The sequence below is a fragment of the Rissa tridactyla genome, chromosome 6 (assembly GCF_028500815.1).
Source record: "Rissa tridactyla isolate bRisTri1 chromosome 6, bRisTri1.patW.cur.20221130, whole genome shotgun sequence".
NCBI lineage: Eukaryota > Metazoa > Chordata > Aves > Charadriiformes > Laridae > Rissa > Rissa tridactyla.
This window is the reverse complement of record NC_071471.1, coordinates 66,523,139-66,595,227: the sequence shown is the minus strand read 5'-3', so window position 1 is coordinate 66,595,227 and position 72,089 is coordinate 66,523,139. Positions and strand designations below refer to the sequence as shown.

Below are 72,089 nucleotides of genomic sequence, written 5' to 3'. Positions count from 1 at the left end.
CCCAATGATGCTAGCAAGAGAAATGATGCATCGTGCATAATTCCTGTTTCATTTCCTTAATATACAGTGCATATATCACCATGGTGGCAGGTGGGCCATTATGGACTGCCCGAGAGCTGCCTCCAATATATCACATTCATGAGAGGATGATATTATGAGGACTTTAATGTCATATGATGATCCCCTGGCATTGTTTGTCAGACTCCTGTTTTGAATTGGTTTGATGTTAAAGCCTGCTGCTGACGGTTCTATCTGCCACGCCGCGTAATTCACACTGTCCTTCCCCTCAACGGTTACTACTTGATGTCATGCATTTAGAGAAAGTGAATGATGATAAACTACAGGAATATATTTAACCTTAACTGTTATTAAATGATTGCTCTTCTCACTGTTTCAGCTGTCAGTGGTCAAATAGATACTTGCTAATGACTTCTGCTTCTACAGTATGTGTTGAAACTCCTGAAATTCACCAGGGGAAGTTTTTCATGCAGCTATAGTAATATTTTTATGGCAGTTATAATGGACAACTAGGGTAGGAAGCGGGGGGAATAAGCACTTGCAGATCATTTTGGAGAAGAGCACCAACTCACTAAAACCCCCACGTTCTTCCCCAAGAACTGTGCTATGGACTGTGAAGCCTAAGAGCATCGAAGGGACTTTAGCCTCTGCCTTCACTGGGAGCAGGAGGGGCTGTCTTCTCACAAGATCAGTGCCAGCTGGGGTAACCAGTCCAACAGGCTGAGGTCAGCTCAAGTAATTCCTTACGTTTATAAAGCTTTTTTTCCCTTCCTGTACCTATGAAGTCCTTGAGCAGTGCCCTCAGGGTACAGGGACTGGATCAGCAAAGTCTCTTTGCTGTCTCCACTTTGAAGATGAATTGCCTTGTCTGGGGGAAGAGGCTTGAACTGGCAGCACTGCTCTGCTTCAAGAAGCCAGGGCATTAGTTATGCTGAGGGTATTCCTCAAATGCTTCACCTAATTTAGGCATTAGATAGGCTGTGAAGAGGTGGCATTGGTGACTTTGATACAATCCTGTTTGTCTGCAAGCACCAAAGAAGGTTGTGCTTCCCTGGAGGTAGCTGGGATAGGAAAGCAGGAGATAGCACTGCTGCTGGTAGCTGATAATCCTTTCCAGTTGAGACCTTCACCACAAGGTTTCGAAGGCCCACAGCCCTGGGACGCTGCCTGTGCTTTGTTCCTCTCATCCACTCACAAAACAGCAGCTAACAAAACCCATTTGCATGTCTTTTCTGTGCTTTTAGGGTTAGGTGCCAAAAATGTTCTTCTGGTAGTGGCGTTTATTCAAACAATGAACATAATATTTTTTTTACAGATATTTTGATTGAATTAGCCAAACCTACAACCTTGCATCGTGCTTTGCTAAAACTGACAGCAACTGTTTTTGTGATGGGGCTGTCTATCAAATGTAACCCCAGTAGAGAAACTTCTTGTCTGGTTTCTCCAAAGCTACAGAAGACTCATTTTCAGTTTTGATTTAGGTTGGACTGAAAAGGTGACCCATCTGAATGGGAAGGACTCTTCCAGTTGCTTCAGTTACTCACTCTATAGTGGTTTTGATCTTGCTTTCTTTGATGCATTTCTACCGCTAATCTTTTGTTAATGACACTTAATTCAGTGTTTTTCTCAAAAGCCTTGCCTTTACTGAGAAGCACCTTGATACAAATCAGCCGTTGTTGTATGAGGGAGATGTTCAATCCCTGATGCTGCAGGGCAAGCTAATGGCTCGAAACCAGAATCACTAAAAAGTGTAAATGTCTCTTTTTTTTTTTTTTCTTTTTTGTTTCCCCCTCCCTGCTTAGAAAATCAGAGAAAGTGTATTCTCAATAGTCAAGAATACAGGAAGGAGGGGAGGTATTTATCACAGCAGCTTGAGTGCTGGAAAGGGACCATTTGAAAAGGACAGAGGATAAAAAGCCATGAATCAATATTTCTATGCGCCTTCTGCTGCTGTTTATTTGAATCCATTTGTTTTGCTGACATATTTCCCATGTGGCTGGAAATGCTATTTCCTTTGATAACATCAGCAATTGATGTGTTGCATTTGCTGTACAGCTCGGTGCATTCTAGGCAAAGGGATGTCACTCTGACTCTGTAACTCTACTTAAAAAAAAAAAAGAAAAAGGTACATGTTCACTTTTATCTCCCAGCTCTGTACTTTTATCTCCCAGCTCTGCACCCCTATGTGACAGGCACCGGGTTCTGCTGCTGGGCGATGCCGCCCTCGCCGGGAATGAACTGACAGACAGTGAACAAATTGCTGTTGACCAAGGGCACGCCATTATTTTCGTTGCATGAGGGCTCTGGGATTTCATGTGATACAAGGTCTCTTGGAATGAATGCATCGAGGTCTAGCAGGGCTGTTGCTGATACTCTATCCCAATAGTGGTGGCGTGATGACATGATCAGTTGAGATAACTTCTAGAAGTTTTTAAAGCTAGAAAGGACCACTGCATCATGAACCAGAACACATCACCGATTTACTGGGTGATGATGCTTCTAACAGAAAGTCTGCTTCTCCCTTCACCAGCCACAATTCGTAATTACTTACCTTGACTATTGAATATTTATCCCTTAAGCCTAATATGTCTTTCCATTTGTTGATTACAGTGGTTTAACAAATGGTATATATTTAGTCCAATATTGTTTGGACAATGTAAATCTATTCACTTAGAATGCAAAGGATTATAAAACATAAAATATTTCACTATATGGTCACAGTTGGAATAATGGAAAATTAATTTTTATACTGTTATATATACATACATAAATGTACATACCAGCTTTGGGCTGGTATTTTAACAAACCCGCAAGTTCCTATGAGAACAGAAAAGGCAGGTTTTGTTAAGCTGCAAACTAGTGGTTGATGTGTTGTGTTCTGTTTATCTGACTTTCTTTCAATACATGTTCCGAGAAGACGTCACTTCTGTTAGAAACTCCTCAGCTCAGGCAATAGTAATTTTAATGAATGACACATTGCTTTATGTAGAAAACGTATCTTGGTTTCTCTCATCATTACCAGTGTATGGAAAAAGCAATTATATATTCTTTCAAGATTCAACAAGGAAAGAGCAGCTTTCCAAAGAATCACGGAACTATTTATGTTTTGGGGCAGCAGGGAGGGGAGCAGAGTGGCAATAGAAAACATTTCCTGTGTTTTGCCTGCTTTCAGTGACCTAGAAAAAGATTTTTTTAGCTTCTCCATAGTTACCAGAATATCAATTTTTCTTTTTTTGTTTTGTTTTGTTCTCAAAGCCTGGCACCTGCAGGAGGTGATTTCTGCGCTCTTTGAGCATTGGATCAGTAAATGGAGAAGAGCACAGCCTTTCTTTGTAAAAACGTGCAGTCTCCTATAGTTTTTCCTATTCAGGAGCTGCTCAAAAGAACATACCTTTCAAATATAATTCTTGCTATTCAGGAGGTGGTGCTGAACAAAGCTGAGGCTGGATGCTAACCTCTTAAAGGGAATTCTTCCCATTTCAACCTGAAGCTGGTTGCATTCCAGTTCAGACCGGCTGCTGCTTCTACTTTTTGAAAGAAGCAGCAGCAGATACCGACACAAAGGGATACAAACCGCCACGTGCCAATTGCCATTTACTTGAATCTTACTGTGCGTGTTCGTACAGGTGTACAGGTGACGTGAATCTGTGAGTTCAGAGCAGCAAAGGTGTGGAAGCAGATAAATAACCTGGTGTGGTAAGGTTCAACTTCAGGAGACTTCTCCCATCGTCTGGATTGGTTTTTTTTCACCCGGTGCATCATCTGCTCAGTGAATTGTGCAGAGCAGAGACTTGTTGCTAGACTCCCCTCTTGGCTAGTGCCTAGTACAGGGGGGACCTGGGCCTGGGTGTGTGTTTCCAGGTAGATTCCTACAATGGATAATAAATGGCAAGAGCATTGCATTCCCTTCCACCGGTGTCATTCTGACTGGACCAGGCTAAATTTCATTTGGGCAATGTGAAAAGCCAGAGAAATTCCTGGCAAGTTGCAGAGAAGGAAGAACTTGTGCGGAGCAGCCTGGGTACACTGAGATGTTGTGATCAGCTTTTATAAAAGACACTAAATCTGTGCTGAATGGCAAGCACAAACCGTGGTACAATCCTACTCTGATCGCCCGGAAGAGGAACCTGCCCAAAGTGCTTTTGCTGTTCATCCATCCACCCAAGTTTTCCTCCTGCTTAAAGCAGAGAATCAAGGTCAAGATGGAGAGTGACAAGGGCTCGTCATGCCTGAGTCTTATCTTCACAGTGCCAGCACACAGAGGAGATTTGCACCCCGACCTGGGAACTGTGAAAGGCTCTGGGAACTCATTTGAGGTAATTGTCCCAGACTGGTCACAATACAGGGTGATTGGAAAAAGCATGGAAGGTTTCACCATTTTTTTTGAGTGGAAATTTTGAATGTTTTGGTCCAGGGCAACTTTTAATTTTATAAATTTAAAAACTACCAGCCAACTTGTCTCTGGCATCCAACCTATAAATTAGCAGCATTAGTTCATTGCAATGTGCTGAACGTTGATGGAGTTCTGTCAGCTTTTCAAGACAGTCCACGAATACACTCAATTATAAGTGCAGGAGCAGTCTTCTGGATGTAGCATTTCTTAGCATTATCTGAAGTGTGTTCTCTTAAACCATATTTGACAGGTGAATGCAATAGAGAAAATATGGTTCCAGTGTGTATATTGAAAGCAGATGCAGTAAACTGAGTTCAGTGGCTCAGAAGGGGGCAGCTGTTGCAAAGCTTGACATAGAAGATAAATTATGGGGTGCTATTTCTGGCCTCTGGCAGACAGAAAGGTGGGCGATGGAAGATTGACTTGAAAACAATCACTTTAAATGATTTTGGAATTGTATGAGCTGGAGATGTGCTGCATTTACACTGATGGATGAGTCCAGAAACTGACCTAATTCCCCTTATTTTTGTCATACGGGCTTTTCTTTACCTATTTCACTTACAGAAGAAACATTTAAAGAGAATTCAAAGTATTATTTCCTGTCTGTGAAGGTAACACATGACAGGCTACTTGCTGCCTTTTTTATTTATTTTTATTTAAGTAACAGATTACTAAGTATTTCATTTGTTTTGTCTAATTCAACCAGTTCCTCCATGGTGATTTATTTATTTGTGGTTTTTTTGCATAGAAGTCAACTTCTTCTATAAAGCAGCACATAAAAGCTCATCTACAACTTGATAATTCTCATTGCACCCCAAGAGAGAATGTTGAAGAAAACTATATGAAGGGTGGTCAGATTCGGCTGAGATTTCCTGCTGTAACAGCAAGTAGTCCCTCTGCTTTTCTTAATTCTGCATTGCAGCAGTGCGCTTTGTAGTAAAATTGCCACATGCCTTCAGCCACACTAATGAACGCACATAAAGAGAAGTGATTTTTTTGCTATTGTCCCATGTCCTTTTATTCACTGTAAATAAAGTTTATTTTGTTTATATTTGCCCCTACATTGTTTTCCATGCACTTTGTTAGTTTGCAGCATCTCAGTTATGATTTTGATCCTGGCTGACATTTTCGGCTCATATATATCAAAGAAATTGCACCAATGAATTAAGCTATTTAAAAGCTTAGTCCCTCTGTTCTAGACTTAGGCATATGTCAAACTGGTAGTGTTTGCAGTGTAAAGCATCAGGAATGCTATGCTAGCTCGCTGCCACTATTATTCTGCCAGCAAAAGTTGTCCTAGAAAAGATTTATGGCTTAGAAATTGTTGTCTAACAGGAAAATGCAGTATTTTTGACCCTAGGAGTATGAAAGTGTATATTCTTTGAATTCTGCTTTGACTCCAAGAGAGACCTCTATGAAGCCAGGTGGATAGGATCCTAAATTCTCTGATTTAGGAATAAAATCTGTCCTGGTGAATCAGTCTTGAAGCAGGGAAGGAGCAGCTTGCAAGAAGGAGTGGCAAGAGCAGAGAAACTATTTGTCCTGAAGCATAATCTGTTCGTGTTACTTATTACCTTGGAACAACCACAAAACAGGATGGGATTTGATATCTTTTGCAATGTGGGAAGATGACATTTAAAGCGTGCTAGGGTTTTAGAATCCTTTAAAACCTGCCTTCTCCTTCTCTTCTCGTTTCCTGATAAGGTCTACCAGTGGTTAGACACAAATACTTGACAGAAGTAAAGGAGTGCAATTAAAATATTGTACATATAAAAACCTCCCAGGAATGCTTTTGCATGTTTTAATTCCTTTTCTGCTTATGTGCTATTAGGAATTTCCATATTTACTTTTCTTTCATTGTGATGTGAAGTCAGAATTAGTCTCCAATAATGTTCATTGACGTTCTTGCTGGTTCATTGCCTCCTTTTACTATGTAATGTTTCATCTGTCGTTTCCACCTAAATTCCTGCAGTCCGTGGTGAACTTGGGACAAGTAAGCTACCAACTCAAAAAAGGTTTGAAGCACAATTTTGATGGGAAAAGACTATGGATTGATTTACTCCCCTACTGTTGTAATACAGCAGCTGGTCGGGGATCAAGACCCCGCTGTGGTGGGGGCTGGGAAAGAGAAAGGCAATGTCTGTCCTTCAAAGCCCACTATCAGGCAAGAACTAGTGAATGGATATAGGCAGGGAGGGAGGTAGAGGGAAATATGAGCCACTCTTAGTCAGAGGGTTTCAGAACACCGGCAGCCTGGCACTTAAGGATTTTATTGACATAATGTCAAAGGAGAATTTTAAGGATAATGAGAATAGTTTCACAGATACTTTTAGCTGCCTGGGAAAAAGCACAAAGGTGCCTGAATGAGTGTTTTAACAAGTGGGAGATAAGGGCTTTTATCCTGAATGGACTGGAGAACAGAGTTGGTTCCCTGGTACTTAAAGAAAGACAAGAACTGGATCATAAAGAACCCTGAAAGGGAAGCTTCTGTTTGATGCGGTGGAGAAGGGGGTCCAGAAACTCGAGGGGTCTGAGATGGTTTACAAACATGGTCGGTTGGTGAGGGGGGGGTTAAAAAAAGGTCACTGTAACTGAGGAAAGAGGAGAGAATGTGCTCAGGAGACTCACACCTTTGGGTGGGTAAGAGTGGATGTATGCCAAAATGTTACTTGCACCAATTTCCAAGAATGGCAGGATGTGGGACACGGTGGCCCAAGCCAGGACAGCACCCAGGTGGGATATGGGACTATGCCCAAGGGAAAAGGTAAGAGAAGGAGATAGGGTAGTGAGTCTGGAGGGGAATTAAAAGCTCTCTTTGAAGTTGAGCTGATAGTTTTTGATATGTTGAGGTTGTATTACTGCCAGAAAGGAAGGGAGGAGGAGAGAAAGTTAAGCCAGGGACACAAACACAACCTGGGTGGGGGAAGAGAGGCTGAAGGGAAGAAATAACTGAAGAAATAGGAGGAAAATTATGGAGTACTGTGCAAAGAAGCCAGGCAAGAAAAGATTGTGGGTGGTGAATGATGCCAAAGCTCTGGGCAGACTGAGGAGCATGAGGCTGGAGCACTAATTGTGAAGTTTGATTAAGATAAGGCCACTTGCCACACTGGTAAGAACAGTAATCATGAGGGCTAGAGTCTGGCGTCTGTGTGTCTTTGGTCCTTGACAAAGAACACTTAAAAATCTCTTGCATTTGTTATTTCTGTGTTTAAGCTTGTCTGTAAAACCTCTTGCATTTGTGTAATTCCTTTCACCCTGAAGTATTTTACAAAGGGGACATTAGTTTGGCCAGCTGAGATTTTGGAGCAGATCAGAGGAGGTGTCAACTTCTGAACCTGGAGAATGCAGAATGGAAAGCGGGAAGTGGCACCAGGTCCCACAGAATACATGGGTGGACCTTCCTCTAATTACCAAATTGAAAGCAGACCAAGAAACCACGCGATAGCTATGATAACCACAAAGTGACTGTCATTAAAGCCTTCCCCACCGTTGGCAGCTTATTGGCATAAAAAGTTTTAATGGACCAGTATTTCCTCACTTATAATTACGGAAAGATAGCGCCCCAGTTTAAAACTTAGATATGGTGAATTCATGCACTATCTTCCAGCAGGAGGAACTATGGATGCTATTTTTCCCTTTTCTGAGAAACTGCCAAGAATGAGGAAGTTGATATCCAGTATCTAATGCAAAACAAAGACTGGGCGCCAGTTCTTCTGTCGCTGCATGCTGGTGGTTCACGCCAGCCAGATAGGTGGTGCGCAAATTATTTTCCAGAATGTCTTAGATGTGAAAGCAAGTGAAAGATGTGATGGAGGAAGATTTCCTACTTTCTGATTAAACTGTCCTAGAAAGGCCTGTTTTTGAAACAGCAGAAGAAGTGCCTAAAAGCACTGGGCAAGACAGTAATCATTAGTAGGGCTCTTTATGGTAGGGCAGTAAAGCATTGCTCTGTAAGGGAGGCGCTACTTGTTCTCTTCCCCTTTATATATTGTTTTTGCTTGTGCAATTGTTCTTCTTCCTCCCCCTGTCTCCCCAGATTTTCCCCTGAAAAATTCTCTTGTGGCTATCAATCACAAACATATTCTAAACCTTCCAGTAGTCTGCCACTCAGCAGTGGTGAGGACGTATCACACACATATAGCCATATTCAAGCAAATACACGACTGACTCCCCCCCCCTCCCAGTTTTCCTGCATTATTGCTCAGAAAATGTCATTCCTCTGTGTTCAGCCCTGCAGATGACTGGCTCCACCTCTAGGCGAACGAGGGCCGGCTTTACGGGGTGATCTGCCCATCACTGTTTATATTGTTTCGTTTTATTTTTTCTTTTATTAAAAACCAAACCAGAATGGTTTGTTACACTGGTGGCTCTCAGTAACCAGCACAATGCTGCTGTTACGCTCACCTGTGGAAAGTCCAGGAGGAATGAAAGTTTTCACTCTATTCACTCTATTATGAAAAACTCACAAATGTTTCCTAAATTTTGTATCTAAATGTGTTCGTAATGTCCCTTTTAAAAAAGTTCCTTACTACTGAGAAAGTCGTATTGGCATCAGTTAATAGCAAAATCCTTTTCACTTTTCTATTTTTTTCCAAATGACTAAAATTGTTGTGCTTTTATACCCAATACATCGTTGTATTTGCATTCTCAGCTAAAGAAGTGGAAAGGGGAACCTGGATCGAAGATTAAAGCACAAAAGCTTTGGCAATTTCTCCGAAAATGTTACTTAATGTATTTTATTATTTACCCTTCTTTTACTGGAACCAAAGTTTTCATGGACTCACGCATATTCTCTGACTACATTATGAAAAAGAAATGAAATACTTAATGATACAACAAACAAAATCTGCTCAGAGAATTCTAGAGTTTCCTTTTTGCTTTTAGTCAAGAAGCACTTGTTTGATAAATGGGGTGCTTTTAGCGAGTTTACAATAGCCTGCACACCCGAGCGGAGGTGGAGGCTTGGCAGAAGATTACCAGGAGATAATGCAGCAAGTCAAATGAGAAAACATGATGAAACAGCAGAAAATTTACATGCTGTTTTGCTTCTTCCTTTTGCATTAATAAAACCATGGCTTTTGGGTTTATTGCCAAATGCTACCCTATAAGCGCGTGTCGCTGGACGTGCCTGTGAGGCTGATGACCTGCCCAGCCCCACGGTCCCAGGGGAGCGGGCTGACATCTAATGACGGGCTGTAAAAACAGCATCAGTGAAACAGCCTCCACAGTTTTTTACTGCATTAAATGCATTGGGACTCTCCTGAAGAACCTAAATCCACCCGGGAGCCAGAATGAGACCCAGTGAGACCACACCGGTGCTGGCTGAGCTGCTGAGCACGGGTGGTGTGCGGCTGGAGCCAGACTTGGTGGGGACCCTCAGTGGAGAACCTGTGTGAGCAACACCCAGCACAAGGTCTGACAGCCACGGGTTTGAAGAAATCTGCGTGAAAGTGGCATCACGTCCCCAGCGAGGATCGTGTGGTGCCAGGAGCCCCTGCCAGGAGTGGCATGGTCAGACCCAGACCCGAGGCAGTGGCTCGAGCCTGGCTGGTGGAAATTTTGTCTTGGTGTCATCATGTAACGGCAAACGTGTCTGATCTTCTGGCATGGTGCTAGCTGTCATGGGTAGCTCAGATGCTGCCAAAACTTTGTCTTTTGTCTAACTGCACACAAGAGGTGGTGTATGCTCTGGGTAAGAGCCGCGGCTGGGTGCGTCCTGGACTTTCAGATGCTTGAAGCTTTCCCTGGTGGTAGGGAATTGTCTCCAACTGTCTTCATATTTTGTGGTGCATAAGCACCGATAGGTTGCACTCCAGATTTTTCACGTGTGCTGGAGGCAGGCAGTTGGTTTTGCAAAGTGCTGAGCACAGTTTCAGAAACTCCTTTCTATTGCTTGCACTGAGACAGTGTCATCCAGACATATCAGACTGGTTGATACAAGAAACAACCAAAATGAGGTTACTAATGAATACCAACCAACAGATTTTATTATTTAAATGTGAGTTCCTTTTGATGTTGGCTTATGGGACAGAATAGTCTGGTCATGCCTGTAGTTAGAAAGGATTAACCCGTATCACATGCCACAAAAATGCTCGTAGTGTAGTTATGCTAAAAGAATTGTGCTTTGTATCGGTGCTGTAAAACCAAAACCAAACCCATATAAGCAAAATATACGTGCTGTAAAATTACAGGATACACATGCCACCCATCCCGCTATCCTCAGGGCTCGCGTTAGGGCATTGCTTTAAGTGCCTGACTGACAGAGCATCCAGTGTACGTTCAGCCGAGCCTCTGGCCCAGGGAACACGGCTGTGCAGGACTGTCTCCTCTGCCTGGTCCCATGGGCCAAATACTGAGTTGTCCTCGTGTCCAGGAACTGAGTGACACAGACCTTGAAATAATCCTGTTTAAGAATTTATGAGGGAGGGAGTAATATGCAGGGACCTGGTAGAGAAAGGTAACAGGACATACACAACATAGCACAGGCAAGGACTGAACCTCAAGCTCTGAGCTTAAATGGAGCTCCTGGACAAAAGGGCAGAAATTTTATGGCTGAGGGTCCTAGGTGAGGCTGGTCATGTCAATTATGGCCAGTTAGTGCACTGAGGGCTCTCACATGAGGCACAGATGATGCAGGGAATGTGACCACTAGTGGGGAAGCTGGAAAATTTCAGTGGATATACTACTGTAGTCATTGTGCTCTTAATACCTTGCTGATGATGGCATTCAGGCAGAGAAAAGGGAGCTGGTTTGAAAATATATTTTCATTATAAACAGCTTCACACAGTTCTGGGTCCTGTTCTCTTTGTAAGGCTGGAGAGGAGGAACACAGCCTTACTTGCTAAAGCACAGAAGCAGGTATGCACTTGAGCCTAATGTAAAACTGTCCCATTTACCCTAAATGCAAATTACCCAGCTGAGTTTTTGCATATGCACCCAGGGGTAACAGCGAGCAGATCGTGGCGTGTCTCCTACGACTCTTTTGTTAGTTTCAGCAGAATATGATCTGACTTGACTATGTATTTTTGTTGTGCCCTGAACAGCAGGAGCATACCTCTATGTCTAGCACAGTACAGGAGAAAGGACAAGCATCTCTGGAGCACTTGTGTTTGGTTTTGACCAGTTGTGTTTGGTTTTGACCAGCAGCTTACATTTACTATTCCCTGCCTATGTGGCGAGCGTGTGCTTCTCTTCTCCACCAACGGCACCGTGCAGGCACCAGGCTTTACATGGTCTGTGTTCGCAGACTGTATATAGTCAAGAAACACGAAGGATGGTCTCTCCATACCGTAACTGGCACATTTTCATGAAAACTTTACACTGATCAGCTTGCCCTCAGTGGTAGTTGCTGTTGGAAGGGTTATGCCACAGATTGCCAGACTGCAGAGGGACTATGGGTTCTCCAAGCTCGAGCAAGTCATCTCTTGGAGATAGTCAAAATCCGTCTCAAAAATAACAAGCACTCTAACCTCCCTTTCGGTTTGTCTGCTCTCCGCCAGTATTCTGCAAGAGGCTGCCTTATTTGCCATTGAAAGAGCTACGTTTCATGCTCCTCCTGACAGAGCGCTATTTAAGGCTTGGTTTAGCATTCATATTTCTTTCTTGTCAGAATTATTTTCTTTTTTCATTTGGTTTTTAGAACCACAGCTATAAATCTGGGAAGCATTTTACATGCTGTGTTAGGGCTTGATTGAAATCCCATTGAAATCAATGAAAGCTTTCCTATTGACTTTAGTGGACCAGGTGCTTGGGAAATAAGGAAAAAGGGTCTGTTTTAAAATAAGAAGAATTGTATGCATGTCATATTGTTTATTACGAATAGGAGGAAATAAAACAAACATCTTATGCATGTCTTTTCCCAACAGGCCTCATATATCATTTAACTGCTACCTACATACACCCAGCTGTGACACAGAGCGCAGCAACAGCTCTTCTGGGGTACCTAATAACTCTGCTTTATAAACACAAATACCTGAAGAAAAAGAAAATGCCCTTACCTGTTTGTTACATATATCCATATAAAATTGAAATTACACAAAAGAGAACCATCCAGCAGCAGCAAGTGTCACAACCTGCTTCTGAGAGCCCAGTGGGAAAAGCTCCTTTGTAGCCTCATTTCCACAAATATTTCTTTAATGACTCACACTTTCCGTGGGTACTGTTAGGAAACCTTGATCTTCCCTTTTAATTTGTAGTAAAGCTTGCAGCTGTGACCTGGTTATCAAAAGTGCTGAGTCAAAAAAAAAAAAAAAAGGTAAATATTATGAAGATGTAACAAACGCTTCTGATACTTGGCTAGGTAAGAAAATACGGAGTCAGGAGTCTAAAACCAAAGTGTGACATCTGCATGCTATTTTGTTGGCTAAAGTACCATACTCTACTTATGAGCTAGTTACTATAGAGACAAGTTTCAAGTCTCCAAGGATTTTATGGAGACGTGAGACTACTCAGGTCTTGTCAGAATTGCGTTTGTACATTGTATTCTCAACTAACATTGCAATAATTATAGTTGTGGTATTGCAAAATGCAATTTTGCCAAGACACTATTTAAAGCCTGAATCAAACTTTCACATGCTGACGAGGAAAAAAGGAAACAATACAGAGAAGTCTCTGAAGTGCATGCAAAAACAAGTGCTGCTTTAATGATGAAGTATTTGATAGTGCCTTTATCAGCATGCAGTCATGTGTTTAAATAGCATGAGCCATAGATGACTGTTGCAGCTTGTCATTTGCCTTATGGGAGGCAAGAAAGAGCTTCTTGTTTGATCTGTAAGATGAGCTGGCTTGTTGCACAAGGCAACAGAGGAGACTCTGTAGAGAACTCCATAGTGAAGTATTTCCTAAGCCGTTTTGGACTCCCGCCACAAGGAAGTGCAGTAGAGTGTAGGCACAGTGCAAGGAACATTGTGAAAGGGATTAGAAAAGAAACATACCTTTAAAGATCATAGAAAAAAAAAAACCCAACCAACCAACCCCAAAAGACCCCAGTTGGTCAATACATTACAAAGATAGCGGCAAAAACAGGTGTGTGCAACAACAGAGTACGAAACAGAAAATAAGAAATGCTAGAACTGAAAAATGCAGTTTGTCTTACTTTTCCACTGCTCTTAGATGTTAACATGAGCACTTTTGAAATTATTAAGACAAAGATAAAGCTGTGCTGACAAGGATAAGTTCCCAATTTCTCCTCAGGTCACAGTGTTTTTAAATGCTGGCAAACAATCTGAGACCCGTTCCTGAGAGCAGCGGAAGCGGATGAGTAGGAGGGTACAACGGAGTTGCTCTGCAGGCTGAGAACACAAACGTGTCCTTCTTGAAGCAGTGAAGATATGCAAACTTCATTTACGTTTCTTTCTGATTACCAGAAAATTGCAACACTTGCCTAAGCTAAAAACGTTTTGCTGCTTTAGATTTCCAAGTTTAATATCCATTATAAATGATGCAACTGATATTTGCATTATCCTACACATCCCACTCAGTAAATACAAAGATGCAGCAGAATTGAACAAAAACGTCCTTTCTGTCCTTGTCCCAGTGATGGTTAAGGTGCAGATAGAAATAGATCAACAGCCAGAACAGGCGTGTGAATATGCCGAATAGATGTTCGAAGTGTAATGTGCCAAATCAGCTCTTGGTCTCTGAGACGAACTGTGACTCGCTGGCGTCTGCCAAGATAAAACTGGAGAGGTCTGTACATTGGTTTGAACAAGCCATTGATGTTCACAGCGTGATCTTTACATCTAAGAAAAACACCAGTAGTTCCAACGTGCAAGAAAAAAATGCAACAGGGACAAGGTCTTTCCATCGCTTGCCTTTGTCGAGGCAACTCGAGATAGACCCGCTGCACAGCGCGGTGAGATCAGCAGCATTTTATGCTTTTATAAAATAGAATGATTTTGTCTCATCCTAAAAAAGAAATCAGCGCTTCTATTTGGAAAACAACTGACGTGCTTCTCCCTTCTCATAAGGCATTTTGGAAAGAAGGCCAGACACCCCTACTTTTATCGAGGTTCTTTTTTTTTTTGTTTTCCAAGCAAAAGCAAAACCCACACAGTGCAAACTTGTTCTCAGCAAAAACCCCACTATACATTTCTGTTCTTCCATTGCAGTGTTGCAAATGAAAAAAAACCCTAAAATAAGTACACTTGAAGGCAACTAGAAAATTGTTTTTGTTACTTTGCTCAGTGACAAGACAAATGGCTTTATGTATTATTTGTGCACGTTTTTCTTCCATTAACAGGAAAAACACTGTACAATAGCATTCTGCGCGCACTTTTACAAAGGAAGAGCGCACATGGCGGTACAGCACCCACAGCCATGTTTAAGTATTTTTCTAACGGGGATTCTGCCGTGTCAGCGCCCCTTTCCCTGCCTGCGGGGCCTCATCCCACTAGAGGGGGATGCAGCCACAGGCCCCGGCACCGAGCGCACGGCCCGGCCTCGGGGCGGGCGGTGGTCCTGCGGCTCTTCCCTCAGCGGAAGAGAAGGACCACACACGGGACCTGCTAAAGCCTCTCCTCGCAAGTTAACATTATTTAATTAATTAGTTAGCTAATTAAGGCCGTCCCCGCTCCGAGCACGGACCCACTCGCCCTCCCGCCGCCCAGCCGTCCCACAATGCACAGCGTCTCTCCGGCCCCGCCTCCTTCCGCTCTCCAGCCAATGGCAGCTCCGCCCCGCCAGACTACACTCCCCAGCATGCCCCGCGGCAAGGGGGTGCCTGGCCCGCCCGCCGCCGTCTTCCGCCTGTCGCAAAGTGTCGCGCTGCGCGGCCGGAGGCTGGGCTGGCGGTGGCGGGCCCTGCCCGGAGCTGTGCCGCGGCGAGCCCCGCCGGGCGGAGAGCGGCCATGGGCGGCGGGCGGTGATCCGTCGCCTCGCCACGCCTCGCTCCCCGCCAGGCAGGCAGCAGCCATGGAGGAGGAGGGCATGGAGGAGGAGGGCGGCAGCGGCGGCTGCGAGGCCATGATGGACGACCAGAACCACAACAACTGGGGCGCCGGCGACTACGGGCGGCACCTGCTGGGCCCCGCCGCCGCCCCGCTCGGTGACCGCCTCCTGCACGGCCCCGCCGCCGGGCCCACGGCCGGGACGGAGCTCCCCGCCGTGCCCGAGGCCAACGGCGTGCTGCGGGGCTGCGAGCCGGGCAAGGGGGGAGCCGGAGCCATCGCCGCCGCCATCAACATCAACGCCTCGACCTCTAAGTTCCGTGAGTGACCGCCCTGCCCTCCGCCCCGCGGGCCCCGGGCGCTGTCGCCCGCTCCCTCCGCAGCCTGCGCTCCCCCTTGACCCCCGCTCGCTGCTCCGTGCCGGTGGCCGGGCTCGGGTCTGTCCTACGGCGGGTCCCTGAGGTGGGTCTTGGCCCGAGAGGCTTCTCGAAGCGCAACCAAATGGGTTAAGGCGCTTCGGAAGGAGGAAATACCATCCTTCTTGCATGCATGCACCCCAACTTCTGCTGCCGCTCTCCTGTCACGGCACGGTGACGTGGTAGGTCTGGCTCTAGAACTGGGAGAGCAAGTGCAGGCAGGGTTTTCAGCTGTACACCATTCCTTTCTCTGTAGCTTTTAGCCCAGGTTTTGTTTTTCTAAAGACTACTTCTTTCTGCTCGAAAAACCCAAAGCTGAGTCCGAAACCTGTTCGTGATTGCCGACGGTGGGTGGCGATGTGTGCAGAGCCCCTGGAAGGGGTGTGCTGCCCTGCAAGGGAAGTATGTCTGCAAAGGCCTGATGAGAACTACTGAAGACAAATTTACTCCCCAGAAAACAGTTCTGAAATATCTTTTGCATGTAGCTGTTAGCAGAAATGGCAAATTTTTCTGTTGGTTTTCCGAGCTGAGGTTGAGGGAAGGGAAGATCTTTCTATTCTTCACTTTAATTCTACCTTTATTCCCAAAAGTCACTCCTCTGGGCAAAATACGCCCTTTTCTTTAACGACTGTAGGAAAACTTGGATTTGGCTAGTTAGAAATATTCCTGGAAACGTAACCATGTAACTGACATGATGAAATTTGGACGGATAACATTCTTTTTTTTCTTTGTTTTTTCCCTGCTTTGCCAATGCTAGCTCACCTGTCCAGCTCCTCAGCAGCCCAGCTCCAGAGCTGATCAGAAGCTTGAAGTTCAGGCTGCTGAATCCCTGTTCTCTGGTAGCCTGGGTTTCGTGGCTTTAGGCACATTGCCAAGGCTGGCTGCTTTGAAGTTAAGGTTCCCAGACTCCATGAGCTCTCTGGCTTTCTGCCTGCCTTGCTTGTCAGGGCTCCAGGTACCTTGGGGTGGCTCATAAACGCTTGAGTCAGTCGAAATAAAATGTTGTTCAGCCTTGCTAAACTAAGCTCTTGAATTGCCAATCCAGAAATTTAGAACCTTAGTTTTTCCTTCTAGTTCAGAATGAAAATGGTTTTTGAGCTGTATCTTTGCTAAATGGGGACGTGACTTTCCAGCTAATCTGCAGTTTATGTCTGAGGGGGAGAAGAAGGGGCTGTGCGTGATTTTGCTTAGGGTGTGGTTTTTGAGTTCTTGTTTTCACTTCTCCAGCATTGGTATCCCAACACAATGTCTGTCCTACTGATATTAAGTATTGTTTTAAAGAAAATTAAAACTGTAACATACAAAATTCTCCGAGTTAAGTTCATTAGAACTTTTCTGCACCTTTGTGTTGTGGATAACTTTCACGATATAAGAACAGAACAAGTTCAGTGAAATATTATGGCCTGAGAAAATACAGGAGCCGCCTTGGGATCCCGCCTGTTCTAATCCCGGCTCTGGCAGAGGATCCCTTAATCTCCTCTGTTTAGTTTTCATGTGTAGAAAAAGGGAAAAAAATATCCAGTGAAAAGGGAGACAGTGTGTGCTGGATCCCCTCCTTCCTGCTGTGTCTTAGCAATGGCAGAACATGCGTGGAGAAGCTGATTGTCAGCCTTAAGCTTGATAGGAAAGTTGCCTGTTCTCTGCTGCATGAAGAACTTCTTGCAGTTGAATGAGCAAGGATTTGTGCCTTGCTTGCTTAGTCTTAGACAAGTTTTTCTACAGGTGGCCTTCAAAACTGTGTGACGTGCAGTTTCCAACGGTCCTATGATGAACTGGAGCACCCTTGACATTTGGATAGGTCTCTTCCTTCTGATTCTTTACTCCAAAACAGAAAATCCAATGCCTGTCTTCCAACAACCAACTCGCTGCAAGTAATTAGGTTTGTTCATGTTCATAGTTGCAGGCTAAAGCTGTGTGGTGTGCCTTTTTTGGTCTAATTCAGCTGGCAGAATAACGGGGGAAGAAGGTTAGGTGGAAACCCTTTAAAATCTTTCTAAGGGGCCAAAACCAGTTCTCCTTCTTTGAGATTTTGGTAAGACTGAGAACTAAAATGAGATATAATAATGTGTAGTTCATTTAATAGCTTTTCTTCTAGTTAAAGTACCTTAAGAAAATGTTCCATGTTTTGATAAACTTATAACTAAACCCTTATTTACAGTTCATCAGCTTCAGTCCTAGTTATGGATTTATAAAGCAATAGTGTTATGAAAAGTATTTTTTAAAGGCCATAAGGGAAAAGATAAGAGAGTTTAATACTTTAAGCAAAACTCTTCTGAACTATTAATTGCAGTGTATCTGAGTTGTGAAGAAAATTAAGAGTTCTCCGTCTTGTTTTTTTTTTTTTTTTTCATCTTTTTCAAGCAAGAATGATTATAAATGTGTTTAACCCCAGTCCCATTTAGGATGGGCATGTGTGGCTGTGAGGGTTGGCATATCCATTAAATCTGTTGACTGCTCTGTTGCGTAACGAAGTTCAGTGCGGTGTGTGTGCTTTCCTGTGTAGGCAAATTGTCTGATGGAAAAAAAAAGTTACTTTTACTAACCAGTCTGTGAAACATGTAGTAAAAATAGAATAGAATTGAAAGCAACTAAAGGATAGGCTCATAAACTTGTTAATGTATGCTGGAATGTGTCAGGCAGGGGATACAGCAAAATCTATTCTGTAAAGATGTGCATGATGGCTGAGAAAAAGGAAAATGTTAGAGCCACAGCGACAGCTTAAAGTCTGTAGATTAGTCTCAGATATCTGCTTGAAGAGTTTGTACACTTCGGGAAAATATTTTAGAACTGTAGGGTGCATTGCTAATTTAGCAGTGAAGTTTTACGTCTGCCACTTTGTGAGGTGAAATAAAGCTCCTGAAAGATGCCTAGCTGCTTTCTTTGGTTTTATTGTCTAAATAAATGACAGATAACCGTCAGACTGATGTCTGCTTACTTGCCAATAGGTTGGATTTCCTGTCCTGCTCTGTCCTCTGCCTTTTTACCTATAGGTTTAAAAAAGGATGTTTTTTGTATGTGAACATAGTAAGCGTTTTGAGTAGCTATTCAGGTTGTCTCATCTAAATAACAAAACTAACAGTATCAATGATTTTTCTTTTTAAATCATTATTGTATTCTTCACATCCTGTGCCTTTTACTGTTACAGCATCTTTTTTGCGCTATGTGTGTTTGTAAGTTTTTGGTTTTTTTTTCTTATCAGTTTCATGGGAGAGATATACCTATTCTTGGACTTCTTGTTTTTGTTTTTTTTAAAGTCTTGGTGTTTTTTACCATTCTTCTGATTGAAGTCGACATCAAAAAATTTGGTAGCTTGGAGCAGGCTGTGTTTCAGTTACGGCTATGGTACTAAAATATCTAGGTTATGATGTGAAGCTTATGCATATTCTTTTTCACTGAAATGGTTTCACTGCTACTTTTGGCTTAAACAGTTTTTCTTTTGAACTTTTCTGTATATGGAAAAGCAGCAGTTGCTTCTCAGGCTTTACTTGCGAAGTCTTTTATAATTTCCTGGAAAACACTGGCTTCCTTTCCATTTGATCAGCCTGATTTCTCTCCCTGACCCACCCCAAACTTGCTGTAGTTGGGTAAAATCATGCATTCTAGCATGATTTCTTACAAAATGTCTGTGTTGCTTCTCAGAAACTTAATAAATCTCAGCAAAAATGAAAGTCATCTTTTAGCGTCACTCTTTCCTTACAATTTCGAAATGGAGGCTCGTTTTAAATCTTGAATACCTAATGCAGGGATAAACATTTAAGAATGACATCCTAAAAAATGGAAAAGTAAAAAATTATGGAAGTTTCAAAAAGGCAATCTGTCTTTTCTTTTTAAGGATTTGTGTGATTCCTTTCCTTCCTGGTCTTGAGATTGTTTTTTGCAGAGTTTGTAGGTGGAGGGTGCTTCTTTAAGTCATCTTTCGCTTTTTGTGTGTGTAAGCACTGCCAGAAAAAAGGGATGTTACTAACTTGTGACAGTTACTAAAATTTTAAAGTAATTTGTTTTCTGGATTAGAAGAATAAAAATAGTGATTGTTCAGTGTGTAGTCTTTGGACTTTTAACTATATAAATATTATAGTTGGCTTAGTTTCAGAACCGAAGTGTGGAGATCAAATGAAATAATACTTGTAAGAATCTTTTGAATAAAAATGAAGCTTTTCTAGAATGTTGCTTTGAACTCATCTGGGCTTCCTATGCAAGTCTCCTGGGGCTGTATGTAAAAGTACTTTTTCCTTTACCTCTGCAGCACTTCTAATGGTCAGGCCTTCCTGTCTGCTGCTACTTTCTTTTTCCATATTGGGGGGGGGGGGGGGGAGGAAATTAAAGCAAAAAAAAAATGACATCTCAGCAACCTGTGAGTTGCTCAACAAAAATGATTTTGTGGTATTCTCAATTCTTACTTGATTCTTTTCTTTCAAATGAATAGAGCTCAGTTAATATGTAAAACCAGATGTGGGTGTGATTATACATTGAAATTTTAAAACCAAACTATGTCTTATGTTTATGCTGACTTCAGTTTAATGTCTTCTGTAGAACAGAGTGCTTCTGTGGAGAACCACCTTTTTGGGGTAACAAAGCAAAATACAAATGCTCCGATTTTGCTGCTGAGTGTAAGCATGAATAGTAAAGCTACTATGTGGAAGCTGTTCCTAAGAACATCTGCCGGGAGCCCGGGCTCTGCAAAGGACGAGAACTCAAGCAAGTCACTGCGAGGCAGTTGAATAAGGGGTGAATTTACTGTCAGGCGGGTGCCGTGCTGTTCCCGATCACGTGGATGCTTTTACATCGTTGAGCTGGCTTGGTGGACATGATAACTTGTGTCCTGATAGTTGTGTACCCAGACCCATAACCTTTATCAACTTGTTAGCAAACGGTGTTGTACTTTCAGATCGCGGGCTGGAGCGTTGGGCTGCAGCACTTGGTACTGGTGATCTGTTCACTGCTCAGACACTTACTAGGTTAACGACGTCTGTTTCTGTAACAAGTGTGAAGCAAGAGTGAACAATGGTTATTTGGGTGAAGAGGGGGTTAGGACTGCTGCACTAACATTCTTCACTAAGCAAGGTTTCTGGCTGAAATGCCCTAAAAAAGACACACAACATGAATCTATAATACCTGCTCTTGTAACACTTGTCTCACACCTCTCTCTATTCCACAATCTCTTTATACTCTTTTTTTTTTTTTTCCTCACAGTACTGTTTTGCCTGTATTTCCCTAGAATTTTTCTTCATAATGCTGCCAAAAGTGACTTACCCAGCTCCTTTCAATCCCTTGTGAAAATAACATTTCAGAAATCTTACTCCTCAAACCCAGCAGTGAATTTACATTTACATAAGTATTTAAAATGCAGCCCTATTCAAAGATTTCTTCTTGGTGCGGTGTCTAAACTGGATTGTTTGGGGTGGGAACTATCTTCATTCTCTGTTCCATATAGCCCTGACCCACCTGTGGAGTTAAATGGAGCCATGACTTTAGATTTCCTGATGTGTTGTGATATGAAGTGTACCCTGCACTGTTAGTTACCGACGGCTTTGTTTTGAGTGGCTGCTGTGAAGCTACAGTGGTGTGACAAGCCACAAGATAGTCCTGCCAGTACATCTGTGAAGGGAAGGTGTTAACCCTTCTCACGTGGCCGCTATTGAACTGAGCCACCTGTGGTTAGTTCAGAAATCCTCCCTGAAAAGAGAGAGATTAAAACTCTTCTGTGTCTTTGAAGGCACACCAAATGGCTTGCACAAGAGGGTGCAGTTGGGAAGCTCAGGAGGAAGATCAAGGAGTGATGGGGAACGCTAATTTAAATGCCTCCTGTTCTTCCCTGTGGTGGTCCTTATCTGGAAAAGGATTATTATTGTGCCTGCTAGAGGGGGAACTGTAACATGGATCCCAAAAAGCTGCCTGGGAGCCCAACTGCAATGGAAGGCAGAGAGAATTGCATCAGCTTTTAGGCCATGGAAGCTGCTGGTCCCACCTGAGACTTGTAAAATTGATACATCTGGTGAGAAGGAGCAGTCTAAAAACTACCAGACTTCGCTAAATCTTATTCTCCTGCATATGAGGCCCCACTGTTAATTGTTGACTCTGGATTCCCACAAAATTGTGTAATTTACCGATCTGAGCTAACTACTGAACTACTTTCTTTTTAATTATTTTTATTAGATTGTTGTGCTAGAATTCCTAGGATTTTGGTTTCTGCTGCTACTTGGACCCCTAAGAAATACCCAAGCAGTGATTTGTCAGGCTTTCTGATTTTATTTTCTGGAAATAAAAAGCTACAAATTCAAGTCTGGGCTTTAGTTTTAGGTGAGGTTATCTTAGCGGAAGTGAACTATTCCCAGTTTTTTTTGGCCAGCTTATCGGTGTGGTCTGAAATTGCAGAGCATGCACTTGGTTCTAATCTTTTAGCTAAAGTTACTAAATGTAGTTTTGTCTTTTTCTTGTAGTAATGAATGTTATAACGATTGAAGACTATAAGAGCACATATTGGCCAAAGTTGGACAGTGCCATAGATCAGCTTTTAACTCAGAGTCCTGGTGACTACATCCCTATCTCCTATGAACAAATATACAGGTAAGGAAATCTTTTAAGTGCTATGTTACTTTTTTTTTGTTTCTCTGAAGTTAAATGTTTGTTTTATCTTGCAGCCCGTGCATCTGTCATTTTGTATTTATGAGGAGGAAAGTGGGAAGGTTATGTGAAGTACGATATCGTTTAAATGGTTGGAATGGGTGAATAATAGATACTCTCTTGACATCCCATGTTAACAGGAGTAAATGCTAAAGGATTAAAATGCTTAAGTGCTGAAGACATTAAAATTAAAGTAGCTTCACCATAGTTGCTAAGTGTAATATATTAGTGTATTAAAGTCTCAGCATCCCTTTCCTCAAAGGGGAAGAAGAGGCTGGCATGGTAGGTATTTGACTTAATGTTTCAAAAGGCTTCTTTGTCATGTCAAATAGGAACCAATTTGGTGCAGTAGTGGTGCAGAAGTAAATAAAAGCAACTCGTATCAAGGTCTGTCCATAGAAACTGTCATTTGTGTGTTTTGCATCAGGTAGATCTGGTCTGCATGTGCAGTTAGAGGCTGTCTGAAGGACAGACACAACGTTCAGTCCTTTATATCTCCATTCTTGTTTGGAGAACACTTTGTTTGTTCCTGACATGGAACTGCAGTTTGCTTTAAAAGGGATCTACTCGCTGAGCAGAACTGCTCTGCGGACTAAGCTAGTGCACTGTAGTGGGGATGGTAAGGGATTTGCTTCAAAACCATGCTACTGCTCCAAACCGAAATGCTAAATGCTTTAGAGACCCGGCAGTTTCTCCTCTCTTAGGAGATTTGCAAAAATGGAGATTTCTGTTCCGTAGGTGACAGGTATCCAAGGTGTATGTAAATAGAGTGTAAACTGGGTAACTGCTACTGCATTTGCTGGCCAAGGCACTGTTAAAACTACTGGCCCTTGACAGCAACACAACTAGCAGCACTGCTGTCTTGGTTTTCTTTACGATAGCATTGCACCCTAAGAAAGAACATAGGCAGCTCAGTCACTGATTGCTCTTTTTAGAGGCTTTCAGCTGTATTTTCTCCTGCCCACTTGCTTTTGGCCACTTTGTCTCTCTGGTTTGAAATTTCGGGTTAAAGAGCCAGATAGAACAGCAGATGTTCAGTCTTTCCTCCTAATTCCAGTTAAAAACTTTAATAAACTTCCTCTTTCCTCTCTAAGCTTTTGGAATTGCTACTATCAGGACTCAGGCATCATCATGCGTATAAGTAATTGAGATGGTAATTTGAATTGAGAGACGTTTTGCAGCTTTAGTGTAAATAATCAAAATCCTTTCCCTATCTTGAAATCCCCAATGTGCAAAGAGCCATCAGTAAGAGTTAAGCCACAATCTCTTGATAGTTATCTCAGAGCAGGTGTGCAAAAGTAAGGCTTTAATACCTAGAATAGATCTGTACCTAGTTATGGTTTTCAGACAACTGCAGTTTCTTTGTCATCTTTTTACTGCTCAGAAGTTATATTTATTAAAGGAATAATGGGTTTTAAGTTTCTCCTAGCTAACCCTCGTACATCAGGGTGACACTTTATGCAGTATTGTAATGATGCACAGGTGTCTGTTGCATGTATATTACCAAAACAAAAGGCTGTCTGTAGCTTAGTGTTACTGATAAAGCTAGTGTGTCAGTTTAAGTTTTCTTCTAAAAATTATGTCTGTGGAGGTAATTACTCTGACACAGTCACTTCCAACCAGCAGTTGTTTTTTTTATTATTTTATCATAGAGGGTGTCCCTTTGCTTTATTTATAATCTAGACAACAAAGATCGAGGATGGAAGAAAAACTGCTTTTTTGTTGAATTTAATGATGATGCTTTCTTGGAGTGTTACAGAAAGTCTGTAGCAGACTTGAGGTTTAGATCCCCTCTGCTTCCCTAAGCTAGTTCTTTAATCTGAAAATGGGGTGTTTTTAGAAGTGGTTCAAACAGCTACGTATGTTTTATATTTTTTTACAGTGAAACTGAGCTGAAAATACAGTGGTCTTTTTGATCGTCTTTGTGCTGACTAAAGGAATCAAGGTTTCCATAATGCAAACTCAAAATATGGTATTAGGTACCCAAACTACTATATTTGACATGATCAGTGATAACTGTAGGTGCCTACTCCACAGCAGTGAGAGCTAGGAGATAACTTCAGAGGTGTGTATGCAGATATTTGCTATGTATCAGTCTACCCACGAGGTATCCAAGTGTGATTAGTGACTGTTTTCATCTTTGAGTCCAAAGCCTGCCTGTGCATAGTCACTTCCTATTAAAAGGGTTAAATGTATTGACAGAGAGATGTGAAGGAAACTTTGAGATGAGGAAAACGTGAACAGCTAAGTTGTACTTCTGGCACCTGTTACAGCTGCCTCCCAGGTACAATGCGATCAGGTTATTGTTCTTCAAGACAACTTACAGATCTCAGGTCTTCATCCCTCTCAATAAATGCTTACTTTCTAGCGTCTTGCTTGGGTCTTCCTTTTCTGAAAGTGTTTGGTTATGCTAAAAGACTAACAAACTGCTGACTTCTTTTGGGTAATAGCAGGGCAAGGATGATTCACAGAATCAGCCCGCAATCAGGAACTGGAAACAGGATGTGAAAATGGGGAAGGAACCTCTAAATAGATGGGTTCAAATAAAATGTAAACACATTCTGCACAAACATATGAAGATTGGTGTTTGACTACGGAATGTGTTACAGAAGTAGGTATAGCGATGTTGTATGTAACACTAAGCAGACGTGTACTTTAAAATTCAGCTTAGTTAGATCGCTGCACATGAAGTGGTCAGCTTGTGGAAGTGGCTGTTTCCTGGTTACTTATGGAGCAAACACACATATGGCCATTTGCCTTTGTTACCTAGCTGGCTGGTTTGTAAGGGATCACAAAAAAGAGTCTGGCTTTTCTTTTCGGTGTTTCTCTCTTTGATCCAAATCAAATTGTTTTTTTGCTGTTAACTGCATCATACCAAAATGTCTTTTGCGCTTGCTTGTTCCAAAGTGGGATCTGCTGTCAGTAGACTCCACGTGAAAGAAACAGGACGAATTTGACTGTTATTTAAATAATATCAAACTACAGATACTCCGTTATTTTTAAAAGACAGCAGTAGGAGAGGTGTGGGGTGTATTTTGGTTTGTAAGGGATAGCATGGTTTGCCAAAAGAGCAGACTTTGCATAGGGATGAATGCTGTGTTTTGGGGGCTTTTGAAGTTGTCTAAGTGAATAAATACAAAAGGCTACTGATAATTCACTTGTAAAACCTTCCTCCAGAAGACTTTGAGAGTGGCAGTTATTGAATGAGAGCACTGTCTTGGCCCCTGAGACTTGGAGTTGGTGCCTAACCTCTCACTTGCGTTACAAAATTCCAATAGCCCATGGTCTACGGTTGTTTTAATCCCATCTTTGCAGTTTGTTTGTCATTATACCACCTTCTCAGTAGAGAACTGGAATGTCATAATTCCCTTAGAGACACAGTATGGCTGTACCATAGCCGTAGGCTTTTGGTGCTCTTAAAAACCTGCAGAATTCAAGTCTGGGATCTGGACCTTGCTGGAAATAGTTTGTTCACGCATGTTCTAGGGAGAGTCTCTAAATTGCTTGCCGGCGCAGTATTCATACAGAGGGATGGTGGGAGAGGGGAGCCGAATGGAGGCGTGGGGAGGAGTTTTGACTTTTGCCCAAGATACCAGGTGAAGTCTTCTTTGTGTCTCTTGGTTTGTGGCAGCTGGCTTTCAAAATGCTGATTTAAAGAATGGAAGCACTTGAGAAGTAAAAGCTGCCTGGTACAGATAATGTTGCTGTTAGTCCTGACGATGATGACTACCTTAATGTAACTTTTTGCTGAAAGTAATACATGTGTGTGTTTTACAACTGTTGTAAATGTGTTTTCAATACATAGCCCTATTTTGCAGATATGTTATGTTGCAGTATGAGACCAATAAAACGTTCTTAAAAAAACAGAGGTAACACTGAAGACCAGAGTTAACAGAGCCAAGCCATGGAATGCAGAATTAAAGTTTTGTTGCTCTTTCTCTGCATATTTGTTTATTATGGAAATGTAGGGTTTTCTTAGAATTTAAGCGACAAAGGATGGAGTAACATGCTTGGGTCTGTAATTTTAGAACTTTTGCTGTTTCTTTTTAGAACACTAGCACGGTTTTGATGCAGCTTCTATGACTGCTTGTCAGTGTTGCCCTTCTTTTAATAAGGGTTTTGCCCTAGCATATGCGTATAATCACTAAACTTGCTTATTTTAATGGGGACTTCATTTGCATAGGAGAGATGAAAGCCAGAATTAGGAGTGCGCTGTTGACAGAATTATCCTGGCTGTTCTGAAGTGCACTGTTAAGAGAACTCATTGTAAGTTAGTGAGGTTGGGGAGTGGGACTGGGACGGACACACTGGGGCCTCCAGGGCAGACTTAAGAGTCTGCTGGAGTTCATTCCAAGTTCAGGGCTGTATTTAAAAGTTCAGCAATCATTCAACTAACTCTGTTTTCCTTTAAATTGAGACTTGAACAAAATATTTTGAAGTCTGTTACCCTTCATTGCAAACTGTTGTAAGTTCATTGTTTGTTCCTATATTTGTTTCTGCAGTTGTGTGTATAAGTGTGTATGCCAGCAGCATTCGGAACAGATGTATAGTGACCTAATAAAAAAGATAACTAACCACTTAGAGAGAGTCTCAAAGGAGCTGCAGGTAAGAAGCTGCACAATCTAATTCTGTCTTTCCTGGGATCTGTGATTATATCAGAGCAGCATGTAGATGGCCCATGGAGGGGATTGCCTTTAAGACTGATTTACACTAGTTTACTAAATTGCGGACTGCTTCATTCACTAACTGGCTGTCAGACAGAATACCAACTACTAGATCCAAATGCATGGCACTGACTAGCCTTTGAGATCTGAACCACATGCAGAGCAGTGGCTAAACTTGAATATATAATACAGAATCAAAGACTAGAGAACGGGAAATCTACAGTATAATCTAGGATGTAAATGCTTCAGTCAAATGGGATCTGAGAACATGACATGGGTGTCTGCCATTGCTGTGTTAATCTGTATAAACTGTTTGTGGTCCTTGTGCATCACAAGCAGCACAAAAGGGAAAATCTAAAGGAAAAAATTGAAGTGACTTAAATACGAATTGTAAGGTATAAATTAGCACTTATTGCATATGAAAGTTTTGTGCTACAGTTTATTCTGCATTTTTCTTGCCTATCTCTAGATGTCAGTGGTTTACAGCAGTCCTAATACACTTTGTATATCCCTATCCTTCTCTGCATCTTATTTGTGCATCCATGTTTGTTTTCATGTGTGTTCCGTGTTGAAAATTCCTTCTAGGCTAGAATCTCCAGACACTTTCTTGAAATGATCATTGCTGTAGTAGCAACACTTTTGTTTCCCTGCAGCTTTTGTCACTTCCGTAACTGATGTTTGAGTTCTGTTCTGACTTGCAGTGCATCAGGTAGAGGTGCTAAATACAAAGGAACCCTAAACTACAGCAGCTCCTGCAGTGCTTCTAATAACTGATAAATAATTTCAGTTAGTCAAAAGCAGTCTTTCTACTTTTAACTGCATCAGGTACTTCTGGATAAATGTGCGCTCTCATAAAACTATGTAGCACTGTGATCACTCTGATGTCCTTCTCGTTTCACTCTTTTCCTCTTGTTGCTTTCCTTAAAAAGAAAAATAACCAACCTGTGTTTAATGGACATGGTCTCTGGGGCAATCTTTGGCTATAAAATATCTAGGTTGTCTTGAACTAGGTTCTTTGCTTCTTTTTTTCTTTTGCAATTTCTTTATTCCTTGTGGAATGACAGCCTCACTGTTTTGTAAAAAAATTGGTTACAGTAGATGGACATAGTATTTAAAATAAAGCCTTCCCTTGGTTCTGCTGAGCTGGTGCAGCCTGTACATTTTTCTTCTGCTTGTGAGAACTGCGAATTATTGCAGCTGTACAGGTTTGGCCAGTTCTTCTGATACATCCCATGGTAGTGTACTGCATTACTTTGAATTTAGGAATACCCTGAATTCTTTACTCTGTGGTTGTCCTTGATTCTTTCTCTAAAGTTCCAAAACTGACTGAGGAAGCAGCTGCTTTTAAAGTTTGCTTTAGCACATATGCGTGTTAAATACTTCTGCCTAAAAACAAGGCTGCCTTCTGAACGTCAGCTGTTGAAAGAGTAATTGAGACAACTGCTTAATGCAACCTTTGTCTTGCAAAAGTTTCCTTACGTAGATTAGACACACCTTGTGGCAGGTGGCAGGAGGACTGTGATGTAATGTGATAACATCTTTGAGTGTGTCAGGTGGGTTTTGTCTGATGCGAACATGACTTTGGTTTTGGATGGTGAATCCATCTTTTTGAGCTCCTCGAAGTAAAACTCATGTGCCTTAGAAAATTGTCCTGTAAAGAAACTGTTTTAACTGTGGGTTGTGAAATTTACTCTTAAGAAATTACTTTACTGCAATATATTTTAATATTCTGATACGTGTTTGATCTTAATACATTTTGATGACACGTAGTCACTTGGGTTTTATGTTGAAAATGTTGTGCTAGATCTTTACCTTAGCAACAACAACAAACTACTTTGTAAATGTTGGTCGCTTGGAGGTTTCTGGTTCACACAGGCAAACAATAAAAAAACCCCTGTGTATGCAAATCCTTTTAATGCACAATATATGGTGTTTTGCTTTCCCTGACATAAACTCATTCTGCCTGCCAACAATATTTAATCTAATTGCAGAGTTCTGTTTAATTGGCAAGGTGTGACTTGATGCAAGATAATTTTTATTTTTTTTAGATACAGGGATGCAAATGTAGCCCCGTATAAGCAGGAATGTTGGTTTGTGTAAGAAAGCAGATGATCATGAAAATTGAAATGGCAGGCAAATGCAATGTCTTACTCTGGACGAGCCGAGCAACTTTTTTGCATAGAAGTGCAACAGTTTAGTGGCAGGTGGATTGCAGAATGTCTGTGTGTAACCAACATGTCAGAGCAAGCTGTTTTCTACCAGAACCACACATCAACACAAAAGCAGTAAAACTGTCAGATACCAAAGAGTAAAAGTGGGAGCATCCCAGGGGACCGGTCAGACTTGCTCTTGCGTGGCCTCGTGCACGCCTCTAGCCTTATTGGAGTTTGTCTGCTTCCTGCCAGGCATTCACTGCAGAAACTCCCTCTATTCCTCCCCATGTGCTTAGCCCTCAGCTTCCCGACCAGCTGAAGTCAGTGGAGTGGCGGGCACTCGGGTGTCCTGAGCTGGGTGTCTCGGGGGCTGTGCCAGGTCACACAGGGACGTGTGACACTCCCTGGTCATCCACTGCATGACTTCTGCTCTTCCAGACTGCAGGACACCTTGTGTGGCATTGGTGTTTGTCACCACGTGTGCTCCCAAAGGTCTGCTTCACAAGTTTTCACCTAAAAAAAAAAAACAAAAAAAAATTTCCAGTGGTGGCAGAGGTGTTATGAAAATGTGGGTGGGCTGACGTTAGACGTTGGGTGAAACGCAGTGAACATTGCCTGCTGGGTTGTAGTATGTTTAGATGAGATGAATTGCTTGTCATCGGACCATCAGCTTTTTCATATAGGGCCTCCTATATCCTAAGACACTTCTAGCTCCCATCTTACCATGTGTGTAAGTAAATGATTCTTTCTTCAGGCTGTTTCAGTTATGGAAAGACTCTGAGCAAGGATTGCCTTCCGTTCTTGCAGTCGATGTCTGACCAGTTTCTCTGCATTAGTAAGACTGAGTTTTGCCATGTGGAGCTTCCAGTAATTGAGAATTAAATTTCCCTAATTCTTGAATTGATCAGAATTTTGTATTTTGTGTACTTAAAAAAAAAAAAAGGTGGCTGCAGAAAACACAAATGAACATGTTTCCTGTTGTCTTGAGGTCTGTGAAGCTTGTAGCATACAGATGATTTTTTCCAAGATGCTTTATTCGGGAACATTTTATCAGTAATGGACATAGCCCATTATGTTATGGTTTAAAAGAATGACAGCTGTTTTTGTCGGTAAGTGCTGAGTCATTCACATGTATGAGGTAGGGTGGATACACAGGCTTACACTTTCAAACTAAATATATCTCTTTTTAAAACGAAGAAAACTGTGTTTGCGTTAGGCACTATTGTTTCTGGCTTAACTTATTCTTACCTACTGTGATAAAGTCATTTAAAATCAAGTACTCTGCCCGTTACGTGTCTCTTCAGCAAAAGCCACTGCAAAATACTTTAAGCATTGACAATCAGAATGCACCGAGGCATTGAGCTGGCCCATGACAAAAACAGCTTTCTTGTGCAAGTGCAGTGGAATATTTTCATTTTAGTTAAAATAATCTCAATAATTCCTTTAAGAAATGACCGAGAGCTGAAAAGCAGTTCTTCTTCATGTTGCACTCTCTTTTTCTTTAGAGAAAAGAGAAAAAGGGATCTGTTTTTTGTTTGTGTGTGTTGTGGGGGTTTTTTTTTGTCTTGACCAGAAACCGTTGAGTTCACTAACTATATGGAATTCTTATGTTTGTTGAAGTTAATAAGTGAGAATCAGTCTTTCTCTGAGTAAATAAACACTGGTTTGCTTGCATTTTTTCGATTTTTAAATCAAGCAGAAGTGGTAGAGCTAAACCACCAGAATTTCTTGCTTAAACTCCATCTGCCTAAAAGCATTGGATTAAATTTGGAACCAATTGCTGATAACGTACTTATGCTCTTGAACACTCCAGATGGCTTGAGGTTGTTCTCCTTTGTTATGTCTTGAGATGTGTATGTAGGTGTGTATTTTTGTTTATTATGAACAATATGTATTTTTTTTTATAACGAACATGGTAGATAATTTGCATGGTTGCTCTGTGGCCCCCAGGACCTGCAGATTTAGGCCCTTCACTGCAATGCCAGAAGGCTTTCCTGCCGCAGATTAATCCTTACAACTTCTCAGCCTTCTGTCTTGACAGCTCTCAAACCAGTCGGTGCAGTGTATGAAAATACCTCTCACCTATTGTTTTCACGGAAAAATATGCATTGGAGTCAGATTACTGTATTTTGAGGACTGCCAAAACTCTGGGAACTGAGTGCCTTGTATCACGTCACTGTTGGTTGCCATCTGTTCTTAAAAATGTCAGCAATATCTGTTGTGGACAACCTGTTCCTTCCTTGCCTTTTCCTTCTGTCTCACGTTTACCTTCCACTTGTCTCCTGTGATTACATGGAGTTTTGCCATCTGTGATCTCCTGCCCCGACTCTTTCTGAAGCATTAATCTGATAGTTACCGACCTGATATTCAGTAAGGCTGTCAGATGCCTTACTCCAAACTTCCGATCAAGTTCTGAACTTCCTTATTTGTCTTTTAGAAACGGTTGTGTAACTTTCAGTATTTCTCCTGATGACAGGAGTAAAAGCATGACGCTCGGGTGGCATGTCACGTTTATCTTGTGAGCCTTGCATTTAGTTAGGGTGGTATAAAAATGCATCCAAGTAGTGCGTTGAGGGGTTGGTAAAACTGAGCTTCTGGCTGTGGGCAGAGTTATGTATGGGTACCACCTCATAGTAGTCCTTGATATTTATACTTTAATTTTATACTTTTTATTTTATTTATACTTTTATTTTACCCCGGATTGATTTGTAGATATATTTCACTTTCCTTCCAAGGTACACTGATGATCACATTACATTTATATAGTGCTTTTTACAATATATAAATTACAATATAAATTACATTTATATTGTAATTGAACACTTATGCCAGTCTGTAAACTGTAACTTTTGACAAAATCATCTGTGGCTGGTTTTGTGTAAACCTAGTAAATCAGATTGATAATTAAGTAAAGATTAGGCTTCAGTAATGTACTTGTGGGAGGCCGGGTTTATATGCTCCATCCACACGAAGAAGCCCATTTTTATTACACTGCCTGTGTGGGCATTGTCTGACTTGCTACCTAGATGAGAAATATCGAGCCTTCTTCACGAGTCATGTCTCATCTCTTCTAGCATAGAAATAACACTCAAATTGACTCTCATTAGTCTGTCATTAGTTGATCAGCTGAAATAATTTCCATAGTTGCAGTAGTTTCTCAAACACTTGCGTAGAAAACAAATCTGCCTATAGAAAAGATCAGAAGCAGGTGGAAGATGGAAATTGAGAATGTGCATTTCCTAACTCTTTTATTACTCAATATGTTAAATCACTAGTGTTTCTGAAAGTCCATTTGGGTCAACTGCATTACCTGTTAATATCGACAGTCCATTTTTTAAAAAGGAGACTCAGACTGGCTGTTTATCTGGTCCATAATGTTTAAAAGGGGGAAAAAAAAAAACCCCAAACAACAGCAAACCCCAAGCATCGAAAGCCGTAGGCATTTATTCATCAGTTTTGCTGGGGAACATTGCTTAATTGTGTGTGAAACAAACCTTTAATGCTGTGAATCACACTGAATTGAATCATATCAAATGAATGATCCAGTAGTAGAACTCAGATGGCAGGAACCAGAAGTGTTAGAAATGTGTGCATCTTCGTGTGTGGACATCAAAAAGATGGCTTTGGATTTGAGGTAGAGGTGGGTTCACCGTGTTGCCAGAATTGCCATAAAAATGATATGGCCAAGAGCAAGCTAACCTGAGAAAAGTATCCTTGCCTGCAGCTTTTCCAAAAGGCTTGTATTCCTGCAGTCACTTTTAGTTCCTTGCCCCACTACACTGGCTGCTACAGACCCTGATGTAATTACAGAAAGATGAGAGTTAATACAGCACAAGTGAATATGCATTTACTAGACGGAGAAGGTTCTGAAGATTTCTTACTATTAAATAGTTTTGATGGTCCTTAGATACAATGTCTTTTTGTTCACAATCCTGTAGAATGGAAATAGAGACATGGCCTACATCTGCTACCCTGCTCGAAGACAATTATACGAGAGCACGTCACGATGCTGTACAGCTTTGAACAGTTCTGAGTGCAGACTCGAATAGGAAGACGCAGTCAGTTTTCGAATGAATTATACTTTGGCTCGATGGCTGTTTTTTGCAAAAAGTTTTAATAGTCTAGTGAGGTAGACCTGGGCATCACATAAATGGTCTGCAAAGCAAAGTAAACAAATTACGTTTTCTTGAGAAACAACTAAAACTGGTTTAAAAGATTCAGACCACTTAGATGAATAGCAGCTTAATTTGTGTAGTCATAGCCATTCTCCCTTTTCACTTGGCAGGCGTGGGAGAGATGCTGCAGCATGTACGCTGGCATTTTGGCAGTGAGCATGTTCCCAGGAAAATGGAACTGCCCATTCAACATAGGAATGTAAGCTTTACTGAATATATTGCTGATTGCGCCAGGCGACTATTCATAAACAGATTAAATTTGTGTTCCCCAAGCAAAGAACTGTTGTCACTGTTTCTCTTGTTGCGAGCCATTTCTGCGTTGTCTTGAGCCAGCAGCATGTCTTCTGGTTTCATTCATGTGTTCAGTCAAAGAATGACATTCAAACTGAAAAAAACCACATCTTTTTCATGTATAGTTTCTTGCTCACAAGTTCATTGAAATGCCTAGATATCAGATTTCAAAAAGGGAAGGGTAATTTAGTATATCCAGGTCTTTAATTGCTTGTTTTGTTTGAAGATGTCTGTCTTGTATGTCATCCTTTCTCAAATGTATTTTCTTGTCACTTCTCGTTTCTCTTGGTGCTGAGATGTCCGCTGTGGTGTGTAAGGAGATTAAATGATGTCCTTAACAGTAGCTTTTTAACAGCAGCCATAGTATTTGATGCGAAGTAGTTGACTCACAACCAAATTAAAGATATTAAGCCAATGCAACTGCATCACAATTTGAGAAATCCGGGATGGGGAGTGAAGGAACGAAGGATCCTCTTCCTTCCTGGAAAACTTTAGGCTAGCGGTATATTTTTCTTTCTTTGAATAGCCTCTGTAATACATCCCTCAGGTAAGATAGGAGTGGTTTTTAAAGACTTAATATTTTCTGGGGGGTTGTAAGAAGTAAATGTCATGCTGAATTGTGCCCCTCCCCTGTAATTATAACAGCTGAATGTACTTGTTATCTTTTCTGGACTAAGACCAAGACTGAAAAATATCAGCCTAAGCACTGTTGTTTTTTTTTAATAATAGCTATAGTTGAAGAAATATGGATTTTTAAATGCAATTTCTTCTCTAATGATGGCCACTTAATAGAAAAATCTTAGCATGTATTTACTCATGAATTTGGTGCTGTGCTTTTCAGTTTATAAAATTAATGTAGTTTTATATAAAGCCAGTCCCACTCCAGTTACTGTAGTATTAGTGTGAACGTAGAGATCCAGAGAAAGTTCCTGTGCTCAAACAAGTAATTGATTTCAGTCTAGCAGTTTTGAGCAGCCACACAGTAACACCCTAATGAACAGAAAACAGATGGTTCTGTTTTCCCCACACAGATTATGATAATTCATAGATGAATTGTGAAAATACCATTATTGATTTCTCTTTGGCTTGGGTTTTTTGTCAGCTTACAAGCCAAGCAGTAATGGAGGAGACTGGTAGTGCGTGCTTTCCTGTTAGTTTCTTGACTGTTGAGGCTTGACGTGAAACACTACCAGGAGAATAAAACTCAAAGGTAACATCTCACGCTGATAAAGCAGTTAACACTGTGATTTTGCACTCCAGAGGTTAAGACCGAGGCCTGATTATTGCCTGACACTAGTGAGTGCTTCCCCTGAAGCTGTCAGGACTTTTCTTAGCTTTGTCTTCATCTAGAGCAGTTGTTTTTCCACTTGGTTGCAGGGTGGTGGTGGTCGTGGTCAACAGGTATCCTTCCATTACGATACCTGTTGTTGTTGTTCCATTAGGATACCTTCCTTGTTTTTCCTTCTTAAAACATTAATTTTAATGTAATTGTGATGTGAACTAGCAGAGTTTTCATCTTCAGTGGTGGAAGAAGATATCGATCCTATCGATCCTTGCTGTCCCTTGTAAAAAGGGTGTCAGACTGACTGTACGCTGTAGCCTATAGTGTTCATGAGATTGAACCACATACTGTCCAAACAGCTTCTGTCTCTGTGTTTTTTGGTGTTGAGGTTTTTTGTTTTGCTTTAATGAAAAGTGCAAACTGTCAGTGAGAGAAGAGTGGTGCCCTGGGTCAGGCTGTGGTCTCCTTTTGTCTGGCATGTTCTTTGAAGTAGAATTTTCCTTTTTCTTTAATCTTAGAAGCTGTATACCAAGCCGTTGCAAATCAGAGAGTATAACCATGGTTAAAGTTGAGGTTAAAAAGGAGTGAAGCAGGAATACATACTGTTTAGAAATGCAGATTTCATTGCATGTTATTTGCAACCAATTATACGTGTAACTATATATGAAAGGGAGCCCTTTGAGTTCGTAGCCACTTCTATACGTTGTTGGCATTTTGAACTAAAATGTGTTTGGCCACCCCTGAGAACTGCATCTGCAATAAGATTAAAAACTTAGGATCAAAATGAGGAATAACCATATATAACCTTTGGCAACAGCATATGGAATAACACTCTTTATTCCTTTGCCAGTTTTGCTTTCCTTTCTGAAACGTCTGCTCTGTATCAGTGTTTGCTGTGAAAATTACCCACGTTTTCATTAAGCATATTAACGAGGGAGGCAAAAGAAGCTAGTTTAAAGGGAAAAAAACTTTTATAAATTTAGAATACTTAATAGAGCAAAAAGTCAACATAAATTTTAACTGTTCTCTTAGAGCCCCTGATGAATTTCCATATAAAGGCTGAAAAATCTGCTTTGTAAAGATAAGAGCTGTAAGTTCTGATAAGGTGGTTGAGGCGCAGCTGGCCTTGAGCGTTTCTCACACCACAGACGCTTCTGGCTTTAGAAGAATCTTTGAGCTCGTTTTCTTGCAAGGTCACGGTCACTGCTGCGGTCTCCATCCTCTTCTGGCTTTGCACTGTCGGAGAAGAAAACAGTGCAAGGGAAGGGTTTTGCTTCTCACTAGCAAGAACACTTTGTGTATAGGTGTGTATCTGTATATGAACAGCAGGAACTGGGGCGGATACCTGCCCCCTCCTCTGAAAAGCAGAGGCGAGCTGGGCCAGAAGCGGAGCGCTGTAAGGGGGTGAGTTGGGATGGAGAGGGGGATAGTGGAGGAACACGTTACTCCATCTCTGCTTCTGTCCCTGGGTGTGTAAGTGCACTCCTGAATGCTCTAACGCAGCTCCCCTGCATCCCTCCAAATAAATATTTAGAAAAGAAGCAGAGGTTAGTGCTTCCCATTTTTCAGGTTCCTGTCTCAATTTAACTTAGCTTGCTGCAGAACAGATCTTTTTAGCTTCCTTATTTCCTGCTTTGGGAAAGATGGTATTGTACACAGAAAACAGCAGTGCTATTTAGCACTACGTGGCCTATCGTAAAGTTGGCACCTTCACGTTTTGTGTAGCAGAGTTTTGCTTGGGGGTGCAGGGCGATGCTGTGCCTGCAGCAGATTTCCATGGGCCTGATCTGGGGCGCAGGACGCCAGGTGCAGAGCTTGACCTGAAGATGCTGCTTCCTAGTCCCTCCAGCTCAAAACCCCGAATATTTGCCTTGCCCTAGGTGACACAGCAAAAGCTGAAACGTGTTTTCTGTGAAGGACAGTGCTCCCTGGAGCTGGAGGATGAGCCGCTGCCAGCTCAGATGCAGTTTAATGCCGCCCTGCTCTCTCAGAGTAAAAGCCTGCAGGGGGGTCGCAGCACACACCGCAGCACTTGCTGAAATGTGGTTATGGATTTTAGGCATTGACAGTTCTTTCAAAAAGAAGGTCTGGTCTTTAATAAGTGTTATTATTTGCGTATGCTAAATGCTAGTTTGCTACAGACATAATCTGTTTCTTACTGAATGCACCTTTTGCTGGGCACTGACACGTAGTCCTAGGCGAAAACCAGTTACTGAAGAAAACTGGTTTTGCTGGAGGGAGTTATAGCAGAAACTCTGGAATGATGTGTGGCTTGCTTTGTGTGGACGTAGTGTATCAAATACTTTGTAGTTTTTTGAGTTTGCTATGAAAGCATAGCCCATACTGTTCCAGATCTTTCTCTTGTTCAAATTACAACCTGACTTTTACGGTTTCTTGCAGGCCAGCCCTCCAGATCTCTATATTGAAAGATTTAACGTAGCTCTTGGACAGTATATGGGAGCATTGCAGAGCATTGTGCCTCTTTTCATATATATGGTAAGTTTTAGAAAATTCTTTTCAAATAAAGTATGTCTGTACGCAAGATGCTGACTGAAAGTGAAAAGAATAAAATGCAGCTATAATGATTTTTAACTTGTAGAACTTATGATTCATGCCTGGTTTTGCTACCCGCATAACAGTACTGATCAAGCTGTGTGGGGCGAGGAAGGGGAAGCCGTGCTTTTAAATGTGGAGTTTGGCAGCTGATTTCTGCCCTAATATTTCTTTCCTGGGAGTGGGGTGAATTGTTTTTGTTTTGAATGGAAAAAAAAAAAAAGTCTTCCCAAATAGTTAGGTCATTGTTTGTATCTTTTTTGAACAAAGATATTTTACTGGCTTGTTATGTGTTGGCTTGGTGGTTTGGACAGGTTACAAAGGTGATTGCTTCTTGCCTTTAAATTGCAGAGTTTCAGACAAGACAGAAAGAAAGGTCTCTTGGAAATGTCTGTGTCACTTGATAAAGCAATTCAGAGTGTTGACTGGAAGAAGACAAACTTATGTGCGTAGCACTCCCAGGCATACTCGGCAGGTTCAGAAACCATAAGTGTTTGTCATCCTGATTTTGTAATTTCTGAAGTCTTCTATACCTCTGAAGACGTTTATAATTTGCATCATTTTTCTCAAAGTGCCAAGACTTTTATTGCTTTTTTTATGGTGATGATAACTTAAGCTCAAAATTTGCCCTTCTCCCAGAAGCTGTCCTTGTATTGGCATCACTTAGAAATAAATAAAAAGAAAAAGGAAATATTTGTTGGGGAAAATTTTTTTTTTAAAAAAATCTAAGTCAGTTTAAATATTTTGTTTTTTTTTTTTCTTTAAATGAATCTCAGACTCCCAGAATTGTTCCCATTGGTAGCTTCCTAAAGTTTGGGAAGCAGTATCTGTTAGAAGGATCTCCTGTGTTTCAGTGAATGCACTGAAAACCAGGTGATTTGCTACAGTCTTTCAGGGTAGTGTCACCCTATCGATCTGTTGCCTTAAAAACTAGGAAGAGGCTTTTTCTCCTCTGTTGCCTTCTATTTTTAAATGCTAGCCATTTTTTCACCTGTGTGTGCGCTTGTTGCACACTTGTTTATTGCAGGCAGGTGTTTAAGCAATCTTGTAATTTAATACCCATTTCCAAATGGAGATAAGCTGTTAAGGTGTGTACTTTTATTGAGTGCTCAGATCTATCACGGAGGTTCCTCCATCGCAGAGGTCAAAAGCCATCCTTAACTAAGATTGCAGTAACTAACATTAAAAAAATGTTAACGATAGACATATAAACAGACAGGTTTTATCATTATAAGCTTTAGCTATATGGCCAGATATGGAAATCTATTCAGCAATTATACCTTGTCTTCCTTTGTACACGGTTGTGATGTGGTGTTTGTATCTTCAAATGAGGTGTGCTTTGTATCCCATCGTTTCTTTTTTAGAGTTCGAGTCTGGTATCTGAACGTAGTAAAAATGGTTAATGAGTAATAAACACACCTGTAAAATGAATAGTTAGACAGTAATTTTGTTTTATTTCAGAAGAAAAGTGAAAGTACTCTACCATTTTAAAGGAGGAGCTTCTTAAAAGCATGGCTGGTGACTTCTTCAGGCAGTGAAACACTGTTCCTGCAAACACTTTCTCACTTAAGTGACTTAATTCAAGTTAGGCCTGAGAGTTAGTGGGTCATGTGTTAGTTCCTCTTGCTGCCAAATGCGGTGCTGATTTGGCTCAGCTATATAGCTGGTTTTGAAGGCTAATGTCAAATTAAATCTCATACTTTTTCGCTGAAATAATTTATTAATCAGTGTTGTGCATGGTGTGGAAAATATCTCTAGACAAGCCAGGATGAAAAATGTTCTCTCTTAGTTTTTTTTTCTGTGTGCCTTTGGAAGTACGTTTATGCACAGCCACTCTTGCAATTTTACGTTGTAGCACCTAATCAAGTTTTCTCTCATACAGCAGCATCAGTTTCCTTTTTTTTTTTATGCAAGAAAATACAATTAAAAAACAATTCCAAGAGGTAAAAGCCTAATTATCTACCATATAAATTACAGCTTTGCAGTTACTTTAATAGATACTTTCAATGTATTTTTAAGTGGACTAAATTGTTGAATTCTGCCTTTTTGTCAGAGATGGCAGGTCTTTCCTTTTGTGGTAGGGATGTGATTACTTTAATCAGGAGTTTCCAAGACTGCCAAGTTGCACTGATAAATTTTCTTCTGAAAGGATAATTATATTGCTGCTTAGGAAAACTTTTAATAGGCATTTAAATATTTAAAAATCGAGGAGGCCAAGGAAAGGTTTTTTGGACAACTGGAACATGTTTTTGTCCCTTGGTGGCCAAAAAAGACGTTGCCTTAGGCGTAGTCTGCTGTGTTTTGGTATCAACAGCAGCACTTTTCTTCTTTTTCCTGGTGTGTTCCAAACCATGTTCCTGTGTGTGAATGGTGGGAATACAGGAAAGGTTTTTTTCTTAACCTCCTTGTATGTGGTGACCAAGGGGTGTTTCAGGGTTACCTGGAGTGATGGTTGAGAGGGTGCTGACTTTGCAATTGAGGGAGTTTTCTTTTTTCCTCCTTTTGCTAGGGGCACTAGTGGTTTTCTTCTCCACGTGGTGATGGATTTTTTCAGTCTGATGCTGCTGCAGTGGCATTTTCAAGAAAGCATGAAGGCCCAAAGCACGTCTGTCCCTCCAAAATTCTGTGGGTTTAAGCTCCTTCAAAAGTTCTGGGGAGTAACCTCAGATAAAGCAAATTAAGCTGGAAGTCAGTTTAGCACACAGTGCTTTATTCCTAAAAATAACTCCTAGGGAATAACTGTTTGCTTTGTAAATCTAAATGAGGTTGTTCTGGATGCTTACAGATTATACATATGCTGCGCAGATGACTGAATAAAAAAACATATTTCCACATCAAGAAAAATTAAAATCGGCATTTAGATGATATACTTTTTTTAATAGATTGTTAATTGTACTTAGAGGTGTAGCTGAAAATCTGTTATCTTGTGGCACGAAATGAGTCTAACATTTGTGAGCACTGTGGTTTTAAGACAGTTAAGAATTTTTCATTGCCTCTAAAATATGACTGTTCTTACTGGGTGGTATTGTGCTTCATTGCTCATCAGCTAGAGGGCATTTTCTGTGTGTCTGTACACACAAATAGATGTATACACAAATATATACACAAATATAGCGTGCATGTATATATGCGGTTGAGATGAGCACTCTTATATACCGTTTTTTCTCTTTCAAGTACTTATTGCTCTCCTTTTGATAATATTAACACAATTATGTCTTTTAACATTTGCCACGTTGCTTTATGATGTGGTGGTTTGTAGTAGAAATGCTTATATCGGACTTTCTCAGGTATCGGTATCTGCTTACCTTTTACCTGTCAGTTAGACCTTTAGGTGACTTGGTATTCTTTTCCAGAAATACTGGTACAGCCTAGGTGGTGACAGCTTATACAGAAAGTCTTCTTGGTTTTCCACTAACAAGAATGGTGAAGGTGACAGCTCTCCTGCTATCTCCTTTCAGCACTGTCGATTAGAAATGAAGTACTTATTTTAGATGATTTTTTGATTTTAGATGATTTTTCGTTGTCTATTTAAATTCATGCAAGTGTAGCATCTTTTTGGAAAGGTGTTTCCAAGTGAGCACACATGAAGAGTATTTTACAGTTGTTCAGTGTATAAGTACCGTATTCTAACTCTTCAGCTTGAAACTCCTGGGGTTTCTTTTTGTTGCTTTTCTAGTTATACAACTTAAGGCATAGTCTTTCCAACTCTTGAACAAAAGGAAGCATCACAGTTTGCACATGTTGTTGCCAGCAGCTTTTAAGGTAAGAAGGTCTTGAGGCTGGGAAAGGAACAGAGTGAGTTATTTCTTTAGCTGGGTGCATCTCGTCTGTGAACTCATAAGAGTCAGCGGTTTGACATTGCCAGGTTTGGTTCGGGTCAGTAGCCTCGTGCTGGGATGCTCTGGTCGCTCCTGTGTGTTGCACCAGTAGGTACGTGGCAGTATGTGCTCGGGACACTCAAGGTGGAAGTGGTTTAGGTCTGAGGAAAGACTGTGGTATGGTGTATAACTCAACACTTCCTAGAAAGGTGTGTACCTTCAGCTGCTGTGACTTTCTGTTGCAATAGCAATTCACCATTGACAAAAATAGTGCAAATGAAGTTTGTTTCTTACAAGACAGGTTACTCTGTGTGCAGAGCCTTTCCCTCAATCTCTGTTCAAGAATAGGCCCACAGGAGGGGCAAACAACTGAGTGATAGCCCTTGACAAAACCTCTGCAGGCAGGAGAGCTTCAGGGAGGGAAATGGCAGTAGGAAGGTACTAACTTTTTTTTTTTTAAATCTTTTTTACAATCGTTGTCCATCACTGCAACAAAGTCTAACTTCAGCAGGGGCATGTATTCAGCCCTTGGATTGCCTTTGTTCTAACAGGCTCAGTTTTCATTAAAGGTAAATAACTGCTGCTGAATGCCTGCCTTGAAAATTTAAGTGGTTTCTGCATGGATAGTTTATTATGTTGTGTGTGTGTAGTTATGGTAATGGCCAAGAGAATGGGTTTCACAAAAAAATGTAAGAATTGCTCTAATAGTGTTCTGAGGGTTTGTTCCAATTTTGTTAAATGCTTTAGCGAATAGGAGAACGACTTGATTTAAAATGCGGAAAAACCCTTCTCCCTTAAGATATCCCTTTCTCTAGTAAATCTCTCAGATAAGTGTTCCAGTACATAATTTTTGATTAAGTTGATTTTCTGTTATAGTACCTGTTTAACTCTTTTACATAAGTTGTCCAGATGAATTCAGTTGCTCTGCTTCCATGTTAGTGTTGTACCGATAGGAGATTTATCTTGAAACAGTCTTTTTTTTTTTCCAGCATTTAAAACTCACGTATGAATAAAATACAGACAAGAAATCTTACTATTAATTGCAGGCTGGGAACTGAGGGATAACACCAAATAGTACATAAGGTGTAGAGGCCCTCAAGGAACTCATGAATAGAATTTCCTTTGAGGGCTGAAGAATTAAATTTATTATGAATGCTGAGTGGGTCAAGATAAGTGAATAGTGAATACAAAAAAAAAATTAATGTACTTCAGTTTTTTATAGATTCGTATATATCACTTATTTCCACAGATGATTAGTTCTGAGTAGCTGTCCTCTGAGATTACTGATGAACCACAGAAGTGGATAGCTTTACTGATGATTTATAATTGTAACATACCCATTTTAATGGCTTAATCACTTCTAGACATCGGTTAAAATGTTTTCTTTTGTTATAAACATGATGTCCAGCCCTATTTTGGTGTTAGAGTGTTTATAAAGTTCTAAAATACAGTGGTTTTTTTCTGCAAACTCCCCAGTCTGGATCCATATGCAGATACGTCTGTAGATACAGTAAAAAAAAAATAAATAAATACATGCCTGTATGTAAGTAGATTTGTTACCAATAGTACTATATTCATTCTTAATTTTAGATACATAGAGTTTTGTTGTACAGGAGTGTTCTATTTAATACGAATGCAGTCACCAAGGAGGCACTTTACAGGTCAAATATTCTAGAACTTGAAAATTTTGAACTATTTTTATTCAGGGAAAAAGTAAGTTTACTTTATTTGCTATTGTGAAAAACAAACTTGAAAATTTCTGTCTTATTTTCCAGAATAAATTTTACATAGAAACCAAGCTTAACAGAGACTTAAAAGATGACCTTATAAAGCTGTTTACGGAACATGTTGCAGAAAAGCACATTTACAACCTAATGCGTAAGTAATCTATTGAATTTTTCTTATAATGGGACTCTGGAAGAACATAGTGCTTTCAGGTATTGCAGAGATCCACAGCAAATAAGGAGAAAATGGCAAATGACTAGTGAACTTAAATACAAATTCCTTTTTAAGGCATCCACATGAAGAAATATGCCACACATCAACTTTATTTTTTTTTCAAAAATATGACTTTGTACAAAGTCAATGTTTTCTTGCGTATGTGGGAGAACCAATATGTATTTTCCCTTATGACTTGTGGTTATGATACAATGAATGCTTTATTGTCCTGTTGCTTATGCTGTCACTCTTTAATTTCATTATCAAAATATTGTCAGTTAGCATTAAGATGTGGTGTGGTCAAAGACCTGTGATACCGCTGGGGTTATTGTCATGGCGTGCTTGAGTACTCCCTGCTAGTTAGCGAACTGCGTAATGCTGACAGCAGTTTCTCTGTTAAGCTAATGGGTTAATGCAAATAGAATATGCTTTAAGTGATATGCTTCCCGTTAAGTGCTCCTGTGGGTAGCTCCTGCGGTGAACCGCTGAGTTTGCCTGCAACCTGCCACCACCAGCGTGTGTTTGTGTGGGCATGGGGACCTCAGTACTGGCCTGGTTAGCTCAAGAGGGCAATTAGCAAAGGCAGAGATAATCAGGCTTGGAATTCAAATTGGAAAAGTTTGCATAGCGGTGAGCAGTTGACCAGGAGAATTGCAATTGTAGGTGCTTTGTGCAACTGAATAGTTAGTTCCCCGTCTTGAGTTCAGGATCGAGCCTGGTGTACTCCTTTCTGTGACCCTACTGCAGTGTCCCTGTTTTCATCCAGCTGCTCCCCTCCTCTTCTCAGAATCAATTGCTATCTGTATGCTAAACGGAGACCAAAGGATGGGCCATTAAAGTAGAGTATATTTCTCCTTTTGTCTTGGGTAGTAATGGTCTTCTCTCTCCAGCAAAAGGCTGGGGGAAAGGAGCTTTGCTATGTTTTTTAGGATCACTGTGAGTTGGCATCCTGGGAGGAGGGTGGGTGAACAAGGTGACTACCCTGAGGTCAGGGAGCCTGGTACCCTAGAATGGTGGGAGATCATCAGCTCTGATGCCAGCTTGTTCTTGCTGTTTGGAAAAGTCTCCCTAAGAAGAGCTCTTAGCCATGTACCAGATCAGATCACCTTGGAATTAGCAGGACAATGAGGAATGTCCACCCACAGACCGGACTTCTTATTTGTGCCGAAGAGATTTAATGGTATCCTAAAACCTGGTAAGATGATTGCTGCAACAGGAACATGGAAAATTCAGCTGATAATATCTTAAAATGAAATAAATCTCATTTTAAGTATAAGCATTTTTCAGGCAGTGAAAACATTAACGTGATTTATTGTTTTTTTTTTTCAATGACAAAGCAAAAGTAACACTGTCAAATCTCTAGAGCGTAAGTAATGTCAGATGTGTGTTGCTATGTAATTAGTTTTCTGTAGATGATTATATGAAAATCAAATAGAAATTGCAGATGAACTATTGAAAGAAAAAGACCTGTGGCTGTGTGAGTGTGAAATTTGAAATGCTTTTCCCCAGCTCTGTGCTAGTTGCAGAAGTAGAATTAAAAGAAAACATTGAAAAATAAAAATAAGCCATCACCAACTGTATTGCTGTATATGGAGTTTGTTGTTTAATGAGCAACTTCCTGGATTTCATTTCAGTCAGTTTATTAAACTAAGTGATTTAGTTTGTCCCTTACTCCTAGGTAAGGTAATGCATACTGACATCTATAAACTCCTAACTGTGATCTGACTTGGTTAAATCTTGGATAATAGGATCACTACATTGAGTTAAAATATAAGTAAAATTCTAAACTTGATAACAGATTCCTGGGAAATAATTGAAGACACACAGCACACGATATAGTCCTGCAGAGGTGCTGAAAAAGTGCTAGTGTATTATTTTTTTTGCCATTCCCAGGTGTTCTTTCTAGCTTGCTGAAATTCAGACCATAGGAGATAAGAATATTACCTTCATTTTTCTGGAATTGTGAGTGCTGTATGAAAACAGGATATAAGTCAGCATTTGTTAATTACTTCCCTATGTCATTGTCAGTGTGCGGTACCGTTTCCTGATATTCGATATAGACTTGGTTCAACAGAACAGTGTATTTGTATTATGAAGGGGAAAAGAACAAGGTTTTGAGTGGGTATGCTTAAGAATTTAAAGTCAATGAAAATATGGTCTTATATAGAGAAATGGAATCCTGGGGCTATATTTTAAAGAGATGCTGCAGCTGCCCCTTCAGTGAGAAGACGCATGCCTTCCCTCTGGTTTAAAAAGCAAACAACAAAATCAGTTTAATCAGTTTGTGATCTAGACTCAGAGGACAAGAAAAACATCTGCTCTTGCTCTTGAAATTTGTTGCTATGGTGTTTTTTTGTACGAAGGGGTTTTTGTTTGTAGTATCTTGTCATTCTATCAGAGCCTGGAAGCTGGCATTTTTATTTGAAGTGGTGTTCAGGAAGGGCTGTAAGTACATTTCAGGTTCATTTGATTTAAGAAAAAGTTTCCGCTCCACTTCAAAAAAACGGGGGGAGGAATGCCAGAAAAGCAGTGCAGCACAGATCTCCTCCTTAGTGTTTGATCTTGCTCAAACTCCCACTGGCTGAGTCGGCCCTGGTCCTGTGCTGCGTAGCGGAAGATGCAGAATGAACTCCTGGCACAATGGTCCAAGTGGTGGGAGCACTTATCTGAGCACTTAGTTGCAGAAAATAGAGTGATTAAGGTGTGAATTCATTATTTACAGAAGAAATCTCCTCTAAGTGAACTTGGACAAATTTTGGCTTCACAAACACCAATTTGATTCCTTTTTTTTTTGATAGAATTTTTTTTTTAAAAAGCTCTACTATCTAGAGCACTTGTAAGCAGTTAAATACATAAAAAATTATATAATGCACAGCTCCATGAACGCAGTTGTATTTGTGAAACGCTTGTACATTCACACATATTTATCAAGTCAATATACTTCAAATTAAAGCAGATACATTTGGACTAAGTGAATATAACCTGATTATTTTCCTTACAAAGCCAAAGCTGGTTCTTGCTGATAAGACTGCTGTATTAAATGGCTTGGGAGAAGTTGCTGTGTGCAGAACGGCTTAACTGAACGTAAGAAGCAAAGATATAGCATCTTATTTACAATAAACTTCAGAAATTGGGGGGGGTGGGATGGAGATATTAACCCCTTGTCACTAGGGAAGGGGTGGTGGAGAACATTGTCTTTGTTCTTGCTAGAGTCCTGCATGAGATGACTTGTAAGCAGTAAAATTCAGAAATAGGTGTTTTCTCTCCTTATGCAGCCACTGTCTCTTCCAGTAGGTTAGACCTGGGTTTCCAGTCATCTCAGTGCTCTGGAAACATCCTGCCTGTTTGTTCTTGTGTCTAGAAGAATGGCAGTTACTGCAAATTTTAACTGTCTTCAGTGGTGAAACTGAATAACAGCTCCTGAAACTCTCTACTTCCAGTATTTGCAGGAGGTAGAATTCAATGGCAGAGAGTATTTGCAAGTAACTGCTATTCTTTTTGGATATTGCCAGCTTAGTGCCCCAAACAAGCTTGCTTTTGAATCTAAAAAAGAGAGAAGCTATTAACAGCGTACTGTTGTTTCTGCTTGATGGATAGGTGACCTGGTTTCCAATTACAAGGGTTTGCAATTATCCCTGTTCTCTTTCCAGAACCTAAAGGAAGGAAGGTGAGCGCTAGGCTGGAGTCCTGCTCTGGGAGGGTTGTTGAGGTTCTCTGCATCTCCACGTTGAGAAGAAAAGCAGCAATAACTTAAACTGGTTGTATAGGTGAAAGCAGTTTTAGAAGGCAATCTGAGGAAAATAATTCTCCTTATTCTTTGCTTGCAATGGTGTTTGTGGGGGAAATGGGGTATATCAGATTGATTACGGCACTTCTAAATAAGTAGTAGGCTTACCATATCGCGGAAGTACTTCTGGCATTTCCATCTGTGTGTGAGCTGTTTCTTTCCTTCCATGTTAGTATTTTGAGTTCAGGAGGTGGCTTCTACTCTTGCAGGAACAATGAATTGATAGGTGTCATTCAGTACAAGCTGGTTCTTTCCAAAGAAGCATCTGCCTGTACTTCTGGACAAAAGTTACTCAACTAGGAAGTCATGACCTCTGTCAGAGGGAGAACTGCTTTCTTCAACACTTCTGGTTTTGTCCCTATTGACTGGGGTAAGCAATCGATGTTTGCGTGTTCCCATCTTTGATCTGCTCTATCAGGAATAGATCGTAGAAACAGGTCTTTTTTATCCAGAGGAAAGGAAGCCTCTTGGACCATGGTGAAAATGCTATAGAACAGATGGGGCCCAGGACTTCATTGCTCTTAAAATTGATACCAGGATCCAAGGTGGCGTACGGCTTGCCAATGAGACAATTCCCTGAAATTTACTGGTTCAGAACTAGAGCATGGGCTTGAAAACACATGAAGTTTAGGCAAAACTTTTATTGAGGATTAAAGCACTAGATCTCAACTTCTGGCTTGCTTTATCTTTTTGTTCATGAGAAATCTCAAGATAATTACAGAATTGGCTATTGGAACCTGAGAATACAGAACAGTTATCTGTATGTAGTTTCTAATAGCAAGTAGGTAATTGTTGAGTCCAGTTCTCCATGTTCATAACTAAAATCCAGTGTAAAAATGTATTGTGTATATTCACCAAAAGTAGCAGCATTTCTCGTGGTTTTCCAAGAAAATCTTTTTTTGTAAAAAGTCGGCAGGAGGGGAGGAATCAGTCTATTTCATTATGTTTGCAGTTTCTGATTAGTTACTAGGAAAAACTCTTCTCTGAAGATTCTTCATGACAGCTTCATTTCTTCCCAGTTATGTCACTTGGATTCGGCTGAGGTGAAGAGATATTGCTGCTCTGTTTTCCTAATTTTTATTTTTTTGATGGAGGTATATTATAGTTCAATAGAAGGGCCGTATACCTTGGAAAAGGTTTTCCTTTATAAAGACGGCAGGAAGGATATTTCCCATGCATTGAGGCTTTCTGAAAAGTACTAGAAAAGTTAACTCAAAAGTTGGAAAAGGTTGCGAACAGCTTTCTTAAAATGAAGTTGTCCAACTGTCCTTTTTGGTTGCAGTGGGTACAAATTAAATACAAAATTATAAAGAATGAATCTAGTTATGGCTGTTACAGGAAAGGGGCGCGTTGCTCCGTGGGCACCCAGACCGACATACTTAGCAGATGTGTTTTGCTGTCTTGACCTCCAGAAGCCTGTTGATGTCAGCGAAGCAAGGGACCCTCATCTCTTTGGCTGTGTACTGCTATGACATAATGGCTTTTGTTAATAAATTCCATATCTAGCTTTTCTTTGTGAATACCCCAGGAGAAGAGCAGCAGTGCAAAAGGCTGAGAGAAGGACTGTGATTGATGCCAGGTTTGTAGCCTGGCTCTACAGCTACAACAGAGAAGAACAGGAGGTTTGTTTTGATGTGTTGCGTTTTTTTTATTTGCTCCCCACGCCTCGCCCTTTGGCAGGGATAGACAAGGAAAAGATGGATTGGATTGACTTTTTCCCTGCTTAAGCTGGCATTTCTTCCCCCCCCCCCCCCCCTCCATTTTGACATCTGTGTCAAATAATCTTCATATTGAGGAGCAACCTGTTATTGCCTTGACCCACAAACTGCAGAGAAAATCTTCTGAATGGGGGAGGGAACATTATTTTTCAGCTTCTTACAGAAAGTGTTGCTCCCACCCTTTCTGTATGCTGCCCTTCCAAATTTACATTTAAGAAGTTTTTCTTCTTTGTGCTTCTCAATTTCATTTAAGATCTAATGTTTATAAGAGAATTGCAGTTGTTTCATAAATGAACTTGTTCTTGAATGGCTCTACTGAGTTGGATCGAAAGTCAGCATAGCCCAATGGTCCTGGTCTTGACAAAAATGCGTAGAGCATCATTATGGGTTTGGTGCAGCAGAATTTGATGACCATGGGTTTATATCTTGAAAGGTATGTGCCCTGTAGGAAGAACTGAAGGTTCCTGTGCATGGTGTAGGCTATGTCCACGTTAATAAGTGGTGTGGTGTAAAGGGAGCAGGTCTACAGAGTATGAAACACCTACATGTTGGTGTTGGGGACCCAGTGTTCACCTTTATATGTGTGTTGGAAAGTTTTGTTTCACGCTTGCTAATGTCTGGTCCTGTGGGCAGGATGCCAGTTAGTAGTTCGAGCACATCTGGTTTAATCTTGCCCGAAAGGAATCAAGTTAATATGCTCCAAGGCAGCTCTGTCATACGAACCAAGCAGCGGTAAGTGGGGATGATCAGTGAATTTCCTTCAGAAGCACGTTTCTGATCTGAACTAAAGCATTAATACAGAATCTGCCCTTAAGCATTTGAAATCCCTATTCTTTTTTCTTTGAGACATAAGAGTGTCTACTGTGATGGCAGAAGCAATATGTTGTTAAAAAAAAGTGCCATTCAGTTGCTGATGCTCTTTCCTTCTGTAATATATTGGGTCTTACTCAGCCCCTAGACGCTGCTTTGCTTACTTTTTTCCTTAAAGCTTGCAAAATCAGTATGAGAAGAAAATCTGCACAATCTTAAATCTGACACCTTCGTAAAGCTATGCCTCTTGCTTTTTAAGTTTAAGAATGATACAGCAAAATAAAACGGTAGATTTATTCAAAAAAATTTTAAAAAATAAATTAAAAAAGACAGAATTACTTGCCTGAGGAGTGACTTGCTCTCTGTCTTTGGAATCAGGCTACATGTCTGGATCGGTAAATGAAATAAGATTCCTTCCTGAGGGCCTTAAAAATGCAGCAAGGTTGCAGAGCACTAGCAGAAAGTACTGATTTATTCCAGTGTATTTGTACCAGACTAAACCAGGGAGATTTCTGTTAGAATTACATTACAACAAAAAGCTAATTTACTCTTTTGCCCAGGTATAACCTTGTTGAAACGCCAGCTTTTGACAGTAAATGTTTTGGGAGGTAAGAGGGTTCTGTAGCATAAAGGATCCTTTTTTGAGATGTAGGGAGTATGCATTTATTGTCAAGTTCTTCACTAAAAGTAATTTGTAAAGATTTCTATGCATCTACAGCGTTGTGAATTTGTTCTCAGTGTTTAATTTCTGGCTTATTCTATGTAGGCAAATAGCTTAACCTTATCCCCTCCACTTCAAATTCCCAATTCTAACCTTAAAAACAACGTTTTCCTTCCTCTCCTTCCTTCCTGTCTTCCTTCCAAATATCGGTAGACACAGATAATCAATAGTGAAAATCACCCGCAGTATGTTCTGCTACTTTTCCAGCATGTGGGGAGTGTGCTGGGATCCTGCTAGTGCAGGGTAATCAACTATTCCTCCAAAACGCTGAATTATCGCATCGATGTCAGTCTGTTCTTAGACTTCAGCAGGTACCCGACACTCGCAAGGGCTCTATAGAGTAGCTTTTGTAGCTGTTAATCTTCCATACACCCTCTGTGCTCTGTGGATCTGTCGGAATAATCAAGAATACCGTGCTCACCAGTTTAAGGGTGGTATCAGTAATATTGAAGTGGTAGCTGTAAATCGACAGCTAAGGGCGAAGTAATTGTATTCTAACCATGTTGGAAACAGTATGTATTGATACCAGCAGTGTCATAGAATACTCTCATATTCTTTAAATAACACCTAATCTACACACAAATTTTGTCACTGAACTAAAGTCATCGAAGAACTTAAGTTAAAGAGTTGCAGCTATGTTTCTTGTTTTTCTTGTTTCATGTTGATTAAGTTGCAGCACCTCAAAGTAAGGGAATTTTTCAGTTGGGAAATGTAGTCTCAAGTAATGACTGTCATGTTTAATCTGGTCCTCAGTAAAGAAAGAGAAATAATGTTCCCATTTCAATAAGCCTTCATAAAATTGTAAACGAAAATATCACCTTATTTTCCAGTTACAGAAGCCCAAAACTATATTTTTCTACATTTATAGCTGTGTTTTTCATATTTATTCTTGTTACAAAACTGAATATTTTCCATGTGATTAAGACTCGGAATTTTTATTTCGTAGCATTTTTATTAGATACTTAATAAAGCTTTTGGGCTATGTAGCGAATATTTCAAAAGTAATCTGTGGCTTTATTGAATGACTCGTGGCAAATGCTTAGTAATAAATACAACTTTTTATGTCTTTTTTTCTAATCTACATTTTAACTCATTACAAACTTTTGAAGAATTTAAGTTGCTAAAAAAACATTTTAAGTTCTGTTAAAGGCAAATAAAAATGCAGAATCACGAGGAGTTTGTAACTGCAAACGTGAGGGTTATGCCAGAGAGAAGGTCAATTTTCATGCAAAAGGCTTTTGAAGGTCTGGATTGATAGTTAACGTGGAAAAAGTGGACGTGGGTTAAAGTAATGAAAAGGTAATATATGATCAAGATCCATCGGTCAATTTAATAATAAAATAGGCAGTAGGTTAAAAAAAAAACAAACCCAAAACAAACCCCCAAAAAAAACAAACCACAAAGAACAGAAAAACCCCAAACCTAAAAAACAACTAGCCTTCCAAAGGATCTCAACACAAAACAACAACAGCAAAACCCTGGAGCCGCATCTTGGACGCCAGCCGTAGCGGTTCCCATCCTATTTAATTGCAGTTGGCTTGTGGGGTCCAATCAAGTGCTTTGCGTGGACTGGATTTGGGAGTGAAGGCTCGGGTACAGGAACCGTATTCAAGGTGAATCTGATGCTATCACAGGGAAGTAGAAGGGTGTGTGTGGTCAGATGGAGCCGATATACTTTAGCTGAGAGAAAGGTAATTTATTAAACTATAGATTGGACTATATGTGATCTGGTGGTATTCCTGGAGGGCAGGACTGCCAGGTGAGCCAGTGCTACGGCGGTTTGTTGAGGCTGTGCGCTGGTGATAGCTCCATCGCTGCTGCTGTGCATCCCCGTGTGTCTCATGTACAGGTCTGTATCAAAGTTGTTATTCTGCAAAATAATATAAATATTGCGTACATATTGGAATTAAGTACGAAAGAGCAGAGTTTGTACAATGGGATAAAGATCTCCGGAATACATTTGGTTTACTTTGTAGCTTCGTTAAGCAATCAGTTCTGCTTCTCTTGAAGACTGGGGAGCAACAGCTGACTAATGCCTTTGTTGTGGAAACTGTTGGAGTTGCTTTTAATGGAAATACACTTTATAATTTTTTTAAATGCGTTGTTGAATAATTACCATTCTGAATACACCTGCCTGAGCTATACTTATGTATGACTTGTTAAAATATCTTACTTTGAAGTTCTATTAGATTACTACAAAAGTTTCACTGTTCTGCAGAAAAATTACATCTTTACCAAGCAAAATAAATCTATTTTGAAAGGAATGTTGAAGGATAGAAAAAGATTTTTAGAATAGCTAATTCTTAGGTTTTGCAAGTGAATCTTGACTCATGAACGAGTGAGTTTGAACTTGTAAGATATCATCTGCTACTCCTGGAATTACTGAGGTCCCGGATCTTGCCCCAGGTACCCCACTGTAATTATCAAATAGCTTAAACCTGCATTGAGGGACGAGCTTCCTCAGTGTTACTCTGCAACAATGGAGTAACTCGGTTACTGCAGAGTACCTGAAGTGCTGCAGGTTCATACCTCGCTCAGTCCAATACAGTTCATCCATCATTCCCCAAAAAAGTCCTGTGGCCATTCTGGGTATTGTATATATTCAAGAATGTTTCAAAGCATCTTGTATCTTTCTGCATTTATAGCATTTCATCATGGGAACCCACACTTCTCTTCTTTGATTCTGCTGTGAGTTATTTTCAAGACTATTTGCAGGTTAATGAACTTCTTTGCATATCGGTTACTTAGTCTGTAAAATGCAATATTAGTTCATAAACACCGTGGAGGTGGTCAGATAGTATCAGAGAGTCGTTACCGTTGCCGTTCATCTGAGGCTGGGTTTCATTCTGCCTCACCCTGCTCTGTCTTTGTAAATGCCGCAGGTGGAGCTTCTGGGAGTAGGTGGGAGCCTGCAGCTCCTGTGTTGTGGAGTCTCATTAATTATTCTAATAAAGCACAATACAAAGCCTTAACATTTGGAGGTCTTTTGTAAGATTGTAAAATAACAGCAGAGGTAACTTCAGTGTGGCTGGCACAGCTGTTTCTATGCTGTCAGTTTAAAGTGACCCTCTCAAGAAGTAATACAGGATTGAAAGGCTGAGTAGGTTTCATTGCAAAACTGAAGATGAATTTGCGTGTGAAGGAGTTTCATATCTCTTATACACTTACATCTTTGTCTGTAAACCTCCATTGAGATTTTTTGGATCTATCCAGTCTTGTTCATCCTTAAGGAAATCGTTCTGAAAATACATTTCCTACAGCAGTGCTATTCATCCTTCAGGTATTGATACCTAGCTTTTGGAAAAGGTGTAGGCTGGATTAGTTTATACTGTATGGTTTCATGAATAGTATATTCTTTCAGTTTCCTTTGTGGAGAAACAGGAAATACATGCCATTACTTTGTTACGTTGCTGTTGAATATAATACCATCGTGTTTGTATTTACTGACTGTAAAGCAGGAGTGATTGAAGCTCTCATTGTAGCATGTGGTGTAAGCAGTTGCAGAAACAAAGATAAGAAATGCTAATTTCTGAAGCTGCAATAAAGTGATGAAGAAGATATTTCTGTAGAATTAATCTCCAGGTGAATTGTTCCACTGGTTTATTCATGAAATCCCTTTCTAATGCCAGGTGATGTGATCAGTGATCTAGAACAGAAACAGGTGGCTGCTCATTTTACTTGCTTTATATTGCAAATATATCCATTCACGTTACCTCAAAGGATCACAATTGAAATGAGTTTCATGGGACAATATTACTTTAAAAAAGTGACAAATAATATTGCATGTTTATAACAGTGAACTACGTGGACTATCCTCTTAAACTGGTTTTGGTTTTACAAATAATTCTGTTGGTCATCACCTTGAACATGTTAGGGGATGACTTGTGGGAGTGCTGTAGCGGTTTCGTTACCTGGAGGGGAAGGAGAAAGGTGGGAGCAAATCTTGCATCCCCAGCGCGTCTCCAGCACCGCAGGCTGAGAGGAGTGAGGTGGGCCACTGGCCTGCTGTGCTCATCACCTCTTGTCTTTGATCCATACATATCATAAAGTAAAATTTTTATTTGTCTCTGCCATCTACTTGTTCTATGTTGTTTAAAAAAAATAAATAAATTGAAAGATGACAGTACGCATGACTGTGTGTTCAGGGTATGGGCACCATTTTTCAGATTTCATCCACAGATGGAATAAATGTGACCTGCAATTTTACATTTACTTGGAGATATTCAAGTGATCAGATGCCCTCTAATTAGTTATGTAGTTGTGGGCAGCTGCTGCTAATGCTTGGGTTTGTCCCCAAAGCAACTCTCAATAGCTTCTTTCTCTTCCACAGTATGCCTTCTACACATGCAACTCTATAAAGTAGCTTCTGAAATATTTTTAAATTGCTCTTGCTAGTTACAACTTGGATACTACTGGAGAGCACAGTTTTCAGTTTATCAGGAATAAAATCAAGAAGCTCTGTTAATTGAATTACTGCTTAATAGCTATTAAAATGCTCAAGCGAGTTTTAACTCTGGACTTGTGGTCTTTAAGTCAGTATTAATTTTTTAGGCTTATTCCATTTTAAATAGTTCGTAATACGTAGCTTTGGAACATAATTTGGTGTCCATATATGAAGAACAAATCTAGAATTCTCTTGGCACTACAAATCTATTGGTGAAGCTTATGCTGGAGTAGCTACAGTCTAATTAAATATATATATGTAAATACACATGCACTGTATGAATTGTGCATTACTGTCTGCATATCTTCCTTATAAAGCGTTATCCCCTTTCTAATTTTATGCTTTGCACCTTTCCTGGCTGCCAAGAGGCTGTTCAAAAAATCTTTAGGAAAGAGGCTGTAAATATGTCATTACAAAACAAATCACAGGCTCTTACCCACTCAAGGCTTCAGCTGAAAGGAGAAAGCACTTTTAACATGGTTCTTTGTAAAACAAATTCAGCTATAACAGTTAAATATAACCACCTTGATTACTTGGAGATTAGAAAAAAACACTTTCTTTTTAATCTTACTATTACGTGAGCCGCTTAGAGTTTCACAAAGAGAAGAACATGCTACCAAAGATTTTTCTTTTTATGCTAAGTACTCTAGTGGCAGATAATGAAGACAGAACTGGGGAAGCTTTGAAGTTTAAAAACCAGAGTCTCTACAGTGTAAGCACAAGGTAGAATCGTAAGGGTCATTTCTCCTCTGCATAGCGGGTACAGAAAGGTACATACTGCTCAACTCCTTTGTAGAGGTAGAAAAACTGAAAAACCTTATTAATTTTGTTTCCTGTAATTCAGATGGATATACAAACAACAAAAAAAATAGAAGGCTGAAGGCCTGGATATTGTAATATAAACAGTAAATCCGCTGTTGGCAGACTTTTCATCAAGAGGAAGATGCAATTATTGCAATGTTTACTACAGAAGATACCAAAAATGAAACAGAAATGTTCACTTGGGTTTAAAAGAACAACCTTTCTTATTTGATTTTTACTTTTTTTTATAGTACTTGTACTTCATTCCTAGACCTTCAATCCAGCCTTAGTTTTATGGATAAGATGCTAAATACTGTATGTAAAGCGATGATTTATAGATCTCCAGTTGTTTCGCACACTCAGTATGAGAGTGCTTCTAAAAATAAATTGTTTACTTCAGTTCTGCATCTGAATACTTAGAGCCATCGCTTGCTTGGGTTTTCCTCACAACTCCTGCTACCTGTCTGAAAACGGATGAAAAATAAGTTATTTCACATTTTCATCATACACAATTTGAACAGAATACTTCTATTTAAAGGTGATGTTTTACCACGCTTGAGTATTAAGTTGTCAATCAGATACCTGGCTGTTTCCTTTGTCGAGGACATCAGATAACAAAAGAAGCACAACTGCTGTGTTTCTTTGATACAAAAATGTGTGTGTAAGAACCTGTATTTCTTGATTAGAAAAATTGTTAACTCTCATAATTTTTGTTTCAGCTTTACTTTTGGAAGCTCAGTCAACACCGTTTCAAATAACTCCTTCAACCATGGCAAATATTGTGAAAGGCCTGTATACACTACGACCAGGTAAAAAAGAAAAATGTTTCTAGGAATGTCTCTTACAGTGGTTGTGATATGTTTTACTAAATACGTAGGCGGTTGCATTCTTAACCTAATGCACATTTAACAAACAAATATGCGCTGTGTTCTGTCCATCATCATTCTGAGTTCTACTATGTGAACACCCTGGTGCTTCTTGTTGTCCATCTCAGTGACCTGCACAAGGTACCATACCAAAACCAAATTAATTTAAAAAAAATCACCCAACCCTCTACTCTGGAGACAAAGGGAAGACCTATTTTTTCTGCTCTGTAGAAATGAAGAAAGAAGGCTGTTCAATGAGTCAGTCATGGCAGGAGTTTACAAGTATTGAAATGGTGACAGTTATATTATGAGTCGTCCTTCAAATGACCAGATCTTTGACATGAGATGAATGACTATTTCTTCTCTGAACCCGTTAATTGGTTGGTATTATTTCATGGAAGAGCTTAGTTTAACTCGCGAGTTAAATTAATCATGATGTCTTGTGTGGCAACGATTATATTGAAAGGAAAATGGTGTTGCAGGTTTTAATCATTTTTGTACCAAAATCTTCGGTTCTGTAAGTTTTGGAGAACTGAGTAGAGCTCTCGCCTGTGCCTGAAAAGATTTTAGAAACAGGAAATGTTAAAAATATCCATAAATAAGTGGTACTTACTTCCCTTCCTTTTATAATGCTGATACTTTCTCCTTACCTTGGTGTGACCGAGAGAAGGATTGTGTCTGAACTTCAATCTATTTTTGCTTTGCAACTCCCATTTAGAGAAATAGAAATGCGAATAGGAAAGCTTTACAAAAAAGCTTTAGTGCAATGTTTCGTATTTATACAAGCCAGGAATGTGGAGGATCCTGCATTTACAAAAGGCATGGATAAAGCACTTCCAGTAAACAAGGATTATTTCTGCAACAGCAAAATTAATATTTTACCATCACTTTCAAGGCAATACTAATTTAATGTCTATAAACTGTTTAGTACCTAAGAAAGGAAGGTTATATATGTAAGTATAAAAGTATAATTCTTTTGAAAGCAGCTCAGTATGGCTTTGTTGTACCACACTTAATATTGTAGATGATGGACTTGTGATTTCCCAGTTGTCCATTTCAGATGATCCCTGTCTTGCTGTCTACTTCTGAACACAACAGATACTGGTTTGGGTTGGTATCATGGGTCTTAGGTTTTGAATAGTTGTTGTATGTCTGTAAGATATTTAAGTATAAAAATTGATCCTGCAATTTGTAGTATCTGCTTTCCACAGCTGGGTAGGAAGAGCTAGGTGACTGACTTTAAGCTATTGCTTAAACAGATACACGTTTGCTCTCATGACTTGGTCCTCAAACTTCTCAGCCTGTGAGAAAATGAGGAACTTAATGTCATTCCAACCAGAAGAGGACAGGATAAACTTCTTGATGTAAAAGGCTGTTGTGGTGGTGGTGGTGGTGGTGCTGTTTCTTGAGGATGAATTCTGAAACAATCACGGCAAGAGTTCCTCTGAGGTAGTGCTGCTCACTTGTTCTTAGGGCATGCTCCATTGGATATATCATGGGGACTGAGGAGCAGATAATTGGGGAAGTAGCAGAAAATGTGGCCAGTGGGAGGTGCTGGGGTATTAGAGCAGCACTGGGAAGCATCTGTCTAGGCAGTGCAGACAGCAAAAGGAGAAGCGGTGCTGATGTGGCTGGTGGCCACGAGCTTTCTCTTCTCTTCTTTTACTTTCTCTTCAAGTTGAAAGTACTTGACAGCTGTTAGACTTCAAATGTTGCCAGAAAAGACTGTCTTCTAATTCTAGCTCCAGTACATGGTGGCCACGATAGAAAATGCTGAAGTCTGGGCAGGTGCTCAGGCTAGTAGTTGGTCCACTTGGATTTAATCTGAAACACTGTTGTCACCTCACCTATAATGATCTGTCAGTGGCATGAAATAAGCTACCACAGCATTTCATGTTGTCATTCCAAGTCAGTTTATTAGCTTGGCTAAAGTATTCAGTAGCAGTAGGTTTTTAGTAGGTAACATGTTCTACGTGCTAGCTTTTTACTGTGTTTCATAACATGAAAAGTGCCATTTCATCTCTGTAAAGTTTTGGGTTTGTTTCTTTTTTTTTTAATTGAATGCTGCTATGGTCTGAGGGAACTGGGGAACTACAGGCCTGTCAGTCTGATCTTGGTGCTGGGGAAGGTTATGGAGCAGACCATCTTGATTGCCATCACATGGCATGTACAGGACAGTCAAGTGATCAGGCCCAGTCAACATGGGTTTATGAAAGGCAGGTCCTGCTTGACTAACCTGATCTCCTTCTATGACAAAGTGACCCACTTGGTGGATGAGGGAAGGGCAGTAGATGAGGGAAAGGTGGTGGATGTTGTCAGCCTAGACTTCAGTAAAGCCTTTGACACTGTTTCCCACAGCCTTCTCCTGGAGAAACTGGCTGCTCATGGCTTGGATGGATGTACTCTTCACTGGGTAAAAAAACTGGCTGGATGTCCAGGCCCAAAGAGTTGTGGTGAATGGAATTAAATCTGGTTGGTGGCTGGTCACAACTGGTGTTCCCCAGGGCTCAGTATTGAGGCCAGTTTTGTTTAATATCTTTATCAATGATCTAGATGAGGAAATTGAGTGCACCCTCAGTTTGCAGACGACACCAAGTTGGATGGAAGTGTTGATCTGCTCTATGGCAGGAAGGCTCTACAGAGGGATCTGGAGAGGCTGGATCAATGGGCCGAGGCCAGTGGTATGAAATTCAACAAGGCCAAGTGCCAGGTCCTGCTCTTGGGTCACAACAACCCCACACAGTGCTACAGGCTTGGGGAACAGTGTTTGGAAAGCTGCCTGGTGGAAAAGGACCTGGGGGCGTTGGTCGACGGTCAGCTGAATATGAGCCAGCAGTGTGCCCAGGGGGCCAAGGCGGCCAACAGCATCCTGGCCTGTATCAGGAATAGTCCCTATCAGGACTATTGAAGTGGGAAGTGATCGTCCCCCTGTACTTGGCACTGGTGAGGCCCCACGTCAAATACTGCGTTCAGTTTTGGGCCCCTCACTACAAGAAAGACATTAAAGTGCTGGAACGGGTCCAGAGAAGGGCAATGAAGCTGGTGAGGGATCTGGAGCACAAGGCTTATGAGGAGCAGCTGAGGGAGCTGGGGTTGTTCAGCCTGGAGAAAAGGAGGCTGAGGGGAGACCTTACCGCTCTCTACAACTCCTTGAAAGGAGGGTGTAGCCAGGGGGGAGCTGGTCTCTTCACAAGTGATAAGGACAGGAGGAAATGTCCTCAAGCCTGCCAGGGGAAGTTTAAGTTGGATATTAAGAAAAACTACTTCACCCAAAGGGTTATCAAGAACTGGAACAGGCTGCCCAGGGATGTGGTGGAGTCACCATCCCTGGAGGTATTTAAAAGACGTGTAGATGTGGTGCTGAGGGATGTCGTTTAATGGTGGACTTGCCAATGCTAGGTTAATGGTTGGAATCAATGAACTTAAAGATCTTTTCCAACCTAAATCATTCTGCGATGAGAGAGGTTAGTGCATTGTGTTCTGTTTAAATCATCTGTACGCTAGTAATGGTTATTTAGTGAGTTTGCTAATTAGAGACTGTTGAAGCTTGTCATGGGCCAAGTAACCCTATGTGGGAATTTGATAAAAATGCGTGATGTGCCTTAGTGAATATATTTAAAAGCATCCCTTTTTTCCAAGTAAAGATGAAGTTTAAGGTAACCATGACAATCTCTGGAAAGTCTGGCTTCAGAAATACTTGCCAAGTATTTATTTTTCTTAGAACTTCTCATACGGTTTCTATAAACCCGATTTTCATCCTTTGCGCAGTCTTCTGTTTTTCTTACCATCAGCCTTGAAGCAGCTGTAAGGTAAATTATCTTGCTTCTGTAAGGCAATGTTCAGTGTAGTGAAATTAAATCACATTTCTATCCTGAAGGTGAACTAATACAGGTTAAAATTATATAATGATCATTAAAAAGTGTTCATCTCAGCTCTGGAAGATCAGTGAGAGAATTGCATTAATTCATTAGAAACGGGGGATGGAGAAGCAGCGTTGTATGGTGATATTACTGTGTTTTCTAGAAGTAAGGCTCGGCGAAGAGAGGTGTAAATTTTGTGAATACGTTTGCTGGAGTAAAGTGTCACAAATTATCTGATTATCAAGGTGAATTTGCTGATCATCAGTGCCTGTCCTTGAGCGTGTCCAGAGACTCAGCAGGCCCTGTGAGATGCAGCAAAAGCTGAATTTCAATTTGATGATGAAGTTGATGACCCAAAAAAATAGTAATTCCTTTATCTTCATGTAAACATCTGATTTTAACAGTCTGATTAATTGTTCTGCTTTAAGGCTTGGTTTCTGTGGGTTTTGGGTGATGGCTTGGGTTTTTTTGGTTCTGTTTTCTTTTTTAAATTCAAGAACCTGAAATGTATTTAAAATAGATCAAAATTACACTTGTCAAAGAGTAAAATTTTCACAGAAGATCTTTTCCACGTGTTTTGTTGTTGCTTTCTCTCTTCTTACAGAATGGGTACAGATGGCACCAGCTTTATTTTCGAAATTCATCCCAAATATTCTGCCCCCTGCTGTGGAATCTGAGCTTCAGGAATATGCTGCTCAAGACCAGAAACTTCAAAGAGAGCTTATGCAGAATGGATTTGATAGGTAATAATTATTAGTCACCAGTAGTAATTGTGCTGGACAGTGCTGAATGTCCAGCATTCATTGGACATTCCATTCCATATCCCCTTAAAAAGGGATACGCCTAAAATATTGAAGAAATAATTTAAGAGTTAATAAAGAACCTTCAGTTAAAAAAAGAACCTTCAAAATGGCCTCATTTTCCATGTGTTTTGAGCATTGCCAACCCTGCAGACGATACCAAAAAACAGATGATTTGGAAGTCTTGAAATATTTTCATGAAACAGATTGCTTTACAGTTCATGGCACCCTGCGTTTTGATTGCGCTTCTAATGCACGATCATGCTCTTGTTCCGCCTTTATTTACTTTGGCCATTTTTTTTTTCTATGAGCTGTCTTTTTTTTTTTTTTTCATGATGCTTCTGAAAATGTCAGTTGATGACTTGTCCTTATTCCACTTTCAGAGTTATTGATACAGTCAAGGTGTTTATTTTAAATACACATTTCTCTTCTGAGTAATGAATTGGGGCGGGGGGGAAGAGCAAACAGTAAAAGAGGCAGTGAAAAATTCTCATAACCTATGTTGTTCGCTCTGGGCTGTGCCTGTTGCTCTCTGCTCCTCTATTTAAGTGCCTAGGTGGAAGCACAGCGCTTTTGCAGTAGGCTGACAAACCAAGGCCAGGCTGGGGAAGCTATCGTGCTCTGTTTCCAAGAGGTTCATTTCTGTGTGAAGAGAGTGTGTCTTCATCCTTGCTGTTACCTGTGCAACAGCAGCACTGAAAATCTGGTGCTGTAGTTTAAACACCCTTTAGTGTTAGATGTACTCCTGGATTTCACACTCTCGAGTATTCTCCTGGAAGGTAATCTCTGTATAAAGCTATTGAGTGTCAGAACTCTACTACTGACCCAAATGCAAATGGTATTGTAGACTCACTCCTTGTAAGGCTTTCTGTTGAGGGAAAATATTTTTTGATAGATGAGCATGAGTGAAGACACTAAAAACAAAGCCATAAGAGTTTGGGCTGAGAAAAGCAGTGCCTTTGGCCCAAGAAATAGACGTTCAAGACTGAAACTGAGTAGGCGTATAATGCTGACAAAGGAATGTAATGCGCAAACAAAACACAAAAAGGAACATTTTAGTTTTGTCTAATTTTCAATCTTACTAATTCTGTAGGTGGCTTATAGTATTTCTGCAACTGCGTTTCACCAGTTTCACACTTCATAGAGAACTAAAAATGAAGTTTCAAGTAGTAACAGTCCATATCCACAAAACCATACGGGTTTCAAAAACATTTTTCCCTAGGTACCTGAAAATAAGATGGGCTTGTCAGCTTGGCTGTGAAGTTCTTTGGCTGGTACTCTGAGGAGGAATCTGTATCCTAGAGGATAGGAAGGGTAGTAGGAAGGGTACTGGCCATTGCAAAGGCTAGATGCCTCTCTGGTGCTCCCTTGGTGGGATCCTCAGAAGACATTTTAACAAATCCTAGTTTATGCAGAAAACCACGTCTCTAGCACTGGAACTAATGCAAATCCATAGGAAACTGTTTCTGTCCTGGGTGATAGGTGAGGACAAAAAGAGATTAGTGCTTGAGGACAGTTGTAGAGGAAAGAACTGAGTAAAGGTTTCTGTGGCACACTGTTTGCAGAGTCTCATTTCTAGGAGTTCCTCTTCCTTTTGTCTGCAGCGTGTGATCTTCTGGGTATTGGACACGTGAAGAGTTTTGGTATGTCTTGTAGGTTTAGAAAATTGGCCCACCCGAGCCCACGCTTTGGTGCAACTGCTGTTTCTATGTAGCTTGCTTTCAATTTATTACATAAAAAAGCAAAATGAAACCTTGCAGTGGAGTAGCTGATTGATGGCATTTAGTCTCTGATGAATGTGTTTTGCACAATATATTTTTATATGCTTTATATTTTTATATGCCAGGGAGTCAGCGCAGTCTGGTAAACATGAAGGTTATATAAAGTGTTAAGAGTTGAGTCTGTCATCGTTAAAAGGACACAGGTAAAAGAAAACTGAAGTACCGGTAATGCAATTTGCTACATGGCATTTTGCAGTAGTATTTGAAATGTATTTCGCCTTGAAAGGGATTTCAAAATGTAATATGCTTCTTCCTGTGTTCAGGAACGTAAGTTGTATTTACTTATAACCTTTCAAAATTGCTTTGAGGTTACATTCCTACATATACAAATGTATATATTTACATGTATAAAAGGGTAGGTGTTCTCTTTTACCAAGGAGCGTGCTAAGTCTGCTCTCTTCTGGATTAGCATGAAATGTCATCTCTTCTCCTATAATTGCGCCAAAAAATGGTGATGTCTTTGCTGCTGCACTTCCTGCAACAATTACCATAAAGAACACAGCACAGTGAGGTGTCTTCATCAGCATTAATGGCATGTCAGGTTCTAGTTGAAATAGCTTATCAGCGCTAGCAAATACTGTTGCTGCAGAAAGTGGGAACACAAACCATTTGCTTGTCGGCATTTCTCTTATGAAAGACCTTAATCAAGGCATACACAGCAGGTCCATCACCTCAAGAGTGGTTTCAGGGAAGAACACCTCGTATTATTAGAAAAATCCCCAATTTCTACCAATTTACAGCAGATAAATGTGAAATTATAATCATTGTGACAAAAATGTATTGGATTCTCTCTCTCCCTTATACAACTTTTTCAACAGCAGATCTATCATCACAAGAAACTTGTGAAGCAGGAAGATTTTTCTGGCTTTATGATTTTGTGTGCACAAGAATAAAAAGAAAAACTGTTTTCCAAATAGATGGGAATTTAACTTTTGGGTTTTCAGGAGTGATGAAACCAGTGTTTATAGAACTTTAGTTATTTATTTAAATCTGCTTGAAGAGGTGTCGTGGTTTTGGCCGGATTGGCCAATCAGAATGACAGATGGCCCTCTCCCCCTCCCCCGCCACCCCCCCAGAGAGGAGAGGAAGAGATAAGGAGATTTACTAGTTTAGAAAAAGAACTAAACTACTTTAATGAAAATAATAATGAATAAGAAAATAGTAAATAATAATAGAATAATAAAAATTAAAGGAAAAAAGTATACAATATGTACAAAACCGGATTCTGCTCCCAGGATGACGATCGCGTCACCAGCAGACACAGGGAAAGTCCCAGACTGGAGTCAGCGATGGACAGGAGCTGAATTCCAGAACTAGAGTCAGGAATGCTCGGATCGGGATCAAAGGCAGACGAACAGACAGGGTCCTCCTCAGACGTCGGCCATTGAAGAAAAAGCAAGTCAGAGCCCCCTTTGTCCCTTTGCCCCCTCAGCTTTTATACTGAGCGTGATGCAGATGGGATGGGATACCCTGTTGGTCAGTGTTGGGTCACCTGTCCCGTCTGCTCCTCCCTGCAGGTGGGACCCCTCTACGCTTCTCTGCTTCCGACCCTCTAACGGGGCAAGCAGCGAAGTTAGCTGACCTTGGTTGTTACAGCAATAAGTCTAAGCAAGAGCCTCTGTGCATACCATTCCTTGGTATAATCAGGTCTTATCACTCTGAGAGTGAACAGTTTCTGAACAATGTGCTGTTAATTTCGGAGTTTAGTCAGTTAGAAGAGGCCCAGCTAAAAAGTAAAATTACAAATCAGAAAATTGGTTCTGGTTTACCTCAAACCAGGACAAGAGGGAATGCTGTCAGCGCAGACTTGCTTAGAGTCTGATTGTTGGGTTTACAGGAGCATCTTACCTTTTTAGACTGATAGATGCGGAGTTTTTCATGAAGTTCTGTAAAGTTTGGTTAATAAGTTTGAATTAAGGAAAAACCAATGTTATGCATGACTTAAGACCACACTGCATAGGAGCAATTTTTCCCCATCTTCTTATAAAATTGAACCTACTATCTTCAACAAAAGGATGGGCTAATTAAATCTATAAACTATAGCTTACATTTCTGTTAGAGTTAATTGAGAATCCTGCAGGTGTGTTATGTGTTATTGCTACTATGTTTGCTTTTTGTTTCTAAAGTTGGTGGAAGTTGATGGTTGTGCTGAGATAACTTCACTATTGTTTTCCTGTTCTTAAAATGAAAATACCTGTCTTCCCCTTCTTTCCTAGAGGTGACCAGTCACGCAAGAGAGCTGGAGAAGAGTTAACTTACAGTAAGTGTGCATCTAAGCCTGACGGGTTGGCATACAGGTAGCAGTGGGCTTCTGGGTTCTCGGGGGGATGGCGAGGTATCAGAGGCTGCAACTCCACGTTGTAGCTGGCTGTCTGCCCATGTGACTTTTACCATTCGTGATGGCTTGATGAGGCTGTGAGCAATCTAATCTAGTTAAAGGTGTCCCTGCTTACTGCGGGGGGGTTGGTCTCAGTGACCTTTAAAGGTCCCTTCCAACCCAAGACATTCTATGATTCTATGAATGATACAAACTTCTGGGACTGTTTAGTCTGAGGAAGAGGAGGCTGAGGGGAGACCTCATCGCTCTCTACAACTACTTGAAAGGACATTGTAGAGAGGTTGGTGCTGGTCTCTTCTCACAGGTAATTAGTGATAGAACAAGAGGGAATGGCTTCAAGCTGCAGCAGGGTAGGTTTAGGCTGGACATAAGGAAAAAATTCTTCACAGAAAGAGTGGTCAGACACTGGAATAGGCTGCCCAGGGAGGTGGTGGAGTCACCGTCCCTGAATGTGTTTAAGACTCGTTTAGATGTAGTGTTAAGGGATATGGTGTAGGGGAGAACTTTGTAGAGTGGAGTTGATGGTTGGACTCGATGATCCCAAGGGTCTTTTCCAACCTAAATGGTTCTATGATTCTTGAGTCTAGAGCCTGGCTAACTGTGCTAGAGTCCCACAGCCACCTATAAAGTAGTAAGATAACCTAGCTACCCAGATCAAGATACTTCCACTTCATTTAAGTACACGGATGAGGTCTTAAGGAAAAAGAACGTAGCTGTCCCGAGTCTCTGCCTGGTCAGGATATACATAACAGCAAAGAAATGCTGAGACGGTCCACCTCTGATATAAATCACCCGCTGGTGATGCGTGTTTCTGTCTGTTGACAGAACAGAGGGTATGGAAAGGTTGTGCTTTGCAACTTCGAACCTTCAATTACGTGTCTAATACAACACGGGATCCACCTGCATTGAGATACTAAAGGCAGTATCTGGGAAGTTCTCTCCCATTTGTAGATGAAGTCTCTTGCTGCATGTTTAACTACGAGGTTCTTCACTTTGTAACTCCCTTAATTTCCCCCGTTAAGGGTTAGGGAGTGGGGGGAAAGAAGCACAGGGAGGAATGTTATTTCCTTTGGTTGCTTTATTCCAAGACATCCCTAATTTGGGTGCAGACAGTCAAAGGTTCCCTCTTCTGTGCTGACTAAAGATTTGGCCAGGGGAGAATCTAGTCACATAAATTCTAGGTTAGGATTTAAATACAATGTTCTGATTGCTGGTCATTAAATAGCCTTGGGGATTGGGAAATAGCATCTGTTCTGGTGCTGCTGTTAACTTCAGTTCATTTTATCGCATTCTTTCTGCTGTCCTTCTTCCTATGCTTTCAGCAGAGTATGTTTGCTTTATTTCCTATCGTAAAATGTCACGCAGTTTTATGCTGAACTCTTATTGCAACCTGAAAGGAGTGAATAGCTGTTTACTTGGTATACCTGCTTCAGTTTACGCTGTTTGTGTTTTGCAGGCAATGCTGGTTTTCGGGTGGTTGGGGGAAGGGGAGCAAAGGACATAAGGTGGACGTTTAATATGAGAGAATTTCTTGAACTTTTTGTGTAATTTCAGATGGCTCATCAGCTTGTGCAAGCTCCAGGGGGTACAGATAGTGAATATACTGGATCAGCTTCTCTTCCTAGCCAGAACAGACACTGGAGGAGCAGGTGGTATCCGGGGCCTCCTTTGGCAACTGCTGATACTCAAGCTCTGACACGAACTATGCCTCAAAGAAGAGTTTTGGACTTTCTTCTTTATATAATAAAATGTCAGTTGCTGCTACAATTGGGATGACTTTGAAAGATGCGATTCCTTGGTCTGGCCTCTCAACAAGTTCATGTTCTGCGATTTTTGTGAGGAATGCACCTTGAAAAACAATCCTTTCAAAGTGGAAATGGGCAGCCGAAATCAGCAGCTTCCAAGAGCATTAGAATGGAAGAATCCTTTTTGCACTCTTTTCTTAATATTAAGGACATTCTTAAAACTAGTTAACACGTCAGTGTATTAGTTTTTAAACAAGGTATTTTCTGGAGCTTTTACTTAAATAATAAGAATAAAGTTTCATTATTTTGCAGTATTTGTTCATTAGTTTAAAAATTGTCACCTTTTAAGAGTTGGTCCCATATAAATGTATCTTCTGTCAGGGAGTCTTAAATTCCAGATTTTTCTTTTATTGCTTTTTTTTGTTAGTTTTTTTTTTTGAAATCTGTTTTCCTATGTGTTTGTACTCTGTGCCTTCAGCTCGTGCACTTTGCAACTTTATAGACCATATTTTGTTACTGCAAAATGTGTTCTTGAGGAAAAACTTGATGTGAACAAACATGCTGCAAAGTTGCACTTTTCTCTTGCATTGATGGGAGGTGTATTTAAGAAAGAAGAAAAGTTGAACCTATCACCATCGCTAATAGTGACTTGGAAGTTTGTCCCCTTTTATTTTTCATATGTATTAGCGTTTAATGCTGGGACCAGCTCTTGTAGAACCTCTCTCATTGACTTTTCCTTGGCTTCCATAATTGCAATAGATTGAGGTGTGAATTCCAGACTGAATGAAATAACTAAGACGTGGTTTACGCTGTGCTATGTAGAAACATCGTGGGCAAAATTTTCCAGCTAGTCGGTCTGCAGAGGGCATCTCCAGCAGCACAAACCAGACTTGCACCTGATTGATCAGCGAATGATGGTACCTGTCCAAGATCACTTTGTGGCTCCTGTGCCATTTCTCCTGCTTCGGGGACGTGATGGGGGTGTGGTAGTGGATGTTGTCAGGATCAGGGAGTCGAGGAGTGGCGTTAATACGCGCATGTGTACCCATCGGCTTCCTGTTTCCAGTCTTGCGTAAACTCAGCTGGAGATACAGCTGAGCCCAGGTCCAGCAGATCTGGACCTCTGGTCTGAATCCTAATGATTGTGACATGGGTTTTAATCCGTAGCGTGGCTAATGCAATTCTTTCATGAGGGGAGAAACATACTTGAAAAAGCAGTTTGACTACAGGGTTGTGTTTGTGTTTTGTTTTTTTTTTTTTTATTACTATGGATTTATTTTTTGTCACCTTTAGTTTTGAAGATAAATGAGTTGGTAGTATAAAATCTTTCTGAAACAAAAGCTTGTTCAGCTTTGGCTTGCAAAACTCTTATGCCTGTATAAAAAAAACCCCACAGAAAAACCCCAACACAGCCCCCTTTATGCTTGCATGAGTTCGTTACAAAATGCAGGAAAAAGATAAAAATATAGATGCGTCAGGGACAAAGTTTCTTTTTCTTTTTGTTTTGTAGCCAGCCTTCATGTAAATGGATTTAGTTCTCTGTTTCCCATCAGCCACTTGAGCAATGCTGTTGATTTGGAAGCGGGGAGGTGGGGGGAGGAAGAATGCGGAGGACACTGCTGTGATTGACTGATTCAAATCTCATTTACCTATATATTTCTTTACATATTTGCAAAGCCTGTTTAATTTCGAGGAAGTTTTTCTTTTAAATTAAAAATGAACGCTTTGGTGTTTTGTTTTCTGTGTAGAACAATGCCAGCGGTCTAATATCATCCCCAAGAGTGGAAAACCAAACCGCTCTGAGGAGGGGTTTTCAAGTGTTGGTAGTGTTTGCTTCAATTTTCAGTTGAAGCAGAATTAAACAAAATCAGGAATTTTGAAGATTTTGCTGAAGTATGCAATGGAGAACTTAATGAAGGCTGATAGGGAACAAAAATGATTTGCCAGCCTCCAGGTCTTTATCAGTTTTGGCTTTAAACAAAAATAAAACCTCTGATAGTGTCCTTAGCTTTAAAAATCGCTGTTTGCTGAAATGATAATATTCTTGAGTTAAGAATAGATGGATTAACCTAATTTGGTTAAAATTTGTTTACAACTTCGTTACCATTCTAGTTCACAGAATACAGTAATCAAGCTCTGTCGTCTTTGTCAAGTGATCACAGTGTTTTTCTGTTAAAGTGGTTTTACTTGTTCAAGTTTGTAAATAACACGTAGCCCTTTTGCTTCGTGTTTGAGGCGAGGGTTCAACGTTCATTTTACGTTGCACTATGTTTGGGACACAAACTTCTAGAACAATAATTCCATCAAAAGGTAGAACGTTCCCAACCGCGTGGTTCACTTCGTGCGCACTGGGTAGTGCTCAGATGCTTCTCAGTCCTGTGTAGCGTTCTCAGTTGGCCACCGTACCTGAGAAATCTGTTTGTTTAGCACTGTATTATGTTGTAAACTTGGCATTAAAATTCCTGTATGTTTTGGCATTATTAACATAATGCTGAAATATTGTTTATCTGTCGAAGACGTTATCATTGTGACTGAGCATGAAACGGAATACAGCGTACTATACTAAATTATTTTGTTTCTCTGTAAACTTGCATTTTACTTACAGTAAAACTAACCCAGCCAACTTGAGCGTTGGTACTGTAAAGCCACAACTACCTATAGCATGATCCTAACTGCAGTATTTAATTTAACCAAATAACTTGTGGTAAATCCGTTGCAGCTGTAGCTTACTCTGTTAAGATTAAGCAGTAAAGTTGGTTATACGATGGGTGTCCTCTTTATGTTGCACTGGTTCTATAGCCAAACTTGCTACATTAAAATATTTTTAGATGAATTTAATTTCTTGATTTAGGAAGTTGAAATATTTAAATTCGTCCTGCTGACTACTGTAATAGCAGGTAATTGTCAATATATGGTCAAACAGGTCTTTAATACAAATGCTGACGGGGGGTGTGTGTGTGTGTCTAACTAGGTAAATGCTCAACTCCTCTACAGTTGCATCTCCTTGATGCCTTTGTGCAGTTGAGGAAGTGTTCGTGGATGAATACTTTGAAGCAGAAGTTGTTTGCTCCTGTCATTAGGTAGAAATATGATCAGCCAGATTCACCCCTTTTAATTTTTCCCTAATATGATTGTTTACAGGTTTAAAAAAACAAAACAAACATAGAAACCAACCACAAAGGCCATGTTCTGAGTGACTGAAAAATGTTTTCCATGTATGCTGTGACAACCCCGGTGAAAGGACTATTCTGTAGAACTGCGGAATAAAAAAACCAACTGCTTGAATTTGACTCCTGTCTTCAACCCAGCTCCAGCTGAGAGAAAACAAAGACGTTTTGATGACCTGACAACCACCAGATACCCAGAGGGCACTTAGTTCAGCTCATAATGGGCAAGTTATGGTACCTTTAGGATCAATATAGTTCTTGTCCGCAATGGAAAGGTCCTGCTAGGGAGGAATGGTCACTGCTTGGGTTAGTCTGCTTCCCTTTCTGCGCTGCTGGGACTGTGTGATAACATGGGGATCGTCACTGTGCTAATGCCACTCTGGTTAAAGATTCTTTTTTTGAGGCATATCTTGTGTTGACCTTTTCACAGCTGGAAACTGTAAATAAGTCTGTTAATGTTCATTGCCCTTAGAGCACCTCCAGTAGAAGACTTTAAACACACATGAAAGGTCACGGCATCTTTGTGGAGGTGTTTGCGTGGTGTAATACTCGGCTGCAAACTGTCCTCCCAGCGTTGTCACCGGGCAGGAAAAACATCGATGGTCAGGCTTTGTGTGTCCCCCTTTCTCTGAGCTGGGGCTCTGCAGTAGCAGATACCCGTCCCTCGCTCGCCCTCTCTGTGCGGCGCCTTTGGCCGAGCGTAAGCGGGGAGGGGGGAGCCCTGCAGGGCGGATGCTGCGCTAGGCTGATGCGTGCAAGTCACGTACTGTAGCAGTTACTCCTGTCCCATCCTGCATATTCTCAGCACAGAGCCTGACCTCAGTCCATAACTACTAGTAACTATTACAACTGCTGTGAAAGCAAACGGACATCTCAGTCCCGTTCAGTTTTTGGGTTTTTTTCTAGGTAAGATAGAAGAGAATTTGCAAGCGGAGTCTGATCTTTCCTTCTGGAGCTTTCTGGGGAAATGTACTCTGGCTGGTACAGGAGAGGGATGTTTCCTCCAAGGAGGAGGACTATGGGTCATCTGTCTCTGGTTTTTGCCTGCTGGTCTCCCAGGCAACGTCGAGTCTGGATTTAATCTAGGGTAAATAATGATCTTTTTGGTAGGCTTACAAACTTCAGGTAGTGGTAATCACGGAAGGTCTGAACCAGGGATAGGCTACCTTTGGCAGGTGTCGTTACAGGACGGAGGAAGTTATTTTGTCCCAGAGGACATTACTTTTTATACTGTAAATTGGTGTAATACTGGTCCAACAAGATATTTTTTAATCCCATGGTGCCCGTTAACAGAAAAATGTTGGAGAATCTGAATTTCATCTTTTTCAGCAGTGAAATACATCAGCTTTAAATGGGAAGCAGAATCGCGTGCGAGGGGCAGTCTTACCTTCTGTCAGGAGGCACATCCTCTGTCAGCTGATCTTCTATCAGCGTTACTGCATTAGCAAAACACCCAAAGTTGCTGATTGGGCCTCAGTTGAAAGCTCCCTGACAAAGTGCTTTGTACTTTGCTAGAGGGAGTGGAAGGATTAAACCCATATATCTTGACCTAGCTTGAACGACTGGTTTAAGGGGTTTCCAAAATTTCATAGGCAATGAATAGTCAGAAATCCCTTCTGGCTGACTCCGTCTTGTCCCTGGGATGCTTCACATACACTTTGGTTAATGTTCTTCTTTCTGAGCTTCTGCTAACTGATCTAATTAGCACAGGACAGGAAAATTGACTCCCCTAACGATGGCAACAGAATGAATTTAGTAGCGGCGCTTATTGCCTCTTTAGTATAGTTTTTCAACTAATCATTCCTTAAGAAAAACTGTTACAGTTTCTGAGATGACCCGGGTCATCGTGGGTTTGTGTTGGCAGGCAGCAGGTAATTTATTTGTTAGTGCCATTTGCCGTCTGTCAGCAAATTGAACAATTTGGTACAGAGAACGGGTCATAAATGAGTGCCTGAGGATGGTCGGTAGATGTTACCCTGTGGACGAGGTGCGTTGCCAGGATAAGAGCACCCGTTCAAAGTACAAGGCGGGCGGAGGTCTGAA

General features: G+C 40.7%; 1 protein-coding gene across 1 annotated transcript; it reads left to right on the top strand.

The window, feature by feature from the left end:
* The first annotated feature begins 15,175 nt into the window (after window positions 1-15,175).
* CACUL1 (CDK2 associated cullin domain 1) lies at window positions 15,176-70,164 on the top strand. Its single transcript, XM_054204808.1, is given in 11 exon segments — window positions 15,176-15,617; window positions 22,151-22,277; window positions 26,837-26,939; window positions 33,437-33,505; window positions 33,508-33,525; window positions 37,300-37,395; window positions 43,046-43,148; window positions 56,209-56,298; window positions 60,820-60,958; window positions 65,013-65,056; window positions 66,689-70,164. Coding segments are annotated over 11 exon segments (1,125 nt in total). The 5' UTR covers window positions 15,176-15,322; the 3' UTR covers window positions 66,730-70,164.
* The last annotated feature ends 1,925 nt before the right edge of the window (window positions 70,165-72,089 follow it).